This window comes from Melanaphis sacchari, unplaced genomic scaffold (genome assembly GCF_002803265.2).
Source record: "Melanaphis sacchari strain LSU unplaced genomic scaffold, SCAv2.0 Contig8_pilon_pilon, whole genome shotgun sequence".
In the NCBI taxonomy this organism is placed as follows: Eukaryota; Metazoa; Arthropoda; class Insecta; order Hemiptera; family Aphididae; genus Melanaphis; species Melanaphis sacchari.
Genome location: NW_020271635.1, coordinates 6,037,309 through 6,098,256, shown reverse-complemented (window position 1 = coordinate 6,098,256; position 60,948 = coordinate 6,037,309). Strand labels below are relative to the sequence as shown.

The 60,948-nt window shown below is 27.1% G+C and overlaps 5 protein-coding genes across 7 annotated transcripts in view; 3 read left to right on the top strand and 2 right to left on the bottom strand.

The window, feature by feature from the left end:
• Positions 1-575: 575 nt before the first annotated feature.
• Positions 576-3,649, top strand: LOC112602751. 2 transcript variants are annotated; one of them, XM_025350998.1, is made up of 4 exons: positions 576-2,103; positions 2,340-2,408; positions 3,175-3,258; positions 3,467-3,649. In XM_025350998.1, the coding sequence occupies exons 1-4, from the start codon at positions 1,108-1,110 to the stop codon at positions 3,536-3,538; spliced, it is 1,221 nt and encodes a 406-aa protein (XP_025206783.1). In that variant the 5' UTR covers positions 576-1,107; the 3' UTR covers positions 3,539-3,649. The 2 variants fall into 2 exon arrangements, with proteins under 2 accessions (XP_025206783.1, XP_025206782.1); XM_025350997.1 differs by having other exon boundaries at positions 3,169-3,258.
• Positions 3,650-8,758: 5,109 nt separating this feature from the next.
• LOC112602750 (negative elongation factor A-like) lies at positions 8,759-12,383 on the top strand. The gene is made up of 12 exons (XM_025350995.1): positions 8,759-8,774; positions 8,969-9,056; positions 9,129-9,363; positions 9,426-9,609; positions 9,692-9,777; positions 10,317-10,482; positions 10,553-10,732; positions 10,794-11,018; positions 11,343-11,416; positions 11,572-11,667; positions 11,752-11,851; positions 11,920-12,383. Exons 3-12 carry the CDS (start codon positions 9,154-9,156, stop codon positions 12,165-12,167), a joined length of 1,569 nt encoding a protein of 522 aa, XP_025206780.1. The 5' UTR covers positions 8,759-8,774; positions 8,969-9,056; positions 9,129-9,153; the 3' UTR covers positions 12,168-12,383.
• Positions 12,331-33,890, bottom strand: LOC112602747 (mycosubtilin synthase subunit C-like). 2 transcript variants are annotated; one of them, XM_025350992.1, is made up of 17 exons: positions 33,873-33,890; positions 23,694-23,837; positions 22,954-23,235; positions 22,391-22,564; positions 20,190-20,422; positions 19,352-19,447; positions 18,510-18,717; positions 18,031-18,195; positions 17,653-17,861; positions 16,166-16,267; positions 15,966-16,050; positions 15,305-15,520; positions 13,887-14,043; positions 13,139-13,264; positions 12,919-13,059; positions 12,670-12,853; positions 12,331-12,561 (listed from the first exon to the last, which is right to left on the bottom strand). In XM_025350992.1, exons 2-17 carry the CDS (start codon positions 23,824-23,826, stop codon positions 12,421-12,423), a joined length of 2,652 nt encoding a protein of 883 aa, XP_025206777.1. In that variant the 5' UTR covers positions 23,827-23,837; positions 33,873-33,890; the 3' UTR covers positions 12,331-12,420. The 2 variants fall into 2 exon arrangements, with proteins under 2 accessions (XP_025206777.1, XP_025206776.1); XM_025350991.1 differs by lacking the exon at positions 33,873-33,890 and adding an exon at positions 24,003-24,021.
• Positions 33,891-53,707: 19,817 nt separating this feature from the next.
• Positions 53,708-57,230, bottom strand: LOC112602728. Its single transcript, XM_025350963.1, has 9 exons — positions 57,194-57,230; positions 56,900-57,122; positions 56,731-56,841; positions 56,327-56,484; positions 56,051-56,243; positions 55,262-55,460; positions 54,648-54,762; positions 54,295-54,588; positions 53,708-54,218 (listed from the first exon to the last, which is right to left on the bottom strand). The coding sequence occupies exons 1-9, from the start codon at positions 57,197-57,199 to the stop codon at positions 53,754-53,756; spliced, it is 1,764 nt and encodes a 587-aa protein (XP_025206748.1). The 5' UTR covers positions 57,200-57,230; the 3' UTR covers positions 53,708-53,753.
• Positions 57,231-60,894: 3,664 nt separating this feature from the next.
• LOC112602727 overlaps positions 60,895-60,948 on the top strand; it is a 6,562-nt gene continuing 6,508 nt past the window's right edge. The window contains exon 1 of the mRNA XM_025350962.1: positions 60,895-60,948. This exon is cut by the window's right edge and continues 82 nt beyond it. Coding sequence (XP_025206747.1) covers positions 60,895-60,948 — 54 coding nt within the window.

The following is a 60,948-nucleotide window of genomic DNA, read 5'->3' as shown; positions in this document are numbered from 1 at the left end:
CATACCATAAAGTGGGACCAGATATTTGGTGTTTAAAGAGCTAGCAAGTTTACAAAAAAATATAAATAATTCAGTTCTATGGCCAGTAAAAATAATTATGAAATAAGTAAAAGGAAAACAACATACGAGTACTATTGATACATATTACATATATACCTACTCGAAACTACACTAATATATTTTTGTAATAACGTCATGTAAACCCGCTGTGATCAGATAATAATATGTTATAGGTATAGCCTATAACCGAAATCGTTGCATTATTGTAAACACTGACATAACAACATCAACACGCTACACACGACATAAAAATCAAATTAATTATTAATAAAAGAAACAAAACATGAACCGAAGAGAAAATGTATATATAAAATAATGATTATACGACGCCTATAATGGTGAATTGGTGACTAGTGTCTATATACGCAGTATATTATGTTACTTCCACGTTATTAATACGTTATTATAATATATACTTCGTTCTTTTTTCTGCGTATTACTACGATCGTTTTTCAGAGCAAGAAAGAAAAGCGTTTTTCTTGAGAATAAATTATAAAGCAAAAAAAATAAAATAAAACGCGGAACAAAACTTACCATTACGCTCGTCAATTTAATTGTTGACGTATTTGAAGTGTTCACTCTGTACGAACGTTGTGAGGTCGAGTGTTTCGAGCGGTCAAAACCAAATTCATTTTTTATGGACACGATGTACGCAGTTTATTCTCGTGTTGTGTTCGTATTTTTGACAGCGGGGTTCGAGTTTCTCAACAATCGCGCCTCGCCGTGTTTGCACTCTGCACGATATTATTGTACACACAGGTATCATTATGATACTGCAGGCTGCGACGTCATCGCGTGCCAATACTGCAGACATCTAACGTAATGGATGTACGGTTTTTAACACGCGCGGGTAAAGTAATCGAAGTTGCTCGAGCAGGAGACGCGTTTCGCTGCAGTGCTCACCGAAGTATAACATAACATCGTACCTACTACCCATACGCGCGCATATACGTACGCATATAATATAGGTACGGGTCACGTACCCATCCACATACTGCACGCACTGCACCGCGCGCGCGAACCGCAGGCCCGTACGTTTCTCGCGGCATGTGGCCGATCCGAGTATTTTGGACGGTGTGCGGAGTGTTCACCGCCGACGTAGGGTACAACAGGTTCCAGTACGCGTACTCGGCGCTGCTGATGGCCACGTGCGTGTACAATTTCGTGAACGCGTCGCAGGTCATATGCAAACTGGACCACTGGTGCGTCACGTTCTCGTCGACGCTGACGGGCGTGTACGACAGGGTTTTGTCGTCCACGGCGTTCTTGTCCCGGATCGCGGTCGTGTACGATTGCGAGCCGAACATATCCCGGTACCTGGCCACCATCGGGGCGTTCGAGGCGTACTCGCCGCCGTCGGCCGCCGAACTGCGCCGGCACCGGGCGTTTTCGCTGACCGTGGTCGCCGCGTGCCTGGCCGCGATCGTGCCTAGCAACGCGATCAGCATGTACTACCTGTGCCGGTACGAGCCCAACACGGACGCGTCGTTTATCGTCTACCACCTGTTCATGTACGTCCAGAACCTGAGCATGTGCTGCATCGAGACGCAGTTCGCCGTGCAGTGTTTCAAGGCGTACACCAAGTTCCGCTGCGTCAACGACGATCTGAAGAGGCTGAAGGTCGAAAGCGCCAACGGCTCCGAGTACCCGTTCATGTCGGCCACCGCCGCGGGCTCGTCGCCGGCCACGCCTCCGGCACTGCTGCAGACATCACCGACATCGCCGCCGCCGCCGCCGTCCACCGTCGTTTACGACAAGGACTTCTATCATCGTTCGCGGTCAGCGAGTCAACCGATGGCCAACGCGATCGAGTTGCTGAGGATCAAGCACTGGCTCATCCGCCAGTCGATAGACGCGCTCAATAACCTGTTCGGCGTGCACATGGGACTGTCCGTGTTCTATCTGTGGCTGATGGCGCTGTTCGATATCTACTACGAGATGTTCTACAACTCTAGGTCGGAACTGCTGGTATACTGTTGGCTGTTGCAGTACGCGCTGAGACTGTTGATGATCATATTGATGGCGCACTTCACGACGAAACAGGTACCGCGCACGGCGATAGGTATAACATTCTGCAGCGCGTATACGATGTACGTACATATTATAATAATATCATATTATAACCTCTCTCTCCCTTTCGTTTCTTTTACGGTTTATGATGTGTGCACACGACTAGTAAATGCATTTTTACGACACAGACTTGTGATATTGTAATATGTATTTTTTTGTCATAGAGCTTAATACGCTTAAATAATAATATTATTGTGTGCACTGTGCAGGCTTTCGAGTCGAAATCGCTCATCACGGATATCAATAACGGAATAATGGATAGTAGTACCAAAGAAGAGGTAATATTATGACTATAAAGGTTAAACAACGCGTGTATTGGGGGGGGGGAGGAGGGGGCGACGTCTGATTAAATCTAAATAATAATAAAGAAGAAAATGTAAAAATTCGCAATAATTCGTATTTATATATTTGAGATTCCGAGCGGAGTGATGATTTTACAACGAAGTTTTTGTTTTTATTTTTATTTTTGTGTACGCATTAAATAGTTCAAAAACTTCGATATCCATTTTTGAGAGTGGTTTCTGGTAGAAAATTGGATCTTTCTAAGTAAAAGAGAAAGACGAACAAGTAATTAATGAAAACGAGAATTTTTATTTCTACAAAATCTATTTTTTTTTTTTTTTTAGCGTTATTTAAAAACAGTTTTCCGTAAATACTTGAAGTTTTTATCAAATCTTTGTGTGGTCATGCTTAAGATTTAATTCAAGGTTCTCTAATTAAAAAATATCAAAAATTTATACTCGCAATATTTTTTTTATAAGAATTTAAATTCAGAACTTTGATAAGATCTCAAAAATTACAAATTATTTTGTAATTAGAAATAATGTAAGAGATATTTTCTAATTTTTGAATTATTAATAGACATTTGAAATTTGAAGTTTTCATAGTTTTATTTCTATGATAAATGTCAAGATTTTTTTTCACTTATTCAAAAAACTTAAAAAATTAGTGGAAAATTCCAAATAAAATATTCTTAAAAGTATATGAAAATATTTTAAATAAATACACACATTTTTGTATTTCAATTTTTACTTTTAGTTACAGTTGTTCATAAATCAAATATGTAGTTCCTCAACAGAATTTAATGCTTACGATTTCTTCACGTTGAACACGCAAGTCATAAAATCGGTAAGTAAAAACTGTATAATATTTCTGGAATTTAAATATAAATATAATTTTAAAACAAGTCATTTAAATTTATTATTATACGTAGGAAAACAAATTGATAAATTAAATAAACATGCTAAAAACTAATATTGTGCGTACATTATGTATTAGCATATTAATTTAATTACAAATTACTGTTTCGTAGAAAATGTAATTATTTGTTTTGTAGGCTATTGCTGCTGGTGCTACATGTCTTGTTATTTTGGTACAATTTCACTCCGGGAAAAATGAATTAATTTAAATCAAGATATATACATATTTTACAGTCAAAAAATACACATGCAACAGAGTATAGTTCATACTTGGGTATTATATATTTAAATATTTAATCAATACTATAAAATCTTTTAATTTTGTTCCTACCTCTTTTTACTTATTAGTTATTTTGTATTTTCTACCACATTTAACTTTGATAAGAATATCAAAGTTTTGTGTTCCTTATATTTCTATATTCCTATTTTTTTTCCTCTAAATATTATTAATTTTAATTTTTTTGCTATATTAACATAATATTATATCAAGTTAGTACCTATTTTAAACTTAAAAATATGATTTATTTTTTAAACTCAAGTACTAGCTTAAAAGAGGTGTGCAAAAATTAATTATAACCTTCATTGAATGTTTGTGTTTTCTTTGTAATTTTTTTTTGCAATAAATAGATATTCAAGATGTAAAATTTATTTTTAAATTAATATTAATTACTTTATGTTTTTAGTTGCTAAATTTGTGGTAATAATAATTAATATGTAATAAATTAATAAACTAATGATATACAATAATTAATGGTTATATGATATGAACAATAATACATCTTAAAATTCGGATTTAGTCCATACGTACTTATATTGATGATATAGATTTCATATATTCAAAGATCTGTCCTCGTATAACATAATAATAAAATATTTTCATATATATATATATATATATATAAATATATTATGTCACGGCGTTACGCGCCTATTCGCCGAAAGATGGTTAAAAAGTTAGTACCAGTTATATTGAACTAATTCACACGTATGTTTAATTCATAATAATTGATAATTAACAGCACAGTTATCTATAGTAGATAATCGTGATTAATGTTTATCACATTAAATAATAAGATAAGTATAATACTCTACGAGTGTTCAGCCGTTTCATCCATAAATATATATATATATATATATATATATAATACAGTCGTGTACAAAGCCACAGATATGCAATAATGTGTAAATAGGTACATTATGTATATGTATTATGTATGTGTAACATGCATATGTATATAACCGAGTTACCGAGTTCAAGCTATGCTGTTTATCGTAGCGTGTCCAAAAGTTAAGCTCGGTTCAACTTACACGAGCGGATTATAACAACTAGTTCCATTGCTCTGCGTACCGCACACGCAAGCGTTCAATCGACTTTTTCCTCGTAGATTACCGGCGCACCGTTACCGTTTACCCGGGATATGCGATTTTGTACTTTTATCTTGTTTTCATCGAAACTACCTATGTCTTTTCCTGGGGGATATCCGTCGAGGAACTCTGGAAATAGTTTATAACAAATATCAGGTAATGAAGTACTTATCGTTATCATTATTCATTAATGTACAAAATGCGTACATATTATTATATTAATGTAATGTTTGATATTGGTTGCTATTTTACAGCAATAGTTCGTAGATCTGTAGTAAATTATAAACATTATACAATATTTAAATATTCAGCGACCCGTTTAGTAATAATATGCGATGCTGCATCAAAAATTTAAAACATATGTCTTAAGTTATAACAAATATTGTAATAAACTATATAATATAAAATATGTAAACACATATTTTAAATAATTCCAATAATACAACAGAACAGTGAACACATATAATAATTAAACTATAATGTTAAAAATTAAAATACGATTTTTTTTTATCATTTATTATTGCATTACTTTATTTTTATTTCAGCATAACCCACTAATCACTTTACTTTAGTCTTACACTCGTATTAGTGACTATTTATTATTTTTATAGTGCACAGCTACTTAAACGGTTGTCATTAACGTATGGTTATGTTATGTTTACAGTTCGAGACTTTGAGTATCTGCAAACTTTAAATGTGATTTTTGTTTAAAATTTAACCGATAAGTGGTTTAATTGTTATTTGTGTATATACAGTAGATCATAAATACTTTATATTACTATAACGTTCTACACATATTAATCTTTTTATCTTACTGCATATTTTAAATATTGTTACTATTGTTTGTTTAAAGAAAACAGTTTTATAAATATATGTGTGTACTTACTGATAATATTAACCCTTAATATTTTTGATAGGTAAGCAATGGTGATAAAGATGGTAGTGATAGATAAGTGTACATCCCGTCCTCGGAGGATTATATGTTTGTCAACATATACATTCCTCTTCCTCGACAAAATCCTAAATAGGTACATCACTCCTTATATCCGTATATCCCGTAAAATTTAATAATTGATTGTAATTTTACGATATATTATACGTATTAAGCTTATAATAGCATATATTGAATTTCGAAATGGGTGAATAAAAAAATATAGAATAATAATAATTTATAAACATTATATTGTAACGCGTACAATTACAATTTTTTTTTTTTTTTTTTTTAATATTTAACAATAATAATTATTGATTAATTAATTAGGGAATTATTCTCATGGATTAAATTATTCATAATTATTTACATTTAGCTAAAGTATTAAAGCTTTTGCTGTTTCTGTAAACTAATGGACTAATTTGTATGGTTTTATATGGTATGCGACGAATAATTGAAAGTAGAAAACCAGATCACATAAGATTATAAACTTCTATAAAAAAACATATGATTCATTCATAAACTCGGTAATAAATCTATGGACATATTATATGTATATAATATATTATATTATGATAACTATCATCTATGGTAAACGTCAGTCATCAACATTCGTTGGAGACGATTGACGATTTTAATAATTTCAAAAACAAATTATTATTGACGGAAAAAATTTCTTTAAACAGATTGATTTTGGTAAGTGACATTTTACTCACATAATGTTTCGTTCCGTTCAAATTATTTTTACACAATATCTCAATACTTCCAGTTCAAAGCGTAATGAAGATGGATGAAGAAAGTTGTTCTTTCGGTGGCAATAAACTATATACAGTAGAAGCCGCTTATTAGAAACACGGATAATTGATACAATCGTGTTATTGAAACAAAATGTCTCGGGACGGATCGGCCGTATATTAGAACATTGAAAATAAATCGGATTATTGACACATCACATCGGTTATTTGAAACAATTGGGAGAAGGTCAGTTGACATGTACACCGATTATCTAGCGATAACCAATGTACTTCAATTTTATCTTTGCTGTCGTTACGTTTATTTTTACTGTAATTTATCGCGAGAATGCTCTTTCTGTACGTACTGGTCGTACCGTTTGTAGTTTAGCTTCAGCGTGCGTATGTAAAGATTATTAGTGTTTCCTTTTTCTAAAAATCTAAAAATGTCTAAACGCTAAGATTTTAGCCAATTTTCATGCGACCATTCGTGGTTTGAAACTCATTTGACCGATTTGCTAGCCCAATACACACGCTCTGATATTTTCAATGCGGACGAGACTGGGCTTTATTTTGGAGCTCTACCTGAACACACATACGCACTCAAAATAAGTGACAAAGCTAAAGGGGCAATATTACTCGTAATTCGTATGAAAATATGGTCATGGAGTTACTCGACGTAAAAAAACAAATTACGAATGATAAATATTTTACATAATATCGTAAAATATACACAATTGTGCATACTTTTTTAAATTATACAATATAGGTACATACATACATACATATTTTTTTCGCGTACCTATTATTCATTTTTTTTTTCAATCGCTTATTAGAAACAATCGGTTAATTGACACAATTCACCTTGGTCCCAAAGTGTTTCTAATAAGCGGCTTTTACTGTATTTGGATTCTAAGTATGGCACAGCTAGGTTTTACTGAAATATTCCATATTTATGTAAGTTTATGCCCCTATTATTTTAGGGATCAAATTTATATTTTAAACTTAAATTATCTATTTCCACGGATAATCTGCTAGTGGCTGTATAATTTATTTATCAAATCTCTCGCGTCGTCGTGACTCGTGCCAACAGGCCGTAGAATAATTTTAAATATTAAAATGTACACATACCCTATGTATAATTAATTAACTACACTGCACATAAAATTCTTGATAGCTCGTCTTTTGTTTGAAAATCATGTGTTCGAATATCAAGAACTCGAAGAATTTATTAGGTATATGAATATGTATATTAGAAATGTCAATATTCGAAATAATCGAAAACTGAAATTAAACCAAAATAACACTATAATTACGTTTTCATAATTGGATTTCACTCAATATAATATCTTTATTAAATTTATGCGCTGGTATCATTGAAAAATATATTTTTGAAATTTTTTTTTGTTTATCCGTATATATCAATTCAAAAGTATTGTATACAATAAATTTTGTTTTTGATGTATTATTTTATTTTTTTAATATTTTGTACAATTTGAGTGAGTGATTTTTTTCAATAACTATTATTTTAAATATCAAAATTTAATTACACCCATATCATTACTCATTACTTATTAATAAATTATGTGTTTATTTAGTGCGAAAACGGTTTGAATAAATTACAAGAGTATGATATAATTTAGTATTTTGAGATTACAAACTTAAAAATTTAAAAACAATTGCAAAGTTTAAATCTGAGCAGTATTTTTAATGTATCACATTGGTTATATTGGAATAGTAATATATACATATAACGTATAGGTACCTAAATGTTTTGTTACTTATATAATACATAGTGATAGTACATACGACATTCAATACACCAGATAATGGTGACAGGCAGAGAGTGTCCATCATAACGGGTCGTTGCGACACACCGCCAGAATTTCAATAATAATAAAAACGAAAAAAAAAAAAAATTGTAAAATAGCGGGAACACTAGGTTTACGATAAGCAGGTTTGTTGTGTAAAATGTTTCGGAAAGAGAAGTAGTTAAATGCATCTGTCGATCGACTCTATCTCTAAGAAAACCGGTGTTCGTTAAACATTAAACAATACTACAATTATTATTACTATTATAGTGCAATATACACATATTTTAGATTATTATTTATTATTTATTAATTATTAAACGTTATATTAATATTATATAATAATCGTAAACGTACTTAAATGATTGAATATCAATAACGACAGTAGTCGGTAAATATCAAATGTGCTAATGTGTATTCTAAATTTCTTCGAAAACTGATTTGTATATGTAGACAGGTTTTTATTGTTCTGTGCTTACGGTTTTCAATTTGTAAGAAATAAATGTATTACAATATAAATGTAATATAATATATATATTTTACACCTAACACAATTTGTTTGAATAGATTTTGGTGATTCTACTGATGTCTGATTCAAGATCGAGAGGTACGTAACATTCATCGTATACTCCATTATTATAGTTCATGGTGTTCATAAGAACATTATAGCTTGGCAGTTTGGCAACACTGCAATCATTCAAGAGATAAAATATGTTGAAAATGATAAAATGATATAATTTTCGTGCAATTTTTTACATTTTAAAAAGTAAATAAATAATAATGGTTTATTTTTGTTTTAAGTTACCTAAATCATACTAATGTATAGTTTTTCAAACTATCCTGCTACCAAAATTTATTTCATTGATGACGTGTTGTAGTAAAACCGTTTGTAAGTATATTTAGCGTTCTTAGTTAAGTTTTCTAGAATTTCAATTGGTTTTTGTTTTTTGTTTGTTCACAGTTCTACAGAATTCTACTATTAGATAATGGCAAGTGTCAGGGACAGCGACATATCATTATGGTTGCACAACAAATTGGGCACGACCAGCGACACATGGATTAGTGGCTCGATATGCACACAATTAACGTCCGATGTGTTGCGTAATATAAAAGATTGCTTCCCCGATCTACAGACTCAAGTAAAACTTAAACTGTTACTATCATTTTTTCATATTCCAAGAAGAAATATTGCAGAAGTAATGATTGATTGACTGTGTAGTATGTGATTTTTTCTAAACCATGTTTGTTTTATATATAGTGGCGAACAGAGCTCGAAGAGATCTTAGAAGTCGCATGTGTAGATAGTGAACAATGGGTATCCATGTTAGCCGAAATGATGAAAACATTCCCATCGACCGGTAGTCTTAATGTAACAGAATTTTTTCATAATGAAGATAATAACAGAATATTCAATGATTTAATTACAGATTTAAAAAAATTAGGTATGCGTTTATACAATTCATCTTTAATTCTAATTTAAAACTAAGTTATGACATTTATATTATACATTTTATGTTTCTGTAGTACGAAAAAATATGGATTACACAATGTTGCCTTTAGAATGTCTTTATTTGAACAAAAATGCTCTAATTAATGTTGTAGGCCAACCGGTAAGTTATCATTTAAGTACAAATTATTAAATCAATATTACTTAATTCCAGCATATAACCATCAAATAGTATTATTATTAAGTTATTTGTCATTTATCAGCATTATTAATACAGTTGTACATTTATAATGTAATTTTAATGTATTATAAATTTTAATTAAGAGGCTATCAGTAGCATAATTATTAATTTTACATTATTTGGTGAAATTCTAACCTATAATTAATATAAAAAAAAAAAAATAGATTACATTACTTACTTAATTTTTTACATATTATGGGTAGTAGTTATTGAAAGTATAGAATCATGATTCAAATTCATACTATTTCATTAATAAATTATGCTACTGCTTGAAATCGTAGTAAATACCTAACCTCTAAGTTTTTACTCATAACTACTGTATTCAGTTTTTTTTTAAAAGGTATTTCTTTAGTTATTTTCCAAAAATTATTTTTGCTCACACCACTAACTAAATCAATTTCAATATTTTGATTATTTTAAATCTTTTGATTAATTATGAATAATATTGTTTTTGGCTATAGCCTACTGCAATAAAACATTTTAACTTAAAACGAAAACCTAAAGCAGCAGCTATTAAAGCTGAACTTTTACAAAAAGCGGCTGATGTTGCTAATCATATTAAGAAGCATGCAGCTCCCACTGTTCCAGTACGATCGAGAGGCATGCCTCGTAAAATGACTGATACAAGTAATTTTATATTGCTATTAGCTATTGGCTTATTAATATTATTCCTATTAAATATTTATTATATTTGCAGCTCCTTTAAAAGGTATACCAAGCCGCTCATTACCTAGTGGTGGATTTCGTTCTAATCCTATTAATAGTGCTATGGCAACTCCCGCAAGACCAGGAGTGCGTAAAGACTGTGGTATTAAAATATTAGAAATAACTGAGCAGCCTATAGGTTATGCTCAAGCTAAAAAGCGTAAGAAGGCTGGTGAGTTATTTTGTCAATTTAATTTTATTAAAGATGATTAATAGTTTATGGCTTCCTTCAGAAATGGAAGAAAATAAACGTCTTTTGGAAGCTAACAATGTATCAACTTCTGGAACAACTTGTCAGCCAATTACTAAAACTGAAGTTACATCCACAACACCAGACTATGCTGCTGGCTTAGCTCCTCTAAACCCACCAACTCCAGCACCATCTACACCTCAACACGTACCTAGTTATATAGCACCTGCTACGCCTATACCAGCAGAACCTTTAAATGAGCCTGCAAGTATGTATGACTGTAATAAACATAATAACAGCCTACTTTTTTTAGCATTTGAAAGTATTTTTTTTTGTTTTATGATAAGTTTTATCAGTGAGTATTGAATGTTTTAAGCACACTAAATAAATAAAATACTCTCTTTTTTATGTTCAGATAGTTATTAAAACAACTAATCTTACCTAAATAGGTCAATAATATCAACTTAAAATTTTTCTGTTGTTAAATCTTAATTATTTTAAATTAATTGAATAGTATTTTTGTTTTACTTGTTTGTTGTTGTTTTTTTGTTTTATAAAATGTCATATCATTACTTTTTAATTTAATTTTTAGGTGTTTCAAGTGCTACTCAACCAGAAGCTGAATCTCCGCCTGCTGCTGCTCCCGCTGCTTCAAAAGTTATTCATGTAAGCAGTAAAATTATTTTTTTTTTTTTTTGTTGAATTTATTTACATTTACAGTTTGTTAAAAATACCATGACATTATAAATTTAAAATGTGAACAAATGATGTAATTTGTTGATTTTGAAATGTCATTTTTAAAATTTTTTATATAATTTTAGCCACCTATGGTACAAGTGCGCTCACAAACTGCCCAAGTTGGAGTATCTACAACAACTACTTCAAATACTGCTGCTCCAACACAGCTTTCTCTTACGGTACAATTAACTTTTTTTATAATAAGCTTAATATTATTAATTTTTTCTATTTTAATTACATTTTTTTTGATTTTTCTTCTACAGAGAAGTCAAATGGAAGAAGCACAGGACATGTTTAGAAATGCTAATAAAGTAACTCGTCCTGAAAAAGCATTAATATTAGGATTTATGGCAGGAAGTCGAGGTAATTAAAATTAAATAAAAAAATAAAAATATGTTTACACTTTTACATTGCTTTATTTGTTAATTTAGATAACCCATGTCCTCAATTGGGCAGCCTAGTTACTGTTAAATTGAGTGAAGATCATGAGACTGTATTGCAAAATGACCACACTTTAGTAAACATGCTAGTAGAAACACACTTCCAAATGAATTATAATACAGGCGAATGGAAAAGAATAAAAAAATATATTGAGCTGGAAAGAACAAGTATGCCAGTAGCCAGTAGTCAACTTGCTGCATTAGCAGCTGCTGCCACCGCATTGCAAAATCAATCCTGACCTCACAATTTATGTCGACTGCTCCAAATTGACTTGTTTTTTAGCTGCTTATTGTTAATTAATTTAAAAAAATACCATTTTTCCATCGTACAAAAAAGACATTTGTTTGTATCAAACAGTAAGTTTACATAATGTTTATTCAATGAGATGAAATTTTTTTTATATATATATAACAATCCTAAAATCTACAAATAAATAAATACATTACAAGACTAATGAACGTTATAAATAAATATACCCTAATTTTTAACCTTTATTGTATAACTTTCCAACAACATATTGCTCTTTGGTCATCTGGAGCTTCTTCAAATATTTTGTTACCATCAGGTGTTACATATTTATTAATCTGGTAATCGTGAAGTATTTTATAACCAAATACGTTGGCTCCAAGTTGCTAAAAAAAATACATATATAATAATTATTTATAAACACACATATAATAAATAAATAATTTTAAAATGTATTTTTTCAATTTAATAAATATTTATCCTTTCAATCTTACTTGTGTTAAAGGATTAGTGTTTGTTGTGAATATGCCTTCAAATCTATTGGTTTTTCCCAACTGTAGGACTTCTTGTTCCATGTAAGTTATGACTTCGACATTAGTTGGTGCGTCTAGGTTTTTATCCGTGCCCATCATAAAACTATGCAATATGCTGCCTTTAGTTTTGGGCAGATGTTCTCTCCTGTTCAAAAAATATGATATTACAATAGAAGTACAATAAATTTAAGTTTAACAAAATAAAAATACCTTATGGGACCTTCGAGTGATTCGAGGAACTCAAAAATAACCGTCAAACGGCCGTCATACTTTATGTCAGGCTCGTCTAGAGCGTCGAAATTTAACGCTGCTCCTATTAATTTATTGGACTTTTTGGATTGCACCACAAAACTATGCAAGTATACATCGTTTTTGTTATCATGTAATCATATACAGTTTCAATCGGTTAAAAATATCAAAACTCATTTACCTCAAATTTTTTTCCAACAGTGGCTCCCATAGTAACTCAAGGACGTCGATATACTCGCTGTAGGGTACCTTTGGCTTGATCCAACTTTCGAGATCTGCTTTTTCGTAGAAACTGTCTGCAATTATCCTACAAAAGATGAGGTACACATAAGATACCTATACAAGTATACAACTTTTACCTTCCGTGGACTTATCATCTATAGATATTATGTATAAATAAAATGCTGTTCATTGATAAGTGTATAAAATAAAAACAAATAACCGATTAGGCTCATTAAAAAAAAAAAAAAAAATGTTTGATATAGTCTGAATAAGGATTTTACAAAAAAGAATATTTAAAAAAATGTTCAAAAGACTGAAAGTGTATTTTCTGATGAGATTTTTTATAACGTTTGCCCACAAAGAATTGTTATATTTTGTATCTGATTTGATTTGGCAAACATTATTTTGAGAGTGGTTCACGACAATTTTGTCACCAGTACTCTACACGCATGCCAAATTTTAGCAAATGCACACATATAGTCGTGAGTTCATACAAAAATCTCATCGAAAAGAGCACTTTCAGTTTTTCCAATTTTTTTTTCCGTAAAAACTTCATTTGAATTACTGTGAATATTTAACAAAAAGAGTCCAATCGGTTCTTTCATTCTCAAGTTTTACGCTTACCAACGAACAAGATGTGCGATATTGTAATTAACTAATTAAATACTAATAATTGTAACGTAATATATATTATGATAAATTCGTACTTGAATAAGTCGTCTTTGTGTTTGGGTTCAAGCATTTGCCTTGTATATTTTTTAGAGAGCCATTCCTCGTCATCACAGCATGCCTTTCGTTTACCACTAAATTTTATTTTGTCAATAACGACACCAAAATTGGGCGCTGTTATAAAATCACTGACGGCTATAAAAATAAACATATGTATTACTGTAATAGTAATTTAAGTAAATATTTTCATAGTCTGAATCGCATTACGTTTCTAAATTTCTTATGAAGTTTCATCTTTTTACTTTAGATATTATGTGGGTATTCTAGGTTTCTGGTTTGATGTACATGTTACATGTAATACATATAGGTAGTTTAATAACCAAATTTCGATAATGTTTGTTGAAGTTTAGAGTCAAATAAAGAGGTAATATTTTATAATATATTACTAATGGTTATAGGAACTTTCCTAAAAATTTAATTTAATAAGTACCTACCTAGTTATTATTTTAATTTATATAGAAAGCACGTACTTGAAATTAAGACGCTAAGTACTTAAGTGCATACATAAAAAAGAACTGATTAAGCTAAAAGTTAATTAAAACAAAATAAAGAATTTTATATGTAGGTAACTTAATTATAAAATTAATTTATCATTTTTTAACTTGGTTTTAAATCTTAATAATCATGGTTGTATCAGATTTTCTAATTTTTCTATGGACATATAAGTATCTATATCGTACCTATGTATTTTAAATTATTGGCTAGGTACATATTATAAACTAACTTTTTAGAACTCAAACAGACGTTTCAAACTGACCTGAACATTTAAATGATAGTTAAGTTTATTTTAACACGCGATCAACCAATCATAATTCACAGAATTAACAGGAACTTGTGCTATAAAGTTGTAGTTCTAACTTATAAGAAATCTAGAAACGTCAACTCAAACTATCAAATTGTGGTTTTAATGATCAATACGTCATTAGAATTGATCTCTGATTGTCAAGATGATCTACATATTCGGATGGAGAATTAGGGAAATAGAGTTGGAGAAGCTGTTATGAATCACCCGGAACGCGTGTTAACAGATTGAACTTGGATTCTATAATCCGTATGCGTTAACGCATGCGCAATAAATCAACCATGAATCAGTTAAAGTAGTTTAACGTTTAACTACTAGTTCCAAATTTCACATTAAAATAAATTGAATTTAAAACCATTAGGTGTTTGGTGTTTAAATTGTGTGATTATTTTTAAGCTGTTTTTGTTTTCAAATCCTACTTACAGTTTATTATAAATAAAAAATTATTTATTGTACCTACATTACTTTTACAGTTGTAGAAATTGAAATTTTGCAATAATAAAGATTATTTTTAATAAAATAAAATCATTTGAACTGTGTAGGTACTTCTTATAATAAAATCAATAAATATTATTTTCATCGTGATGCTCTCACCTATAAAATAACCTTGGTCTGCTAGTTTACTTATGGTGTAAATGGCGTTCAGCGAGTTTCCACCGAGTGCGAAAAAGTTTGCGGTCTGAGAGATGTGTGACCGCAGTGAACTTCCTAGCACGCTGGATATGGTCTCAAATAGGAATTTAGCAGTTTCCATTTGGCTTGCATCGATGCCAGTAAAGTCAATTTTCGATTTCTTGCAAATTCCCGAGACTGCACATTCAAAACATTTTGTTGTAAATCAACAAAAATTCCAAAATATCACAATAATTATAAATATAAATATTTTATAAGTCCATTGTAAAATCTTTATTGATGCGTGAGTAAATGTGGTAGGTAGGTATTTGGGTATATAGCGACTTTTGTCCCCTGCAACAAGGTTCTTGAACAAATTGATGTTAATTTAACGAGTTAACGTATTTGTGGGCATCATTGTAAAAATTAATTTTTCAATTTACCAATTTATTATTTTATTTATTTATTTAATTGGAAAATTTTTATCTCTTTCAAAAAATATATACACGTAGATACTTTTATTGTTATTCTTTTAAAAGGCTTATAAAACCTAAATACCTACCAAATTTTGCAAACCCCGCTGCAGTATATTCGTTAAAATTAAACTCAACAGTTATCTTGGAGACAAACGACAAACACTTACCAGCTATTTCAGAGTATTGGCGCAATAACGTCTGTCTGTCGATTTTTCCGTTCACGAGATACGGCATGGATTTGAGTGAAACTACCTAAATCAACAATGTGCAAGTTTAACAAATAATAAATAATAATTAAAATTTTAAGGGGCTGTCGTTGATAATACGTGTCATTGTGTCAACGATATTTTCCATGATAAGTACGTACTTGAGGCAGAGCGTATTCCGGCAATATGTTTTTCAGTCGATCTTCTACGTCTGTAGCTGTCATTTTGGAATTACTATCGAACACGACGAACGCCAATAAAGCCTATGTATAAAATAAATAAAATTATTACCTTCGTATCATCATTATTGATCGTCTTAAAGGTCACTTAATATCATCATTATTATCGTAGTATCATATAGTCCGTGTAAGTATATAGGTATTAAACTAAAATTAATTTATGGCAAACTAACAACGGATTTTGTATAAATATTTATGCATTTACATAAAATATTTCACTGTTGAAGTTTCATAAACTATACTTATCGAAAAATAGATAGGTACTATAATATATATATAGGTTTCGTTGTAATTTTGTAATGTTATCCAGATTAATTTTACTAAAATAAAATAAAATTTTATAACTGTGCAATAATATCACCCAAATATCTATAATTATAAAATTTGCATAACTTTATATCTATAATCTTAGAATCAATTCGTTAGAAATTAAAAACTCTAAATCAGAAAGCTACATTGCTGATAATAAGTATTTTCTGTTCATGAAACAATAAAAAAAAGCACTGGAAGTCATTCAAATATTTTCGAGACAATAGAAAATATTATTAAAAAAGATATGTAATGTATTCAATGCTGTGACATTTTTTTTAACTCATAGAAAATCTTTTGGATAATATTAGTTGTTAAATAATTACCTTTAGTCTATATTAATCATACAATAACGAACTGTTATCATAAATTTTTATAGATTATGTATAGATTGTATAATGGATACATAAATAATTATAATATTAATAGTTAGTTATATATTATTTACCTACTTCCTAATTTGTTATGCACATAGACGTGGGTAGGCAGAAGCGGATTTAAGGCACTGCGAAATATGCAGCCGCATAGGGTTGCAAATTTTTGGAGGGCAGCTTTTTATACGCAAAAAATTGTATTTAATATTTATTTTGTTCTTGTATAAAAAATCACTTAATTTTTTTTCTTAAATTTTTCAATTTCAAAATAAATAATTAACATTAAAACTACTTATATAACCAAATAATTAATTAATTTATTTATTATTACCTTTTTCTTGTATAATAAAAATGAAGAAAGAATATTATGTTTGAATCAAAACGTTTTTTATTGAATCAATCTTAGTTAAATGAAAAAATAATTGCATAATACATAGAAAATGTTATTGTGTTAGAAAATTTTGTTGTATAAAGGTTATTTTTTAAAATAGGGTGGCAAATTGTTAAATCCGTCCCTGTGGGTAAGAAAATCAATATTTTGTAATTGTTTCAATTGTGTAATTCGTTTAATTTTTTCTATTTATGATTATTATTATTTAAAAAAAACTTGATAAATATTTTTAAATGAAATTTCCCATATTTTTAAATGCAACTTTTTTTTTTTAGCTCATATTAGATTAGAACTGTAAGATGTTTAGTAACTAAATATTTATATAGGTAATATACCTGTTCTGTTTCGCCAGGTTTGTAGCATTGAACGGTCAATTTATCAATTCCTGAGTTTTGCAACTGATGAATGGCCGTTTCGACTTCATTCAAATCGACTCGATGTCCTCTGACTTTGATTTGTGAATCGGTTCTGCCCTCATACAATATTACGCCGTTTACCAATTTCCCGTAGTCTCCTGTTTGGTACATACGCTCCATGCCCATGCCTAAGTCATGCGGATATAACGTTTTCTGTTACGACGCGTTAGTCCAATTATAGGTAAATATAATATTATATCCTTTATAATATAATTTATTGTTTAGTTAACATTTTAAGATTTGTTTGGTTATTTAGGATAGTTACAATTTTAAGAAGCACATGCCATTCGATATTACCTTGGTGTGGTTGACTGTTTTTTATGAATCGATGCGGGTCACGGTTGTTGACATAACCACTAGCCAAGTTTGCTCCGGCCACGTACAACTCACCCAAACATCCAGGTTCCACTATCTGGCCTTTATCGTTAAACAAATATAAAGCCGTATTGTCCACGGGAACACCTTTAATATGACAACATAAATTATATAGTTGAAAAGAAAATGTTATTATAAATTATTTTAGTGACTATAATGAGATATTGGCGTATTTGTCCCAGACAATAACTATTTTTGTAATAGTATTTTTGAAAAATTATTATTGAGTAGAGTCATGCATGCAATTTGATAAGTATAAACTTTTAATGAAAAAAAGATGTTCATGTTACTTGAAATTCGATGATTGCCAATTGCCAATAAATATATTTATAGTTTATTATTTATGAATTTATTTATTTTTAAGTGCACGTGTAATATTTGTTTAATGAGTAATGACTTACCAATGGGAATTTTGTCACCAAAACACAAATCTTTGAATGACTTTATGGCATAGTATGATACATCTGCCATGATTTCTGTGCTTCCATAAAAGTTGCATAGCGTGTGACCCGAAAAAGTGTCCAAAAACTGTTTGGCTAAAGATACTGGTAGAGGTTCTCCACTACATACCCACAACTTCAAACTTGATAGAATTCCCTGTTCATCATTCTTAAACGAAAATATGTGTCTTAATACTCTTAATGAATGAATCGCATATTATATAACTATTCATTTTTTTTTAGCTTCCTACATATGGTAAATATATTATTATTTTAGTTATTTTTCATGGAAAAATAATTATAGATTAAATATAATTTTTGATTTTGATGCAGTTATGTAGCTAAAAATAACACCAATCATACTATTCTTAAAATTATAAAAAAAAAGTCATAAATCATAATCAATAATCATTAAAATGGACAATGAAGATATTTGAATTTAATATCCACTGAAGATAATATTTGGATAGTAAAAGTAGTAATTTTCTAATGAAAATAAGTAATTTGCGTGATTGGTTTTAATAAAAGTATGGTAACTAGTGATAACTGATAAGTGATAGATCATAGTAAAAGGTTAATAATAGTTTAGAAATGTAAAATTTTAGGTAGGAAGAACTTTTAAGTTCTAATAAAGGTTTGATTTGTTTTTCGAAACAGATAATTCTTTTGTTACCTATGTGAAAGATTTGGTACGGAGAAATGATACGTTTTTTATTATTGAAGTAAATTAGCCAAAAAAATAAAATTAATCATTAAAATGTTTTAAAATTTAAAAAAAATAGATTTATTACAATAATACTTACTTGATTTTTCATTGAAGATTGTTCGTTGTTGTTGGAAATTCCCATGTATAATAATATAGCGCGTAATAGCGATGGAACCAATACTAGACGTTCAATCTAAACACCAAGTTATTTTTATGCTTTAAATAAATATCTAGGCTCTGTGAATAATTAACTGTGGGAGTGAGAGATATATTAATCTTGAAAAATATGTGAATATTTAGTGTCAAAAAAATGACACTAAAGTGTTAAAATTCTGTATAATATAATAGAAGCTTATTATTACGAAAAATGTATCTTATTATTGAAAATTATTTCCCATACAAGAATATGTATCATAATAGGTAATTTACTGTCCGAATTTATGTATTATATAGGCCGTGCGCCTTATCAATATTCAACAAAAAACTTAAGTAAAAATTTTATGGTGTATAAGTCATGTAAAATCAGAAGCTGAAATATATTTTAGATGCATAGTATATGCTTAATGTTTAAATATTTTATATGTTATTGTGCAATATGTACATTATATTATTGTATTATAACTATTATTAATTATTATGGATACTAGATACAATTACTTGCGATAAATATATAATTGTATACCTTCCTGTCAAAATAAGATATCTAAGTGTTATACTTATTATATTTGCTGGAATTTATTATAAACAAATTTATATTAATATCCGATTTCGGAAATATTATTTATGTATAGTCACTTCGACCATGACAATATTTCAAGGGCAATACCGCGTATTATTTATGATTCATTTAAATCTCAATTTTTAATCACCTACGTTTACAACTTTTCATTTTCCGTATCGACCGCTGTATGTGTACACAATGTGTTTTATTTTACCTTGTTTTTATGAAGTATATTGATCAACCGTTCTGGATCTTTGGTGATGGCCTTGGGAATTACGATCAAGCATCTAGGTGCGTCATGCAACAATGGAGCCCAAATTTCTGCCACCGAATCCACAAATGTCAACGAAGTCTTGAAAACGCAGGTATGTTCTGTATCACTGTAAGGGAACCGGTTCCATTGCCAGTTCAATCGATTGAAAATTACACAATGCGGAAGTCTCACTCCTGTATTGTTATGTATCTCATGTATTTTTTCAGTTGTTTAAATTTAATGTATAGAACTAGTCATGTTAGATTTTTAAACAGGATATAGGTATTATGATATCGGACAATGCCCTTAGAAACGTTGTTGAATTTATTTTAACCATAAATTACGATATTATACACTAATATAGAACTTTTAATTGAATATAATTTCAACATTTAATTAATTTTAACATGAGTTTGGAAATTATATAAATAATATACAAAAATACTATATTATGCTTCACAAAATATGCTCACTTAAATTTATAGGTATAATATTTTATTTTGTTCTAGAACACTTAATAGTAAAACAATAATATTATCGAAAAAATAATTTAAATAGACTCAGTATTAAATATTTATGCTAAAATCTGTTACATTTATTATTTATATTAGAATAATAAGTGAACGAGTAGACTGGAGTACCAGAGGAACTTTAATTAAATAATTGAATATGATATAGCTATTTAAGTTTTTGTTTTCTTAATGAATTCTAAAAATAAAGCCAATTTTGTAATAATTTTAGTTAACTATTCCTCCATTCCTTCCAGGATCTACTCAAAATGTAAATTTTATAAATTTAGTGTATATTTCCTTTTAAATTTTATTGGAAAATATAAACGTTACAAATTAAATTATTTAAATGAATGCAACAATTTATGACTAAATAATAATGCATTAGCTTTTAACGATCATTAATTAATTATTTAATAATAATAGGAGATTATAATAATCTATTGGGCGTGTACCGCTTACATAATATCTTTTATACTGTATTTAGTTAATCATATTAAATGCACCTAATTAAATCCAGTTGGTGTAACATGTAAAGTATACGTGTAATAAAAAAAAGAAATAGTTATTTTTTAAACAAAAATATTGTCTTATGATGAAACCACTTTGATTTATTATTATATATTACTAATATTATTATTGATAATAACTCACGTTAGGTACTGTGTAGATAAATTGGATAAGAAAAAGAAAAGAAAAATTTATAGTATACACACAGTTATGAAAATTAAAATAATTATTAATCTATCCTTGAAGTTCATAAATCCTACATGATAAAACAAAAATAATTGTAATAGTTGTAAAGAATGTTGGCGTAGAATATTAGAATGTAATGTGATAAATGTTATTATACCATTGTAATATATTAGAATTATTAGATAGTTCATCAAACTGTGATTAGCTTGTTTATAAACATGTACTTAGTTTGCCTATTCAAGACGCCGTCTAATAAATTATGTAGGTTAATTATTATTATGCCTACTTTGGAAAATGTTTAAAAATTATTTTACATTATTATATTAATGGTTAGTTAATAAATAAATCGATCAATATTTATATTTATTAGGTATACTTAATGCTAACATTAAACATTTTTTAAAAGAAATTTTAGTCAATAATTCAAATTAAATTTTATATTAATTTACGACCTTGAGAAAAGTAAATAAATAAACAAGGATATAGTATTAAGCGGGCAATACTGTTAAAAAAAAAAATAATAATTATTCACGTCAAAAATCCAAATATTTTTAAAAATATTATATTTTTTATTTATAAATTACATCATGTTATAATTAATAAGTGTAGACTATATGTTAGTAATATAAGTATGTGTTTTTTAAGGTCTATAATCAATGTGCGTAGCACTTTTTTTCAAAAAAGTGGATACCCCTACCTTCCGGTAATATTGCTCAGATAGTTAAATTTTGAAAAATTGTATTTATGAGTGAAATATATGTGTATTATTTTTATTATTCTTTGCGTGTAAAACTGTTGGTATTTTTAAGCTACCGGAGAATTAAAGCAATTAATTATACCAAAGATTTTTTATGAAAAAAAAAAACATTTACAAGTAATACATTTTGAAAGCTGATGACCTTGAAACATCAAAATTTGTTTGGAAGGTGGCCCTTAAATTATTGGAAACTTAATTACCTTTTGGCGTTCCTGTGCTGCCACTTGTGTAAATTATTGTTGCTGGTCTCCTACCATCAACATAGCCTATTAGTGTTTCACGATCCTCTAGGTTGGATGCGGAAAGCTTAGTAGATTGGCTCTTCAATCGTTTAAAGCTATATACGATTTCCGACTTGTTTTTATAGACTTCGGCTGTATAATAAAAAATAACTAATAATGCACAACTCAATAAATTTATAATATATGTGCGAGGAAATAATGTCAAAAATACAGGACTATGGTAATGATTTAAATGTATGAGTTCAAAATAAAAATAAAAATTCAAACTAATGTTCAACTGCCAAATCGAATTCGATATAATTAAATACTGACGTAACTAAAATGGCAATTGCGTATAAAATAGAAAATTATCTACGAAAATTAAATGCATTTGATGTACAATGTACAAAATAAATATTAATAATCATTTACAATTACTATGGTAAGTCTTGAATTATGATCGATAGCAATATATTTCCACTTGTATTCTGTACTAATCGAATGGTTTATTAAACATATGTGCATACAAGTAACTTAACTACCTTCGGGTGTGCAGGTGATTACTAAACACGGTTTAGCCTCGTCTATTACGTGTTGGATCCGGTGTTGTGGAGCTGCTACGTCTAATGGTAAATACGCTGCACCGGCTTTCCAAATGGCCAACAATGTGGCAATTAGTCCGTCTCCTGGAGGAAGTTGAACGGCTACTACAAAGTCGCCGTCGTTGTTTTTAGGGCCAGCATGTGCGATAATTCCTCTGGCCAATTGATTAGATATGGCATTTAGTTCAGTAAAAGTAAGCCGTACGGAAGATTGTCCAAGTTCTGAAGACAAATACCTCGTTGAAACAACGCACCGATGTATTTTATTACAAAATAAATTAAATTTTGAAAGCAAATATACGAAAATGTAGGATCACGATGTTTAACACGATCATTATATATAGTGATGAATTATTATAAATTAAACTATTCAAAATTTGAATACAACAATACTATTGCCAATCTTGTTTAAAAAACAATATAACACTTTTGAGGAAAATTTGTTCATAAATATCAGAAGTTTTTTTTTTTAAACGTTATCCATTTACTTATATATTGGCTACGTTTTTTCCCTTTTCTGTTTTCTAAAAATCACAAGGAAATTTGAAATATGTACTTTCTTTTACCTTTAAAATTCAAATACTATTAAAATTCCAGTAAGTATACAAAACTTAGTTTGTGAGCGTTTTTTTTTCTGTGTTTTAAAAATAATATATTAAAATAGATTTCTATGTACATACCTTCGTGCATTATAGCCATGTGTTCTGGATAAAAATTTTCGTTTCGTTCGAACAATCTATGCAGTTGGATGTCATTTTTTATCGGAACAGACGGTCCTTGGAGGATCGAAGACGCTTCTGGGTAAACGCCCATTTCTACTTGTGCTGAAATAATCGGTAAGACAATTCGTTAAGTTCGTATAATATATGAAATATATCAATAAACCATATGCGACGGTATAGCAAGTTGATCAAATAAGAAGTTAATATAGGTATGTGTATACAGATCGCAGTATCGCACAATATATTTCAAGAAGATACTCGCCGTACATCAGTGTGTTTATCTACGAAGAACAATCGGAATTTAAGTCTCGAGTTCAAAACAAACGAGTATATTTAACCAACCAGACCACACGTCCAGTAGTCACTAAGAAGAGGGGTCGTTTACATGGTCAGAGGATTATTCAGCTAATATACAGTATGTATTGTATTTGACTACGTTTTTGTGTCATGGCTTTTTATTTCACATAGATATATTTTCATTATTTTACATTCACTGAGTAAGTAATTGATATTATATTAAATATTTCATATTTTTTATTATATTGTTTTATTGTCGACGATAATTAGTCTTAATTTCAGCCTCGAAAAATGTTGTTGTATACAGTTAATATGAAAATTCGTGTTTTGCAATAAAGAATTACACTAACATCGCAGATGTCAACGGGAGAATATTACGGTGCAATTGTAATATATTATATATTGTTACATCCCGGCAGGAGATTTAAAATTAAAAAAATATTCGTGAAAAGATAATATTTTTGTATTATACGCGCGTAAATCACACCACAGACTAACATTGTGGATGCTATTCAGGTTTCTTGATGATTTGTATACAGATACTATTAATGATTGTCTTTAAAGTTCAATAATAGAATCTTACACAAAGCAATGTGGTTTGTCATGCAAAAATCTTGTATCACAATTATTCGAATCAAAGGATTGTTAATGTGACGGTGCAAAAATTCGAAACGATAACAATTCAATAATGGCGTACGTCCTTCGCCAAAAATTGAACGCAGCGCTTGAGTGTTTATTAAATATAATATTAGTATAACAACATGTTTACAAGCCAATCTGAGATGATCCTCATATGACTATCTGATGTACATTTTAAGAATAATATAATATAGTCACCAATCATAATATATTATGTATCCACACGGCGGTGCGGTGGCGGTCAGTGAATTATCCAAACGCATGTATACACTTCCGTAGAACTTATACGTACATAATATTATATTATCGTCTACCGGCAAATGCATTAATTCACTCGGAGTAGGCGTTATTTTATTGTAATGCCACAATGGCTGTGATATATCAAATATATTATGGCACTTCCGTGGGGACGAAAAGTATGAAACGATTAAATTTGCACGTACATATTCGTGACGAAATATGCAGCAGTAAATCCAAGGCTGTACACTCAGAATTTTTAATTCTCCGCGGGCACACGAATTATGTTATCTTTAAGTACGTAATGATTCATAAAGATCCTTCGAAATTTCTTAAAACCAATTTTTATATTTTATTTATTGGTATGATAAATTAATTAATCAAAGTCATTTAACAATTAATACTTTTTTTTTTTTAAATAAATATTTTAACTTCCTCGAAACATGCAATTAATGTTTGTCCATTCATTACCTCTTAAATACAGAACTATAACATTATAATGAATTGATCGTTAATGTCTTGTTAGCATTTTCGGGACAGTTTTAAGCATTGTTTACCGGGTGAAAGCCTTTTTCATACTCGTTTTCGCTCGAATGTCCTTACGTCTAATGGAAACTATACGAGTTTGCGGTCGTACGCGTGGCACACATTCAAAAATCGCCGAGTCTCGTAGCAGTTATTATGAAATAGGTAAATGACCTTGAACTGCGGAAACCGTCTCACGATTACTAAACTATCAACACACACACACACACACTTGTTTATTTATAATGTATTCGACATCCACATATTATTATCCTCTTTAATCTCAAAAAAAAAAAAATTACATAAATACATATATTAAAGTATGTGCGCGATGATGCATTATAAAAACTTGTAAAAAATCGAGAACGTCCACCAAACGAGCACAAGGTAATTTTCCCTGTACCGTTAGTATTTTAAATCTAAGGGGTGGGTGTGAACTTGATGTTCAACAGTGTACAATTGTTATAAATTATAACATATTGTGTATAATGTGTGCAGTTAAATTATGTGGTATAATAGTATGTATATTGTAATAAAAGTTTAATCTTTAATTCTCATCATGCATTAGATAGCTAAGGTCTAAAATATCTAAGCATTATAACTTCTTATATCCAATTTGCAATAAATTTGACGTAATAGATAGGTGCTTATTTAATAAAAATTAACTATAAAAATTTAATTAGGATTTAGAAATACATCACGTGGTATGAATTATATTGTCAGCGTTATTAATAAAAAATGTAAAATAAAACTTGATTACAAAGAACTACAACAACCCATCATCCCATTTGAGCTCTTTCTTATATAAATGACACAGCAATGTCTTTACGGGAGCGCACAGATATTATCTCTATATTTTTTATAACATTTCTATAATGGTAATCGCTAAATAATCAAAAAATCCCATTTGAAAATAACCGGCCAAAAGTTCAGTACATATATTTTGAGTCTTAAAAAAGTTTGAAACTTTATTTAATTAATTAGAAAAGTTAGGTTAATATATATATACTATTATAATAATTGATCGTTATTACTTATACCTACAATTTATAAATGTTATTGTTTCGTTTAAAAAAAATACCGTTTAAATATCAATTGAAATTTAAAGGTATATTCATCTTCAGTTTATTATGGCCCATATAATAAATATTATTGACTATTAATCACATACAAAAAGAATATTTAAATTTTGTGAATTGAATAATTTGTATTTTCGAACTTAATTAAAAAAATATATGTATTCGGACATTATGTTTGAGAATAACAATGAGTCGGGACATTTTCAATTCAGACTTTATTCTCGAAAAGTTTGTCACCGGACTTAGCTTGTCCTCCAAACGCAAATTTTCATTCTTTCGCGCCTACATAAAAATGTAATACATATTATACTTATTATATTTACATCTACAATAATAATATTATTTGAATTACCATAATATACCAATATCGTATGTACGAACACGATAATAAGTAAATCGTTGTACAGAAAACAACACATCATAAATAATAATAATAATAAACTACGTACGGTGTGTGTGTATGTGTTTGTTTCGATGTGTGTGCGTCATGTGGTCGACGGTCGTGCAGTTTGATTGCGGATCAAATGACTATAGTATATTATAATATTATATTTTATTATATACTATGAAATATAAACACTTACTATATTTTATATACTTAGTAGGTACGATTTGTCGTCGTCGCCTGACTTTTTCTATCACCATCGCATTCTATACGATTTGGAAATTTGTACGAAACAATAAAATAATGATAATTTAATCACAACTGTCATCTCAATGTCAACCACATATATATATATTAATATAGACTTGTTGTAATCGTACGACTTGGTAGCGCGTTGACGCCGCACGCCGTCGCATTAGAAGTAATAACTTTTAAGGCCGCGTCGCGTCGTGTGTGTGACCCACTAGTAGTAGATTTTTACCTATCTGCAGGTAAATACATATAATTATTAATTATAATACGAATAAGTACGCAGAACGTGTACGACCGCTCATAAATGCTGACTCTCTCGAGAACTGTGCAAATTCAACGGCTCAAGTCATACTATGTATTAAAAGAATGACATAAATAGCGCACCTAATTTGTTATTTCTCTTTTTTTTTTTGACCAATATAGCAAATTTGTGGTTAACAGAACCGTTCTTGTGCCGTTGGCTGTAGTGTTCGAGTGAATTGACTTATTATAAAACTCAAGACTAAGAATATTATCGATCTACGTTCTTACTTTAACTTTTAATGATAGTTTAATTTTAAAGCAAGGTATGCATTTGTGTGGCGAGGATGGGGCAAGGGAGCACTCTTGCCCCTCCCTCTGCGCTTCAAATTAAATTCTATTTCTCATACCAAACGTGTAAATTTCACTATAAAATGTGGAAAAAGCAATAAAAAAAGTTATCAATTCCTCCCCCCCCACCGATTAAAATCCTAGCTACGCCCATGAAGGTATTTTTAAATTCTAACATTTTTCGTACTTGACTTGCATATAGGAATTGAATTACATTGATACATCAAATTATTTACTTTACTTCGTACATATGCGGATTGCACACGTGCATACATGTACATACTACGTTGTACATACTATGTATACACACGTGAAATAACGAGGTACTAATGTATGGTACGCGGTCGGCCCGTGCGTCGGAATGGTGATTTTCATTATAAATCGTGGAATAACCAGCTTGTAATGACAGTGAAAGCACTATCGTTATTATTGTTCCATACTTGATATTCACGTATTATGAAAGATGAATTAAAACGCGATTTGAAATCATTAATCGACGCGGTCCGTTAATCACATTTATAAACTATATCTGTTAATGATATGTCGAGTTCGTGTTAAAATATAATAGTAAATACGGCAAACCATTTGTGATATTGCGATAAATGCTATTTATATTCGCTGGCATGTACAATTATGGTAATAATGTATTGATTATAAATTTATGCTTTAATTATACTCGTACATGCATTTAGCACATTACTGGCCCGTCAGTGGAAGACGAAAACAGTCAACTTCGGGCGATAGCCTTCAGCGGATTCAGCCACCGTATAAATCACTGTTTTTATAATATTACCGATATTGATTTTTATTAATAATAACGAAGAACACGGTGTCAATAACAGCTATACTTTCCAAGTCCTTGTATTACGCGAAGTAGTGGACTTGTCAAACCACAAAAATACAATTTATCGTCAATCAGATATATACGAGTAGGGGTGCTATGCGCGTAGATCATCAAATCTATTACGACGTATCGAAAATATTAGCTATACTGGGAACAAAAGTCGATTTAACGTTAATAAGTTATCATTTATATACAATGATCTTTTACAGGTATTCTGTTGGATTCGAGTATGATAATTAGAATCGATAATATACTTATTTATAGGCTAGATTTTTATAGGCACTACGAATATTATAATTAATGTCACACAAATAAATTGTATTACGTCTTGACGACTCTCTTTCGAAAATGTTTTCACCAATATGTAAACACACAGTATAATCCATTAGCTTATGTATAGGTACCATCACACTCTAAAAAAACCTTACTTGCAGACTAGAACGTTAATCAATTAGACTTTAGAGACCCAGATATTGATATATTAATGTAAGTCGACATATTTATCTACATATTGTTGTGTTACATATTAAACAAATTAAAAATGATGTTTTTTAAAATAAATTCCTTATTTTGTTTTTGTTCAATATTGACTTTAGAGAATTACAGACAACAATAATAACATCCATAATAATTATAACAGTTTATACTTATAAGTTATAGGGTTTTCTTATGCATTACATAATATATGAATATTTTATATTATGATTTAAATATTATTATCATATGTAAAGCTTTTAGTAAAACTAAAAACGAAAAAAATTAAAAATAATAATAGTGATATTATAATCGAATATGAACAAGGCTCACTATATTAAGAGGACGCTACACCTGCATTTGTTATCTTCGTATTATGTACATACAACATAGCAATTTTTCGTTCAGCAGAATTCATTTTATGTTGTTAGCATTAATATTAAAGTAAATTTACCTATTATCAAACTTAAAGATTAGAATTTTATCTAGACCATCACTTAGGCTCTTGTTATTACTATAATTTTAAAGTGAGTTATGAGCATTTAAAAGTTTTAATATTTTACATAGCTATAACTCACTTTAAAATTATAATAATAACAAGAGCCTAAGTGATGGCCTAGATAAAATTCTAACCTTTAAGTTTGATAATAGGTAAATTTACTCTAATATTAAAGCTAACAACATAAAATGGATTCTGCTGAACGAAAACTAGCCATGTTGTATATATGTAAGACGGAGATAACACACGCGGGTGATGTGTCTTCATAAGACAACAATTATTTACACAACTATTTTAGTAGTAATATTAATGTTAATAACCTTATTATTTTGTTGTCTAGGAGCGTAAGTATTCTGTAATCATTTTAAAAATTATATATTTATTAATTCACATTAAAAAAATATTTTATGTACATAAGCCTGATGAATCAATTACATGCTATTTGTTGTTAAATTGTAAAAAACATGCCGATTAACATATAATTACAGTTAATGGTTTATACTTTATAATAACTTAAGTAATTAACTGTCGATTTCAATAACATATCATAATACCATACAAATATAATTTATACGATTATGTTTGTTATTTACAGATAGTTATTAAAAATTAATAAATGAGTATGATTATTATTTTCATTCAAAAATTAGAGTGTTTGACAGGGAAACTCTATTGGGATCAATTATTTTAAATTTGTAAAGGATGATGACTTGCACACTTGTGTATACTGTTGTAACTTTTTAAAGCTGGCTATGATATTTGAGAATAAATACACCGCAAATTATACCAATCTATATTATTTGTTTATAAGTATTATCGCTATATTATTTTAACGGTATCAATTTTTGAATTTCTAATAGTATAATGTGTAATTAAAATTTTAAATTTTCTTTATAATTATTTAAACTTCATAACTGGATTACTAAAGGTAATATTTAGTTAAAAATGTATGAAAATATGTGATCATCCCTATTGATCCAAAAGTTAGGTTTAAAATTTGAATTATTACAATTAAGCGGTTTATCAGCAATTATAGTGCTAAAATGATAAGATACTTTGTGTTGTAAGTGCATTATAAAATTTTCTAAACAAAATTATCTCTCGGAAAATTGAAAGTTTATACTATACGTTGGAATTTTAAAAATCGAAAGACGTAAAAATAAAACATTTACGAAAATTTTTTATAATTATATTTATGGAATAGCGATGTAATATAATGTATAAATAACAGGTTAGAAAATTCAGGGATGGGGCAAGTACAATAAGAAGCAGCGAATATAACGTATAGTGGGACGTATGTATATTATATATACAATACATACGCATATTATATATTTATATGTAACATATTGTGCTGTATATAATATAAATATATTACAATGTAAAATAATGTATTTTTTCGATCTAATGGTTTATGACTTTATGAATTGATCGGTGCAGTGTGAACACTTACTTTTTTTCAAGTGAACGCTATTGATTTCGGGAAGACTGGTTTCACAATTCAATTGTATTAAAATTTTAAAATTTTTAAAAAAAATTGCACTTATAAAATCACAAAAAAAAAAAAAAAAATAAATATGAATTATATTTATTTATGCGTGCGTGACGCGTGTGTGTGTTTATTTATGCGTATATATTATATGTTTATGAATGAAAGTGTAATAAATAATAAAAACAATCAGAAACGATTTCAGTACCTGCGCCAACGTTAAATGTACCAATGGACGTACAATTGTTTTTCAATGGCCTTTTTATACGATCCCCACTCGAGTGATATATGTATTTTTTTTTCGCTCAACGAACTTTTCAGCTATCGCTGTAGAGAATCTCCATCTCTCCGACGAGTCAACATCACATCGTATTATTAATAATTAGTGACTATTGCATCTGATGGCCCCCCCGTCGTTGGGAGTTTTATGCCATTTGCTCTATCTCTACATATATTATATATAACGTGCAATGATAATAATATTAATATGATTTTTATTATTATTGTTTTTAATTATTATTATTATTAATATTGTTATTGGTAGGTAGGTACTAGGTACAAGGTCAACGGCGCGCAGTGGTAAGATGGTATTATAAACGAGTTTCTTTTGGTCGACACGATTTCATATTGTAGTTTGTCCAAGCACACAAACTGCACTGCTGGAGTATAAGAGAGGTCCCTATAAAAAACGGCATTGGCTTTATTTGTACAGGGGCGGTTAGATGTACGATAATAAATACTATACTACTAACTATATTAACTATTATTAACTATGTGATGGGCTGGTAATGCGATAGTTGCAGGATTTTTTTACCACTACTAAAAATCGCTGGCCTTTGGCTGTGGAACATTTACAGGTAGAATATATAAATATATTACTTATAATTCATATTATACAATTTAATATTGTATTATTATATACGCATATGATATGCATACGTTTTCGAATATCTCAAAGAAAAAACTACGTTCACACGATCCAATTACTTCCAAAAGGTTTCCATTGACCACGCTACTTGCTAGTATGTAAATGTGTAAGACAATACGCGTATATTTTATGATAATTAAATTTATACTAACTATTAAGGTATTGTTTTAAATTAAAGAAATTATTTTATAAATTTGTACTCGTGTCATATATAAATATTTATACACTTAAATGATTTACCGTGGACTACTAGAATCGCGAATTCGGGAACTTTATCGCGTCAAATAAATAAGATTTTAAATACCATTTAACGAGTTATATCTACTATGAAATTATTTTAATTTTTTTTTTTTCATTCTATTTTTTATTTTTTTTATTTTTTTTTTTTTAATGTTATTTACCATAAAAATATATTATATAGTTGAACAATACACAAAAAAATGTTTATTAAAATTTACTTTTAACATTGATTCAAAATTTTAATCCTAAAAATATTAATAATATACTTTGAAATTGAAAACGCAAATTTATACTCTACAGAAATTATAACTACTGATCTTATCTTTATTGATGTTAAAATTTTTTTTTTAAATAATGTGAAATAAATATATTTTTATATCACAGTTAATTACTTAATCTTAAATTTTTAGAAAGAATAAATCCTGTACAACCTCAATTATTATAAATAATCTCAGCACAATTGAATTGGCTCCTCAATACAGGTACCTTTAAATTGGCTTCCAAGAAATTACTATTGAATTGGTTCTCTAGTATTTTTTCAAAAATATATCGATTACCAAAATGTTGTTAGTATTTTAAAGTTAGACCTTATGTCCTAGAGTAGTTGACGTCAGTATGATTCTTAATCTTAACACATGGTTTACGATATCACATTCATATATTTTACATCGTAACATTGAGCGTTATAGGTATTTAACAATTGCGTAGTGTTGTATCGTAAAACAATTACATTCATCGATATACTCAGAAATAAAGATATAATTATAACACTGAACTGTAAAATAAAAAAAATACGAATTTTTGAATTATAATTAAATGTTTATAATTTTAACTGAAAAATATTCAATTATTATACATACCATTACAAACTACTTGCTTGTATTGTGCTTTCTAAGCGTGTTATTATAAGACATATGTATGTTATATAAATGTAAAATTAAATAAAAAATTATGTTCGACTATTTTTTGTGGGTTATACTTATTGGCTAATATTTGTATATATTGAAACCTTGTATTTACACCAGTGTCATATTTAACGGAATTCGTTTTTACATACTCGCGTGAACACAGCGTATTCACTAATAAAGTATAATACATTGCTATTGTGGTCATCAAATATTAACAACCAAATGAATTAGTGTATAGGAGTCACCGATAATCGATTATTGTAGTAGATTACGACGATTAAGGTGATAAGACTAAATTCAATGAATATGTGTAATTATATATATAATAATATAGATATATCCTGCGCTATACTATACTTGAGAGCAAATTTCCAGGGTATATTAGATTAACGTCGTAAAAGTAAACGAGTATAATGAGAACTCCTAATTAAATAATAATATTTTACAATTTAGGGAGCCAATTCAAATACACATTTTTCAGGAGTCAATTCAAGGGTCGAATTCGTATTTACCTAAAATTGGAAGGCATTTCAATAGCGCATCAATAATATTGACCCATCAAACAAATGAAATTCAAGGATATTTTATAATGAGAAAATTCATCTCTGTAGTTAGATTATTAATTTTATTATTCACTTCATACTAAATACTTATGATTTAAATTAACAAAATTTTAATAAAATAATATGTTATTATATATAAATAGATTAAATCTATTAATTAAGTTCATAAATCAAATTGTATACTTACGATGGATTACAACACTTTTACATAATTGTACTTATAATTTTATGTTTAATTGTATAAAATATTTATTAACTATTAAATAAAAAAAAATAAAATTATGATTATTAATTTAGATAAATATTGCAGTAGGCGTCCATACCTTCGACTATGTAAGGATTTGATTAGATGTCCGTATATAATAAATACTTTCAGATTGATCTGATTTTGAAATACCCTACTTATTAAATAATGGAGTAATATATGTTTATAATATATATATGGTTTTTTTTTTTTTTATAATCCTTGACCCTTAGCAAAATATTGTAGGAAGTGCCAACAATTAGATGACAATAAATTAATGAGACGTTAGAAGGGCAGCAAATAGGAGTTACAAAACAATATCCTATATTTTACAATTGTTCAGAGGTACCTTTTACTTCAGTTCTATATATATAATTTAAATTTATATTTTATGTAGATAATTTTCTTTTCAAGTAATATTCATACGCTCTATCATTAATCTTCTTACAATGGCTGCATAATATAAATGCTTTACTTATATTAATTTAATGTAATAAAATTGATCAGTTAACTAAATTATATATTCTTTAATGAGTGCGTAACGTTTTAATACATATCAATATCCCATGTTCTATAAAAGATATTATAGGAACAGGCCACCGTTTTTCCTTTATAACTCACAAAAGAATACACGTTATTCCATTTGTAATTATGTATTTTTTAATATAGATATAATAGGTACTTATATAATGGTATAATCTATTTATAGTACCTACATATATTTCGAATACTCGAAGTAAATTCAGTCTTAAATGTGTAAATGCAATAGTGAATCGATCTAACATTGTAGCATGTTTCATGTCAAAGATAATAATGAATTCATAAAATTCTGATAATAACCTTCACAGTTTAAATAAAGTATAGTAATAATATTAAAAACAATAAGAAAATCAATATTATAAATATATTAATCATAAAATGATCGTATTAATATTGTATATAGCCACACCCAATGACGTGGCCAGAAGGATTATAAGAAGCGGTTGTTCAAATTAAATGTTTGGGTATAATCTGTACTCTATATTTATAAAAATACAACAATTCAATAATTAATTTAATTAATTAGTTATTTTTTTATTAATTTATACTTTAAAGTACAACGAGTAATTTTGATTACAAGGTAAATCGCAAATATTACGACAAGGATTACAGAATCATGAAAACGTTCAGCAGCGTCAGTGTACTTGACTTAAAAAATTATAATAATAGTAGAGAACTCCTAATCGTTTCTTTTGTCAGTATGATAAACGTATTAGTTATATAATGATAGACATTAACATATAATGAATATATTAAACTAATTTAAAAAATATAACTAATCTTCGATTGTTAAAATAAATCCGATAATGCTTTAACCATAATTTTGTGGCAGACATTCAGAAAAATCTTACTTTTTATCAGATTTTAGTACCAATATAGTTAGTATACACATAAACTTACAGACGATAACTAATAGAAAAATTGCAGAGTAAAAATAACTATCTACCATTACAGATATTTAATTAAAATGTTCTTACTATTTTTCACTATATTTTTCTTTATAGTACGTATTTAGTCTAGATAATAGAGTCTTTAGTATTTATTTAATACTTATTAGTTATTACTATTATATGATATTTAATCATGCATGAATATTTTCTATAACCTTTGTTTCAAATATATTAAAGTTTAATTAATATTTTCTATACTTTAATTCATTTTAAAAACATCGCTTAGAAATATACTTCTCTAGTCTGATGTCAAAGACATTGACCTTAACATAGAACGTTCTAACTACTTATCAATCAATAGCCAATATGGAAATATGTAATTACTACTTTAATATAATAAAGGAAAGAACATTGTGTGTAGTTTTTGGATTATATATTATATACGACGATTTACATGAAATTTATTATTATAATGAAATAATTAAGTGAATATATTATATTTTATTATAAGAGTATAATATATAGTTTTTTAAAAGTAATTTTTTTGTTTAAATAATAACTATATGTATTATCTTTTAATATTATAAAATTCTTTTATAACAGTTAAAATTGAGGAAAAATGAACAACCCCTATAACTAAATTAGTAAATGTATACAGATTTTAAGCACAAAAGTATTTTACAAATAGTTGTATAAAACTTAAAAAATATATATTTACTATATCTAATGATGAGCTGTAGAAATATTTCAAGCGGTATTTTATTGTATCACAACACATAATATTTTAAAATTAATTAATTAATTCAATGTACCCATCTATATTATAGTTGTTCATTACCTGTTTTTTAATTAAGTTACGTGAGTGTCTCAAAAATTATTTTAGGTGTAATTAATTGGAATTAAGATGACCTCAAATAGCAATAAAGCTTGTTAAAAAAATATATATATGTATAAATTATTCTTCATTTATGTACAACTTAAATAAAATACTAGAGACTATTATGTATTGTTTAGTTATTCGCTGTTTTTATTCACTGTCCCTTTAACATACGAGTACACTTCATTAATTTAATTAATAATAAATTAACGGCCATGAGAAATTTGTCATTATTTATTCAATGATTTGCACCATGTAATATATATATATATATATTTATATATACACTTATGACCTATGACTTATGAGCGTATTCATAAATTTATTATACAATTTATCTAAATAATAATTGGTAATAACAGGTATTAATTTATGCATTGTGTATGTTATTGTTTGTTAATAATTTAACTAATTGTTTATATTATTATATCCGCAGAATTACAGGAATACAAATTATTTCATTTATTGCAGTTAACAAGTTTTGACATAAATGTTCTATAAATATTATACTTTATATCTATATATCTATTAATGTATCATAAGTAATTATGTATTATTATGATTCATAAAATCAGATAACCTATATAATTAGCAGATCGGACTTTCATAACATGATAAATTGCTTTTTATTATAAATAATTAAATATTGGTAAGATATATTTCATTGTTTCAAAGATAAACTATAGATGAAATTATTAAATTAATTTTTAAGACAGTAATAATGTAGAATAAAATAATTTATTCCACCAGCAGCAATTTAACTCTCGGCATGTACACTCAAACCTACCGCGTCTTCTTCGTTATATATACTTCTTTGAAAAAAGCTGTTAAAGTGCTGATTTAAGGAGATGTTTGCAAATCAGAAATTAAATATTTCATAAGAACTCAATATATAATCGTGTAAGTATTTAAAGTATATACAATATATTTAATTGGTAAAGCTAAAGAAAATTGAGAAAAAAATATTTTACTATTAGCTTATTAGTGTTTTATTATTTATAATGACATTTTACTGAAATTAATAATATTTGTAGATTATAAACAACGATGTTGAGCTTATGAGTATATCGAGAAATTTATTTATTTCATTTATATTCCTCATTAATAAATAAAAATAAATAAATAATTCATAACACATAAAAATGTTGAGTTGTTGAAATGTATGTTATTTATTTTATACTATAAGTTTCATTTAATTATATATCAAACTTATAAATATTAAAAAATATGACTATAAATGTTTTGTTTATTACATTTGTTCGGAATATCGGTTATTCTTTAAAAAATAAATGTATAGTAATCCGATTTGACATTTTGTTATTGAGTGACATTTTAGAGGAATTATATACTTAAGTCCTTGTCGTTTTTTATTATTTCAATGCTAGTGATCGCTGCATATAGATTTTAATTCCCTAATCGAATGAATATGATGCAGTACTGCAATTTATCTAGCATATTTATCACTTTAGTAATATTTGTCTATTGTTACCTTTAACAGAATAACTCCATAATAATAAATATTTTAATAAAAACATGTACTAATAACAAAATATTAAATGAACACTTGTCAATCATTTAAAAAAAGAAAGAAATTAAAATATTACAATAATAGTAATTTTAAATTTATTTATTTTTTGAAAAATATTATTAGAATAATTAAATATATTTAGGCATAGTAAGTGAATAATAATAAAGTATAATATACTTGATGTAAAAAAATAAAAACAAGTATAATTAATACCAAGTTTAGTATTAAATAAACTAAAAAAGCTTATAAATAATAAGTATAATAATAAAAGTGATATAAATAAAAAAAAATCATATTAAAACACATGCCACACAATAAAATGTCTCCAAATCTTCAGCACATTATTCATAATCAACCTCAAATATTACCATCAGGTACACATTTCAAATTAAATTAATTTAATGCAGTCAATAATAATAATAGTGCTGAAAATAACAATTTGAACTCATCGGCTAATCAGTACCTCACATAGGCGTGCGCATGGGGCTAGCCGATTGAGCCTTGGCTCGAACTGAATCTTTTTAGAGGCATAATAAATTTTCAACCAAATATTAATACTAATAATAAATTAATATATTCGTTACTAGATTATATAAAAGCAAATAATAACATAAAATCGTTTAATAGATTTTTCACTGTTCTGAAAATATTCAGTGTAATACCAGTTACAAGTTGTTCCTTTAAACGGGTATTTTTATAAATTAACAATAGTAAAATATAAATTAAGGAGTACTGTACACAGATATCGACTTAATAGTTAATTATTATTTTAGATAATGTTTACTGAACCAAAACTAACATCTAAACATCTAGCATTAATATTGACATGGCTATTAATGAATTCAAAAGTATGGCAAATAGGAGAATTTATTTATAATTTTTTAATTAAAATTATTACATAATTAACTTATTTATGTACAATTTTTTATTCATTAAACCAAGTTTTTTTAGATTTTGGGTATTGTATTTTCTTCTCTTTATGCATAATTATTGTATTTATATCATTTTATTTTTAACTTCAAAATATATGTGTAGAAATTAGCACATTAATGTTGTGTGCACATACAACTTGACTCTACACAGTTTTTAATTTACAATTAGAATGTACATTAATGTGTTTAAAAAAAATTAGGGGCACTGTCCGAGTATTAGACATTAATTGTTCCAGGCTCGACCAGAAATTGAAGTCTGCGCACGTCTATAGTGTCTCGTCGCTATGAATTTAGAAAATACATCGAGTAATATGTGTGATTATAATTTAAGTATCAGTTGCCCAATCACTTGATAATCTAAAGTGACCATATTTCTTCAAACACTAAAAAATTATTAAGCTGCAAAAATTCCCAACATGTTTGCTCTGAACAAATTAATTCGAGTTTTCGTGATTTTAATTTAACAATATTTTCAGAAAAATATATAGGTCTTCTTATCAGTATAGTAGAAACATTATTTGACAAAAAAAGTATTAAAAAACCTCACTCTATGAAAGTTGGCAAACTTTTTTTAAATAACTTCAGTGATATTCTTTGCATCTTCCCAATTGGTGCAAGATTAAAAATAACGACCGATTTTACTACTACTGGTACCTCGAGTTTAATCATCTAATTTCTTTTAATCTTGACGGGGTTGGTACCATAAAATGTCTTTCCAAGTTTGTTTGTTCTATTTTTAATGACTTTTACAACCGTGTGTTGTTTTTGGTTACATTTGTTGAAGTTAAAAGAGCATATGATACTATATATATATTTCAACATTTAAATCTCACCACCACTACGATTTTAATATTCCCGATACTTTTTGTAATTATATATACTCCTTATTTTATTTAAAATATTTACATTTTTCTTCTTCATTTGGTTCGGATTATATTTGCTCATTTTATAGGCGACTCCGGCAAGGTAGTTGTATCAGCTCTATTTTATGTAATGTTTATAGGATTTCCATAAGTGAAGGCTTAACATCTCATAAATTGTCTTGCCTGTTCTATAATAATGACATTGCCATGTATTATCTTCGTGAATAAATCGTTGAATAATGCTATCCTTCACTTAAATTCAGTATTGCACTCTTTGAATAATAAACTTCCTTCTGCATTCTTTGAAGTTGTTCTTCACAAAAGTCAAGCAATAATTCTTACTAGGAAACGATACATAGATTTCCCTCCTATATTAACCATAAATCCATAGCCTCATTAAGTTCTATCACATACATAAGACTTATACAATTCCCGAAACTTAGATTGACCTCCCATTTTAATTATCTTTAATCTATGTTTTTTAAATAGCTTAATTTATAGGATGGGCGCTCACCGGAAGCAGAGTGGCTCAACAATATTTACCGAGCAAACAGGTATTTTTAGCCCACATACATCATTTCAGGCCATTTTTTTTAAATTTAATTTATTATCATTTATTGTCTTATTAGTAGATGTATGCTAATCATTTTTTAATTGGGAGAAGTATAAAACAATTTATTATGAATTTTGTCTTATATATTGATAAAAGCTATTCCTAATTTATTATCAAACACATTTTACATTCTTCTTAGCTTTTATTATCTAACCATTAAAATATTTGACCATTATACCTATCAAGTATTTGAACCAAAAACTTCCTCTAAGTCTAAGTAATCTCATAATTGTACACAAGTTTTATTATATATTTACATAAATATATCACTACAGCAATGTATATATATTTTGTAAAATACTTTATCTTCTTGTTTTATAAAATTGAATAAATAATATTACACAATAATAATTTTTTTGGATTTATTCCTTATATAATCACAGATTATACAAACGTAGTTTGTATAATATTTGGTATTTTTAAATAAAAATGCAAGCTTATGATGTTATTCACAATCATGGTCGTATATATTGTTATTTTGTATAAGTATTATGTAAATCACAATATAATAATTTAAGCCATCTGAATAACTATTTATACATTGTGTGGTTTACTAGCTTATTGTTATAATATTATAATAAAACGATGTAATTACGTAAGAAAATCAATTTATCGCGTATTTATTATTTGTTGTTCAAACCACAAACTAAAATATTTTTATTCATAGTTCACATTATAAATTCTTTTTTGTTATTTCTAAAGTCAGTTGAAAATAACAAAATATTGATTATTTTCTTCACACCTGGACCAGGTCATTTCTTATATAAGCAACTAGCAAGTCAACGATCATTGTCTCGGTTACCTGGTGGACTACTCTAAGCCTGGCGCTCGCACTTCCTTATTTTAGTAGTATTTAAATCAATCATTCGGTTAAAAGATGATTATAGTACTTTTTATTCGCTTCCCTTTTTTAGACTCAATGAAATAATTTGAACGCACTATTAACCTCTAATCTTCACATAGTCATCGGAGAAATTCGGTTCGCACTAATTTTAAATCTGAAGATTCAATTCGTAGTCTCACCAATAGAAATTCGTCCACGTCAACTCGCCGGAAAGTTTTTGTTAAAATATTTTTTGAATTAATCAAATTTTTTTTTTATCATTGGCCTAAATAGGTATTTATTTGTTTTGTGCAGAATTAATTCTTTATCACGTTTTAATGATATAATTTGGCAGTTTTCTATAGTTAAAAAAAAAAAAAAAACATCATACTAAAATAACGGTTAACACTAAACTGTAGAATTTAACAACATTTATTTGTAACATACTACATTTTAACACGCTTAGAATTTCTATATTATCCAAGTATTATTTATAAATTTGGCAACACACGACAGCAGTCGTGTTATTTTCAGGGGTCTATTAAAAAACTATAATAGACAATCGTCCAAAATCGAGTTATTAAAAAGGTCACCCTGATAAGAACCGTTTGCAGTCATGTATCACCCTTAGATCATATATGATCTAAACTCTAAGGTATCACTACCATATTGCCTTTACTCATTTTTAATGAAGAAATTCATGAATAAGGCACCCAGAATAAGCAGACATTTCAAGAAAATAATTAGTTTTACCACAATTGTAGATTAGGTAATAAAAATAGATGACCTCTGGGCACATTTTTTTTATTACTCTTATTACTAAAATGTGCATCAAGGTTATGAGGAAATTTGATGGAAACTTGAATATCAATATCAAATAAAACAAAATAATTAAAAAAAATTATATAATATTTATTTTTAAAAATAAAGTAAGGAAAATCATGAATAGGTGAGCTAAACAATATTTCCTAGTTTTTATAGGGACTATACGTTGCAAGTCTACAATAAAATATTATGAATAAACTTATTAATAAATTATATTACTCATCATTAACATTAAATATTTTATTCAAATTTTTGATAAGAAAAAAAATGTTGTTAGTCATTAAAATTTGAGCTTTTGTAGTAGATTATAAATCTTTCGATAAACTATTTTCAAATATATTTTATAGCAACAAGAGCGACTTCTTCAAATTTCAGATTTTTACAAATTCTTACGTAAATCCAATACTCAATAAAATCGATTTTATATTATTTTTTTGTTTTTTTTTTTGTAACTCAGGAAAAAATAACCACGGATACTTGATATTTTCGTAAAATTGTTATATTAGCATTTTCCATATTTAACAAAATTTCCAAAATATTTAAACTCTTTTAAAACTAATAATAGACATTAAATTAAAAATTTTTTTAGTTTTATAAAGATGTATCCATGTTTTTTTTTATTTTTTATTACTTTTTGGGATATTAAAAATGCTTTTATTTGAAATTTTAGGGGTAGATTCTGGTAGAAAATTGGGATTAATTGGTAATTTAAAAAAGTTTAAATAAAAAATTCCCACTTATTTTTAAAATAACTGGTAATTACAAAAACAAAAATTTGAGCAGGTGTATAGTTTGGGTATCAATATTGTTCATAGGGACCTTTTTTGTAAAAAAGTTGCTCATCGTTTGAGTTTTGGGTTATGCGTTGTTTGCGCATCGTGATGAACTATGGAAAACATACATTTGACTTACTGTGTCTACATACATAAAAAAACACATGGTTGTAAAATCAATACATAAATCGCTCCGCTCAGAATCTAAAATTAAAAAAAAAAGAAGAAGTTATCATGTGAGAAGTCGGTTAATATAAGATATAAAAAGTAGCAATCAACTTAAATAATAAAATAAAATAAATAATTAACTATGGTTATTTATTTAAATGTACACTAAAAACAATATCCTTATGTTATTATTTATAGATACTTAAATTCTATAACTGAAATATGAAATACCCATTTATTCAAACCAAGTGTCTGTCGATATTTATATCTAATTCCATCCAGTTAAGGAGTAGTTGGTTAGTTATTCCCACAATACGAACCAATCTTTAGAATCGGATTGTTGAATCGATACAAATAAATTTTTCTAAATTATATTTTACAGGTCCTAAAAACTTATAACCTGCATTCATAGACTAACACAATAGAAACGATATAGGAAGGTATAGAAGGTTTATTATATGATTAAATATTAATAATATTATATAATACATTATTACCTGAATAAGTCTGTTATTGGGGTTAGTATATTAAAGATCACAGGAGTAGCGGAGTACGAGTTGAAACAATTGAAATATTATGATTTGCCTTTACGGCAGGTTATTATACTTATAGTAAATCAAATAAAAAATTTTTCTTAAAAATTTAGAGATGACTGCAGTCTCTACTTCACGATATAAACTTGACTGTTGGCTATATCCATGATTATTAATTAATATTCTCGTACTCTACATTCCTGTGTTCTTCTTACTAAGCAAAATCGTAGAGTGCGGTATAAATGATAGTTCGGTAATCTATATATCATTACACATTCATACAAATAAAAGGAATGAATCACAAACGCCGATATTGAACTGTATGTGTGCTAAGTAAGGCTAAGAACTACCAGAAGTTTGTATGTTTTTCAATATTCATTCAAAACATAGCTAGGTAATATAGAAATTTATTTCATCGTATCAGAAGTTTAAATCAATAATTTTTACTTTGCATATTTTGTGCATATTCAGCTCTTTTTTCCTTTTAAATGCATACAGTTATAGTTATATTTTAAGTGTATATATTTCACATATTTTGTCGAAAAAAAAATAAACAATATATGATAGAGCATAATATTTTTTTATACGTACTATACAATATTTAATATTAATTTTCTAGTAATTGAAAAAAATAGATTATATTGATTAAATATAAACAATTAAATAATCTACCTACTGTGTGTTTTTCCAAATATTTGTGTGTTATGAAATCATTAAAGTCAGTCGAAAAAGAATTCGTTGAATATGGTCAGTTGATGTCCATTCGACTATTGGTATTGTATGTGTTTTCGTCTGGTGTTAATATAGTTAATATAATATCTCGATGCAGTTTTTTTGTTGTGAAAATTAAATTGAAAATACCTTATTTAATAATCAATAAATTTATAATTTTTGGTTTTTTAATGAAAAATAAAGTATTTTTAGTAATATATTTTAACATTTTAACATTTTAGACTTTTAGAGCATGAAGTCCTTAGTCTTGGTGATACGAAATGTAATACATTATACGAGAATTATGATTTTACGATTAAAACCGTTTTTATGGTCAAATTGTCATTAATAAATTATAATATTCGTATTATAATATGCATATCTAGATTAAATTTAATTAATCTTGATTCTTATGCAACTACTTCTATGAATAAATTTGTTTTTGTGCTTATCGCCAATATAATTAAATATTTATAGCTACGCTAATACACATAACTTAATATAATTATAAATAGTAGGCGGTAGCATATTAAATAAATAAAGAGCCATAACTAGTAAAAAATATTGTCAAAATTTGATTTTAAATCGATCAAGATCCCCCATATATATTGTATAATACAATAAATTGTTATATTTTTAAATTGTTTACTATTATTACTGTATTATGTTAGGCAGAAAGCATAAATTATAACTTATAAGTATACCTGTATAGTGATGTATAAAATACTTTAATATATTTTTAACAGTTGCGACACTTTGCGGCAGTGTTTTATACGTTTATTAATTATTAATATGTGAGCTCGTTTACAGTATTTATATGCTTATATCAAATTCAAAACGGACGAGTTTATAAAGTAAGCACAAGTAAATTATACTTTTCTTTTTTAATAAATACCTAACAACATAAAAAACAACGTATTTATTTGTTAATATTGTGGTATTAGGTACTGAATACCTTTCAAAATGATCCACTGCAGCAAATAAATGATAATTTTATATGGTTTTTATTTTTATTTTTTATTTTTTAAGTGCAATCTACAATCTATACCACTTGGACATGATAAGTATATGTGATACAGATAAGTTATATACAAATTTTAGAAAAAATACATTTTATCTTTAATAAATTTTATACGTCATACGCGACATTTTTGAGGAAAGCAGTCACCAATTAGTAACACTTTCAATTTGTTATTTTATTTTTTTTTTCTACATATTTTCAATATTTTTTTTAAAATTAATACGTATAAGGTGTCAACAGGTCACAACACCATTTTCGTTTTAACCGTTTTGAGAAGTTACCGGGGATTGTAAGATTAGCAAGATTTCTGGCAAGAGGATTGAGATGAGATAAAATACGAGCATGGAAACGTTTTTAATATGCTTTAGTTTCTTCGTATACTAAAGGAATTTTAAGGTCTGTACGTATAGTGCAGTTAGAGATATATGAACAGGCATTTAATAATTTACGAAGTGCAATATTTTAGAATGATTGGATTTCATTAATGTTGGTTTTTTTGGATTTGCCCAGATCTGAAGGTCATATGTCCAAGTGAGTTTTAGTAGTAATTTATAAATAAGAAGTTTAGTATTGATGTGAGTATATTTATTGTTGTTGATGAAGTTTTTTAAAAGGCGTAGACGTAGGTTTAGATTTTTTCTTTTGGACTTTATATGATGGACCCAGGTCAGCCTTTTATCAAGGGTCAGGCCAAAATATTTAACATTCGAAGCACTGGGAATTAGAGTGTTAAAAATAAAGATATCAAGACATGAAGCGAGTTTAAGGGTGAAATATATAGATTTGGATTGATTTATTTTAAATCTCCAGTTGGTGTACCACTTTTCCATGAGAATATACTATGGTTAATAGTAAAATTATCGTAGCACATGTGTACGACGTACATATATTGTAAAAAAAGAAATTAAAATTTTAAAAAAAATGAAAAAGTAGAAAAATAAATGGAATAGATTTGCATTTCAATTTCTAATATTTTTAAATTATAAAATTGCATCAATTTTTCAAAATTTACAGTTTAGTATTTTATCAAATAAATTTGTCAAAATAGTAAAAATTTGCAAACTATTTTATTGTTAAAAATTCTTAAAAAAATACCGAACAAATATAAAAATAAATAAACTTAATTTTTTTAATAGATATTTAAAGTTAAACGTTGAACGAAATTATATATTTAAATAATAAATAACTATATTAATTATTTTATTATAGTTCAAAAACATTATTCGCGAGGAATTTAAAATTGTACGTATTATATTATGAATCTTACTATACGCAATGAAATTTTAAAAATATACAGATTAATTTTAAGATATTGCCTATTTATATTGATTCGATTAATAACAATAATTTTATAATATGGTATAAATATATAATTATTATGATAATATAATAAATAAATTGTTGTTTACTTAAATTAAATCAACCTACCGTTATATCAATAGTAAAATAAATTACTTAAATAGAAATATGAAAAAAATACCATAAAAAATATTTTTTAGTAGTAATTATTTTTAACTGACACCATAGAAGTCTCTGCTAAAATCTATTTTTAGTAAATAATGATACATTGACATGATTAAATTCAAATATAACACAACCATTGCAGTGATCTTTGCTGTATTTACAGAAACCATATATACAACAGAGTAGTACTCACTTGCTTACATTTATATATATATATATATATTTATTTTATGAAGATAATTTTCATTTTTCTAATTTCTTTCAATTTATAATTAATGTATTTAATGTAGGTATATATACAATATCTTATAATATGATTTAGAATAGCCCTAAAACTATAAGCAGGTACAAGGTTTGAGTTTTTCAATTTGAATTCTTTCTAGAGTATCTTTTTAAAGTTCACATTTCAGATTGTGTGTTTTATTGTACAGTGCCATTTAATTTAATATTTATATATTTGGTAGGCACGTCCATTTAAAAGACTTTTACGCCATAAAATTTGTAAACAATGTAATTTTAATTTTTTGCATGTACGAGTTGTCTCTCTAATATTTTTATACACAATTTTGTCTAATGCCATTCCTTTTTTGTTTTTATTAAATTTCAATCATCTGTGACGTCGATCTATTAGATTCAGTATTATGCATTTTTGGTATGTCTACCGACATGTGAAAATTTATTCATATTAGTTGATCATCAAACGTAAATACTATACTTTCCATAGTCTATCACTATTGTATTTATACCGTAATCCCTACTTTGATATGTACGAATCTATCTTAAAATTATAAGTAACAGAGTGTTTGTGGTTCTATCTACAGCATTTTACTCAAATAATAACCCATTTGCAAAAATATAATTGTGTAGCATATAATAGCTTTCTTATTTAAAAAAATTAGCAAGTTTTTTCAATTCACACGGTGGATAATTGAAATTACCAGTACGATCTCATTTATACCGTTTTATAAATTTCAATTATAAAAATTGGGCTTGATTAAGTCAAGTGAATTAATTTCTGTTCGAAACAAAAAAATATGCTCCTTTATTTTATTTAAGTATTTCAATTTCACCTCTGCAAGTGTTGTCACAAACAACTGAACGTGACAACATACAGCAACAACAGTCAACTTGCATTTTTCTTTTATATAATACAAATGTCAAATGTATGACCTTAAAATTGAGAACATAAGTTAGGTTATTGGTACAAAAAAAAAAAAAAAAAACGTGGGATCGGAGATCAAAATATATTAAGTAATATATTTTATTTCCAAACATGTATAATAATTCAGTACCGCGCCCAACATATTATGTTTAAGGAAGTATAATAAAACGAATTGTGAAGTGTTAAGATATATTTTTCACATATCTAATAAGTAAAGTATTTACATATTGTGTTTTATCATTAATATTTTTGTGTATGTATACTATGATAAATTAACGTTGTTTAATGTCTTTTTTATTTTTTAATTAATATTTAATTTGCTTCTAAAATTTAGAAAAAAGTATATTGTACTAATTATAAATATAACGAATGAAAAAAAATATATATCCTAGTGCAGGGGTCGGCAACCCGCGGCCCGCGGGCCGCATGCGGCCCGCAGAGCAATTTTTGATGGCCCGCACAAAGGTGGTTAATTTTTATGTTTTACTTTTGTTCAATAACATTTTTCATATAATTTTCAATATTATAAAATTCTTTTTCCTTTATAAATAAAATCTAATCTAACCGTTTCATAATAACAATACAATTATAAGTATTATATCATAATATGTCATTTTTAATGGCCCTTGATGAAACAATTGAAAAAAAAAATGGCCCGTGTGGTTAAAAAGGTTGCCGACCCCTGTCCTAGTGCTATACTAAATTACTATTATATACATTTATATATTTTTGGTTTTTATACAAATAGCTTACATGACATATTATTTAGTATTAAAACTAGTCTGAGTATACTTTTGATGTTACACTATATATTATTAACACAAAAAATTGTCAAATTAAATTATTTAATATCGTCATGATAATCCTCGACAACCGCCGTCATTGGATTTTAAATTACAAGTAAAATTATTAGATTATTTAAAATATACGTTTAAGTGAGAAAAATTTTTTTATAAGTAGGTAAAATATTTCTATGAATAACACTATATTGATCATTGGCTAAAGGATTTGAACAGGATGTAGGAAATCTTTTTGTTTTCTGTCTCTCCTTATCGTATAGTTACGGCGTTTAATAAAAATATGTTTCAGATAAAAGATGGATACTATTACCGCAATTGACGCAGATAGAATTCTTTATTTTCCATGAGATACTTATTGATGATTAACTGATGTGCTTCTAATTCAGAGCCTATTTTATAATTAACACTGAAACCTTTTATCGCGTTCAAGTAGTAAGTACCTACGTTACTATTGATTCACTCCACAGACTCGTACATGCTTATAATTTACTTTTATATTATACATATGGTCTACAGGTCTACTACAAATATCATATTGGAGTATGCAAAGGCTGGTTTTGGAGTTAATCCTCAGTCTTCAATGAGCTATGCCCTGTAATTAAAACTTTATATAAATAAACCCGGTATTGTATTAATGTGATTATATAAATATTTAATTTATGACTTTATGAGGATCAAAAGAAGAGTATTACTTTTAAATTCTAGGTGTACGTTTTAATTGTCAATACAACGGAAAAGAAAGAAAATTGATTAAAAAAAAGATTACACTTTTTTATTTTATTTTTTTTTTATGTGATCTACTAATATGCCTATCCAGCTACCAGAAGATTAAATTAATTCGGACTACATCCGTTTTTAGAGATGAGCCACAAGCTTAGTAGTGCCTATTTATAGGGACGGGGAATTCCTAATCCGTCATTACTTATGCTTACTTCTATATGGTCATATACTTATATGTATGTACATACATGTTCTGGTACATACGTATAACCTCGAATACCGTGTGTAGTTAGTATGCAAATTGCAAATCATAACGATAGCTATATATTATATGTGTAAGCGCGATGGACGACGAACCAATCAGATTGGACCGATTAAACAATATTCAATTTATTCAATTATACCAGGACGTGTACCATCTAGGGTTCACATACTTACCGCAACATCCACAATGAGGAGGAGAACGTCAACTACATGAAAAGGATAAGGTCTGAAAAAATTTAAGCATCTCGGACGTGTTTTATAATTTTTGTGGTATTTTTAAATTTTTCAGGTAGATAGTATCATGCAACCTACCCAACAATAATTGGGTATGGCGGCCATTTTCTACCAAAAAAATACCTTTACTTTTTCTGTCAAATAAAAAAAGTCAGTCTAGAGTTTGAACAATTTTGAAATATTGTATTTAAGTTTTAAATTAGCTTAAAAAATAATATATATTTATGTAAAAAAAATAAATAAATTTATAAGTATTAACAGTTATTTTTACCTTGCATTAATTTTACGATCGTTTTTCTTTATAAACATTTTTTTTTTTCATTTGATGGAAAAGGGAAAGGTACACTTTGGCGGAAACGGTAACTTCCCAATAATTATATATATCATGTAATTAAGTATAAAAGAAACCCCACAATTTAATGGCTCTTAAAAAAAGTATGCGTTTAACGTAATAACAACTCAGCTATAACTACGACATTACAATAGAGCCTTGGCGATAAGTTTATGCATCGATTGTTTGTTTGACGCTTCCTGATTCTGACAATCGTTATTATTAATATTATTATTAATTATATTATTATTATATATTGGCAGATAGCTGATTCCGTAATTTCGATATTAATTATATAGCATCTACAAACAAAAACAGATTGGTTATTGTGATAAATTGACCTCAGTGTGTTATAAATTTACTAGAATAACAAATCAATATGTAAATTATGTGGTTCCAGAAATTCTTGTTTTTACAATCAGTGAGCAGTGGTCCATATGAATTTATGCTTAATAAATTACACCTGATCTTTAAATATAAATTTTAAGCTGGGCTAGGTTAATTTAACGGCCATCGAGGTCAAAGAGAGTTATTATTATTGTAAACAAACACGTCTTCAAAAATATTACAATGTTAGCAATAATAACAGCAAAAAATAAGTTTTATGAATTACACAGATTCAAATATATAAGTATATAATAACATTTTTATTATAAGACTCTCCCGAGAGATAAGAAAATGACAAATACAGATAAAGTCGTTTCAATGAAAAAAAAAATGAAAAAAAAATGTATAGCAAGACTATATATAAAATTAAAAAACAATTATTCAGTTCGAATAATATGATTATATTTTAAAACAAAGTTGATGATTATTATTCAAAATTTTAAATTATATCAGATCGTATTAGTATATACTTCATATTATTAAGTAGCTAGTAGGTATATAATGTGTACTTTTGATATACCTAGTACCTATCTATATTTTCTATAATGAAAATAAAGGAAAATAATTATAGGTTCCACGCTCCCCTAACACTCGAATCTTAGGTAGATGAATACATTCAATTTATACCCGTGTCTTTTTCAGTCTGTTTTGTCGATTATATTGTTGGAATTTTATTTACTAATCTTCGATAAAACTCTCATATTAAAAATAAACTATATATAATATGTGTATTGGTATGTGTAAATCAGTATCGATGATAAATTATAATAGGTTTATAACAAACATTAATTTTACTAACTTTTTAAAATAATACAGCACGATAGTGTACAATTTGTAAGTCGAACGTACGATGTTAAAATTACCAAAAAATTAGCATTTTCTACCCCAAATATACAACCTTGAATTATATATAATCGTATTTAAGGGCTTAGACCAATATTAGTCGGTAACGCGATTCAAAATACTTGATTACTCTTAAAAATAAACATAGGTAAATATTTATAATATAGTTTATTAAGAACTAAGAAGTATGGTTTTAATTTTGATGTACACAAAATTAAAATGTGATTATCATAATTTATTTTCAAGAATTTTTTTTTATTATATAAAGCGAAAGCCCAATATCAACTTTTTGATTAAATATATTAAAACATAAAATTATGCTACAAGATAAATATTTTAAATAAATATATAATACGATACAACATAATATTATGTATTATTGTTGCTACCCTTTATAAAATTATAAGCTTTGTACATTTTCTTATCTAATTTTTCGAATTATTATATTAATAAAGTATATTTTTGAATTAAACTTATACACACGGGAAATAAATTATGTATATTATTGGGTTATTTCTATGAGTGTATATAAATCATAAGTCATTAATCTTCTTCTTAATTAATTATATTTTTGACACATAGTAATACAATTATATGATTATGTTGTACTCTGTATTATTTGAAAAATGTTTTAATTTTTAATCCGAAATCGTAACTTTTACATTCAACTTTATATATTTATATAATAATGAGTACACACTATTAAATAAATAAATTTAATACAATATGTGATATGAATCAGTATATCATGTCATGGACCGTGGTAAATTGTACTTCATAATTGTTTTAATATCTAAAATATAGTTTTGTGTAATTCAACTATTAATAGTAATTACTAAATAGTTAAGTTAAATATCTTAATGGATCGCAATATTAAGTTAATAATTATTTATTAGATCAGCTGTGATAACCAACTAGTTATTAGATTATACTCGAGTTCCGTTTAAAAAAAAAAAAAAATGTTTAACGCTCGTAGACTAAAACAAAAAGTAAAGTTGATTATTTATATGCATATAGTTATTATACGGTATATTCAATTATAAAGGTAACTTAAATAATTTAAATGTATGTCTTTAAAATTTATATTATTATCAAATTAGTAAATTTTGAAAAATTCAAACTATTTACTTACTTTAACTCGCTTCCGCTAATTGTTTTAAATTTTAATTTTATCTCTTCTCTTTTTAAGTATGAACTATTTTTTTTTTTTTTTAATAATTGTATTCTACCTTAAAAATTATTTAGAGCTAGTTTAATTCCGAAAATCATATAAAATTGCATGAAATTCGTAAAATTGTAAGTAGACTGTTAAAAACATGATAAATACACGTATAATTTGCAACTATAAATTACTTTCTATCAATCAATGCTTAAGATAGAAAAAAATGTATAAGTTAGTTTTAAAAAAAAAGTAATGTTATTCAAATAGATTAGAACATGTGTACAAAGTTTGAAGTTCTGATTTAAAAAAAAATTTTGTTTGCTGCGCATGCATAAAAAAAGGTTAAAAATTTTAATTTTTCAAAATTGAGTAAACGAATATTTTATGTGGTGAAAAATATAAATCAAAATTTAAGGCTATGCGTTCAAAGTATTTTGTATTACCAGAATTATATTGTAAACATTATACATTACTTTTGTCTCTTTATTGTTAGTTATCAAGCAATTTACATTTATAAATCAGTTTTCGATGCCCCGGGTAATTAATATATTTAATAAAACATATTTATCAAACACTAATCTTGAAGCTTCACGTAAGTACCCACCATAAAATGGTATAACAAAAAATGTAAACTAGGAAATCTGCAACATGACTTTCCATCAAACCGAGGTCAATTTGCTTTCAAAATTCCTCCCGGCTACTCTACACTAATCGATATAAATCAACATGTTTTTTCAGAAATAAAGATCCTACTTCGTATGTCAGCAATTTCAAATTCTCCTACTGAATAACGTTTTCGTCCTTGTATGAATGCTTGATATTTTTCTTCTGTAGGTGCTCACTTTAAACCAAGTATATTATTTTATGGCTCCAAGGATTCCAGGAAATAATAACTTAATACATGTGTATAGGTAGATAAATTCTTTTCTTATAGTTAAATAGAAGTCTAAGAATCTATTTCTAGTAAATTTAATGTAGAAAGTACTCTCATGTTAAGTTACTATTTAATCTATAGGGCATAGATATAGTATAAATTTAAGTATTACAGAATTTTACCTATACATCAAATAAAAATAAGTTATTGCTTAACCATATTACTGCAAATTTAATAATAAACCAAGTCAATATCCAAACTATGGTTTTGACTACATTTCACATATTAAATTAATATATTGAGATTAAGAGTGTTAAAGTTTTTAAATAATATTAAGCTAATTATAGTAAAATTTCTGTATAAACTACTGGTACTTACTTATATTTAATAATTAATGCATAATATTCATATTATTTAATAAATAAATATACATATATAAATACGCATAATAAAGAATAGGTATTATATTATAACAAATGCATTATCTTAACGTGATCGTGTACTTATAATTGAACTGACTCTGCTTAATCGTCTACTTGTTACAGAACTCGTTCTTCTAGGTTTTTGTACCTTCGCCGCCTTATTCCTTCTCCTATTGGATGATTCGTCATTGCCTTGTTTGAACTTGAAAATGTTATATAGTATGCGCATGGTCACTATCATAAATATAAGGAAACCAAAACCTATACACAACATTACAACCATTCCTCGGTAAGTAGATTTTGTGTTTAGATTTTTTTCTACGCTGGGTAAAAACTGCCATATTGGAGACCAGTCATCTTCTTTTACATCAGTTGCATCTTCTACCGATGTGGTTGTAGCAGTTTTGGTTTGTTTGATCTTCTGTAATTGACAAAAGGCCGAACGGTTAGATCTATTTGAACGTATTGAGGCCGGTAAAAACACATTTTTCATGAAACTCAATCTATCACCATTTGTTATTGTAGCGATCTGTAATAATTATTTCTAATTCATTTTTAACGAAATAGTAAAATATTGTTTTTTATATTAATGGCACTTGTATTACCAAATCAAACTGTCTTGTGACCGTGTTCCACATATATGTACTGACATGATGTGGTATTTCCATTTGAAATCTAACTCTTTTTGGTCCTTCTGGTCCATTCATTATTATCGATTGTGTCCTTAATAGTGATGCCCATTCCGTCGATGGCATTGATTGAAGATTGCGGCAAATCCCTGAAGAATCTAAATTATACTTACACTTTTGGTCTAATGACATTTTCAATGCATTTGCGAATAAATGCACTGCATATGTTATTGGGATAACAGTTGAATCCAATTCATCTTCAAGTGAATCCTAAAATTATATATTTTTTAATCAACTTGAAGTATATAATTTTGAATTATTTTTCATACTAAACACATTAAATTATGAATGCAACTTCTTTTATATGTTCTGGTTTGTTCGTGGTAATTAATTAACAAAGAGTCGTTAAAATACTGTTTGATATCATTTTTCACTGCAAATTCTCTGTAAATAATTAATGATTAATATAATTTACATATACTAAAAAGTAAAAATGCCCAAAATAATACAATAATATAAAATCTATGTGCATAAAAATGAATCTCTATTTCCCGTGGACATGGCATCACCTGTGAACGGCTGGATCGATTTCGCTAATTATTTTTTTATTGTGTTTGTTATTGTCAGGAGAAGATTTTTATAGAAGAAAAAAAATTAAGAAAATTGCGCAGAAATTTAGTTTTATACTTATACACAAAATAAAAAAATACAAAACTTTGTCATATAAATCAAGTTTTTCAACCTCAAATTTTTTTATAAAACAGTCAAATTCCTTCAGGGCAAGACCGAGTAATTCGACTAGTAGATTATATATACATATTTATATATGATATATACTAATTAATCTAATATAAAAAAATATTAATCACAATACAGTATTTTTTTTAATTATTTATTCTTTTTTTTTTATATACAAATAAGTATGTAAAATAAAAGTACTTACGTGGCTTCTTGCATAAATATAATTTTCATTGAATCGGACCTTGGAAAATCCCATAACTTTAAACCAACAGAAATTATATAAATGACAAATGGACATTTTTGAGAATTAGCACTGTTTGATAGGATCTTCAACAAAGGCTTTAGAGCTTCTGGCTTTTCAACAAGTATAAGTATACCATCAACTGATGAATGAACTTGACCTAAATATTTAGTACAGATATACTTATTGTATATAACCACTATTTAATGAATATAGATAGCAAAATTATAAGGGATCAATAAAAAATTGTTTTCATAAATGTATGACCTAAAGAATACTTAGTAGATAAAAAAACTAAAATTATAAGTTTCATATTTTTAAAATGTTTTAGGTAAAAAAATTATTATATTGTTAAATTAATGACAATTTAATAATGTATAAAATACGAAAAAAAAATTATATTTACAAGTAGGTAATTACTAATAATTTTAGATATTTTTATTGTAGCTAGTTAAAATTTTATAATATTATATTATAATCAATATATTTACTATATAATGATTTCTTGATTATGGAAATTAAAAATGCTAATATTATAAATTTTTGTGATAAAATTGTTTTTTTCACTAATTCCTTCTCTAACCGTATATTTAACTCGGTTTGTTTTCATTATGAAAATAAAAAACTACTAACTATTAAAAGCTTGAAAAACATTTTAGAATTGTTGATTATATTATTATATTTATACGTTCACATTTTTATGTGCGTATCTAAAATCTATTAAAAACTACAATATTACAAAAATCATACTTTCAACTATTTCTTTGTAAATTGTAGTATACCCATTTTCCGATTTAGGTAACATAATTGGTTTTCCTACTGGACAGATTTTTCCATCTGACAAATCCACAAGTATATCTAATAAATTAGTAGTTTGAATGGAATCTTCTATTACTGATACATAATTTTCCCATCCTAAATTACTTAACATTGTAAGAATGGCCTGTTTATTAAAACAAATTAATTCGACCAATATTAATATTTATTTTATAATATTCTAAACAAAATATATGATATTTTTATTACTTTTGCTCTAATTCCAGTCTGGTCTGCTCCAATAAAAAAAACATTTGCAGGTTTTTCTTTCAGGTCAATTTTGTATGGCAAAACATGAGTTTTGTTTAGTAAAAATGTTATTTTATGTACATTAATAAATGATTCTAAATCGTCTGGTCCTATGTATCCTAAATTATTAAATTTAATATAATGTTTTGGTATTGTATAGAATCGTAATGTAAGATAGTCCTGTATAGAATAGTAATGTCATTTCGAGATTTTCTAAAATATATAGGGAAAATAATGGCAGATCCGATAATTATGTAAGTAGTTATTATCTTGAAAACCACTTGTTTTGATCGTTAATCACTATAGATCTGCCTTAACCAAATAACATCACTGTTCTAAAGTAAAATGACATGTTAGTATCAAACCTAAAAATAATGGAGATTTAATGCATGTTTGATCGTCAACAGAAACCAATCCTTTCATAGTGGCTTTTACAGCTCTATTTGAATTAGAACAAGTGTCCAAAATCTGTAAGTCTAACAATTCAAATATTTAAAAAACAAATTAATAATACTTATCAATAATTTTACTCACTGATTTTTAAGTTTCCATATTTACTAAGATCTGCATTTACTTTACTGAGTCCGTACTCCAAAGCAGCCAACTGTTGTAAACCTCTAATTTGTGTCTCAGAACAGTCGTCGCCGGAATGCAATGGTAAAAGTGCACTTAATACCGCATAGTCTTTAATACTTGTTTGATTGGTACATATTGGTAATGCAACCAATCCCTTTAATAAAAATATAAACCACCAAATCTGAAATAAATAAACATTTAAGTGATTAATAAAAATTCATATCCAACAATTTGAATCGTTTGTACGCATACAATCATTATTTCTTATTATATTATTATTATCTTCAAGTTTTTGTTTATTTATTCTTATAAAACAAACAATGTTTCCACTATAACAACATTTCTATTAAAATATTCATCATATACGTGACTCCCGTATGAAAAGAAAGAAAGGAGTGTATTTCGGGGGGTAATTTACAACGATGTTCTACATTGCAAATTGGATTGTTCATTTGTAATCGTATTAGTATTTGGCTTCTCAGTGCCCTTCGTATAAATAGATCAATATCAAAAGTTAATGATACAATTTGAGTGTTAAAAAGTAAGTTTATTTTGTTAGTAAACTGGTATACTATAATTCGGTTAAGATTATATGAGTACTAACCGCTCCAGACTCATATTATTAATAGTTAATAATATAATATTTCTTACAGCACGATTTTAAATATTATATCCATTATATTGTTATGAACATAAAGTTTATTTTTTGAGTATTGAAAACAATTTAATATTCTGTTAATTTCATGTTTTTTTTTAACTTTCCTAAAAATGGCTGTATTCCGCACTTTATGATTTGCAAATTTATCGCTTAGGTTCCAATTCATTACTTTACTCTAGTCGCCGCTAACCTGGGCCGGTTTAAGAAGTGTGGAGATTTTGATCAATCCTTAGATCCTAAGTAATGGTTATTACTTTTTCGAATATATGTATTAAAATTGAGTGCAAAAAAATACTTTAATCAAAAGTATGGTTGAAAACATTTAATTATCTTAAAATAATCAACATAAAAAATAAATAATAAAATAAAATAACAACAGTTAATTTTACTAAATTATATATTTAGTTTATACAAAAACTTTTGAGATTTTGTTGCTACAAATTTTCCAACCACTTGAGATAAATCTAATGATCTATATATCTATGTCTCTTTCAATACTTGTAAGTGCAAGGCCTGATAATCAACTTTGTGTCATCAAAGTTCGTAATATGTTTTTTATTAATTTCATTTAAAAAAATGATCGTTCTTCTATAAAGGTCAAATACATACATGCAACGCTATTTTTATATTAAAAAAAATACACTGTAGATTATTTGAAAATATCTTTTTCCATTTTATGTCCATTTCTTATTTTTTATTTTATTACATTAAAAATTCTGGTAAAACTGTTCACTATTTTACAGGTGTATAAGATACTATTACTATAGTTAAAATATTGACGTAAACATTAAATCCTTTAAAAATCTGATCGTTATTACCAAAACAAGTTTTTTGTCTCTCCTGTAAAATTTTGAATTTCGAATTTCTGGAGATGTTCCCTTTTTGTCAATAAAACTATATAAAACATTTCCTATATTGTTCATTATAATTGGACGTTAATAAAAAAATCACTTTGTGAAGACGCTCATTTTGTAGTGGCCCGAGACCCCCTATTCTCCCCAAAATTCAGCTTTGCTACTAACTATAACTAAACACGATTATATTTCTTGTCTCATTTACATATACATATATATTTATAACGTCGAAAACTTATTTATATTATAATATGTGTGAAAAGGATTATTTTTTTTACTTGCAAAAATACTATCCAATTATTTACCATTACATATTTACAAAAGTATTATACGATTATGGAACAGTCTAACTAGTGATAATAAACTGTTATTTACCAACATTTTTAAACGAATTTAACAGATATTTACCAACAATTCATAATTTTGTTAGGATTTATCTCTCTTGAATATTTAACTATTCTATAACTAAAAATATTTATCTCAAATTAGTTATTGTTTTTAAGGAATAAAAGAATACATGAAATTATACTCTATTCCCCCTTATCGTATATAATATAATTTATAATTAATTACAATAGAAATCATATGTTTAAATGAAATTATGAATTTTAGGAAATTTCAAATTATTAAATTATTGATATTTTTAAACTATATGTAACAGGTGTTACTTGTAATAAACGGCTGCAACAAGATAGCGCACTTTTTCTATTTTTGGCCCGATATTTACAAGACAGTTGCGCTGATGTTCGTTTATCCCGCCATTATTCTTAGAATATTCAATACTTAAATTATATAAATCTCTTATGCCGAAGAATTTATTCCAAATTTAAAAGGTCATAATAAGTATAATTTTTTTTTTTTTTATGGTAGGTATTTAATTTTAATTAAAGTAGTAAAATAAATAATAATAAATAATACAAACAGAAATTAAAAAATAATAAAACATTGTGTACCTACTGGCTACTATACATAGAATACATACATAAACACATTTATATAAGCATATTGTTTATGTTATAAGATAATCTTATTAAATTGTTAAAACTTAATCAAGTTAATTTATTTCTTTGATTAATTGAATAGGTATATAATAAATAGAGGTTTTAGGGATTTCATGCTTTAAATAACCTTAAAATATGTATGCATTTATGCCCTTAAAAATATTTTATTTTTTACTAAAAATTCAAAAATTATTAAATAAAGTATTTTTAATTTAATTTTCACAGCAAAAAAATGTATTTATTATAGAATATTATAATAACTATATTAACGTTAGACGAAAATATATAATGCGATACTAACAGACAAATTGTTATTAACTAACCATATTCAGCGTACGTATTCCTTATGACTAGGGCCAGGAAGTTCTTGTATTTGCATATTTTTACTGAATGCATCAAAAAGTCGCTGGATGAGCAAAACAAATTTGAATTGCAACCTAACAAGTTCAAAATAATCTCTAATTTGCATATTTTTATTTTGATGTTTTTACATAAATATGCATATTTTAAAATAAAATTGCATTTTATTGTATTTACTTATGATTTATTTATTTTATTAATATTTCATGAAAATATTGCCAAATGAAATAAACCTGTTTAAAATTATAAGTAGTACATAATTTAATATTATGTAATTAGTAATTTATATCCTGATAGGCGATAAGCACATTAAACTTCTGGCTAAATTTAATTACACCTTAATTCCTAGTTGTAAATTTTAATTTTTGAAGTAAATACAACATATATCATATTAATTAAATTGTGCATGTTTTTCCTATACATGTTTTGACAGTTATAACTTATAAGTAAATGAACTTACAAGCCCTAATTATGATACATCAAAAATAAATGTTATATACATAATGCTTTTTTCCCATTCCCAAATCAATTGTATAATATTTAAAAAAAAAGATAAGGTAAAAACAAATTATTTTAAAAATAAAGTTAACCTCCTAATCATTTTTTGGTTAATTTTAATTAAAATATTTTCATAGAATAAGAACATAGTGAGGATAGGATCCAGTAGGTATACAGAGTAACTTATCTGGGCCATATTGATGAAAAACCATCACCTAGTTTCATATCAATTATCATAGCAATTAATATCTCTTATTTAAACTATATATTCATGTTTTTTAACACAACTAAATATCTGGCACTGACACAAAAAAATCTTGGACTATAGTTCTCAAAATGTTATATTATCTTGCCACAGAATATAATAAACATGAATATTTTACTAGTTTCATTGAGTTCGTAGGCACATAGCTCATATTTATACAATTTATATGTTTCTTATTTAACGTATTTTTTTTTCAAAATTACTCGTGGCTACTAATAAAAAAAACAACAAATAGCTCAAGAACATAAATACAACAAATCTATTCTATTCATTTTATTTCATAAATTAATAAATTTCAATTTCAATTTAATTTTAAAATGAAAACTCGTACTGAATGTTCACCAAGAATTATAAAAAGGACAAACATAAAG

Bases quoted from the DNA above. Each gene is read 5' to 3' on its own strand.
- LOC112602750 (XM_025350995.1), top strand. From the start codon at position 9,154: ATGGCAAGTGTCAGGGACAGCGACATATCATTATGGTTGCACAACAAA. The intron at 9,610-9,691 runs GTATGCGTTTAT...ATGTTTCTGTAG, and splicing joins TACAGATTTAAAAAAATTAG to TACGAAAAAATATGGATTAC. The intron at 11,668-11,751 runs GTACAATTAACT...TTTCTTCTACAG, and splicing joins CAACACAGCTTTCTCTTACG to AGAAGTCAAATGGAAGAAGC.
- LOC112602747 (XM_025350992.1), bottom strand. From the start codon at position 23,826: ATGGGCGTTTACCCAGAAGCGTCTTCGATCCTCCAAGGACCGTCTGTT. The intron at 17,862-18,030 runs GTAATATCGAAT...CGCATGACTTAG, and splicing joins AAACAGTCAACCACACCAAG to GCATGGGCATGGAGCGTATG. The intron at 12,854-12,918 runs GTATTTTTATTT...TTTTTTGAACAG, and splicing joins TCACTCGAAGGTCCCATAAG to GAGAGAACATCTGCCCAAAA.
- LOC112602728 (XM_025350963.1), bottom strand. The intron at 56,842-56,899 runs GTGAGTAAAATT...TTGAATTGTTAG, and splicing joins ATATGGAAACTTAAAAATCA to ACTTACAGATTTTGGACACT. The intron at 56,244-56,326 runs GTAATAAAAATA...TTTAATAAACAG, and splicing joins AGACTGGAATTAGAGCAAAA to GCCATTCTTACAATGTTAAG.
- LOC112602751 (XM_025350997.1), top strand. From the start codon at position 1,108: ATGTGGCCGATCCGAGTATTTTGGACGGTGTGCGGAGTGTTCACCGCC. The intron at 2,409-3,168 runs GTAATATTATGA...TTTTACTTTTAG, and splicing joins ATAGTAGTACCAAAGAAGAG to TTACAGTTGTTCATAAATCA. The intron at 3,259-3,466 runs GTAAGTAAAAAC...TTTGTTTTGTAG, and splicing joins ACACGCAAGTCATAAAATCG to GCTATTGCTGCTGGTGCTAC.